The sequence below is a fragment of the Gordionus sp. m RMFG-2023 genome, chromosome 3 (assembly GCF_954871325.1).
Source record: "Gordionus sp. m RMFG-2023 chromosome 3, tfGorSpeb1-WG-v2, whole genome shotgun sequence".
Classification (NCBI taxonomy): domain Eukaryota; kingdom Metazoa; phylum Nematomorpha; class Gordioida; order Chordodea; family Parachordodidae; genus Gordionus; species Gordionus sp. m RMFG-2023.
Genome location: NC_088777.1, coordinates 22,569,993 through 22,633,751, shown reverse-complemented (window position 1 = coordinate 22,633,751; position 63,759 = coordinate 22,569,993). Strand labels below are relative to the sequence as shown.

Sequence of the window (63,759 nt, the reverse complement as noted above, 5' to 3'; positions counted from 1 at the left end):
CAATAATACCAAGTTACTATTTAAATAAAATAATTTAAATATTATTTATCTTGATTTATCTAAATATTATAGTAAATGATTAATTTATATTTATATTTATATAATTATAATCATATTTATATAAATATTTCACATGATGCCATTCATTCATTTATCTTTTTTTACCTCAATTGTCAAGAAGGGTAAGATTTTTATTAATGATCAAATTATTCTGTTTTATTATCTGTCAAATCATAGGATTAAAAATAAATTTGTAATTTTGATGAATCATCGCCATATAAATTAATATTGTATTTGGATGAGTCATCATTGTTTTAGAAATTAATTTATTTTATTTTATTATTAATAAATATATATTTATTTTTGTGAATCTATAAAAGACAAAAAAAAAAGGGAAAAGAATATAATTGGAATTTATTTTTGTTATATTTTTTTTGGAATTTTATATTTGGAATTTTGGGTTTTAAATTATATTTTTTTTTTGACGCGTCTTTAAAAGTGGAAATAAATTAAATATATTTTAATTGAAGAATAATAAAGAGTTACCGCATTAAAGAATCTAATTTATTGGGATATAAAATATTTGGGTGTATAAACATAAAAGTAACAATAGATTTTTTTCTAGTCGTCATATATCTTAATATATTCAATCATAAATGGATAATCACGTAAGAAAATATTTATATTACATGGGTAGGTCCTTAAGAATCTAGATACAGATGTGAAAAATTAATCTTAGATACAGATACTAGTATTTTTTTCAAAATATCAAAATAAAATTAGAATAGTTTATAAAATATAGTTTTTACTATTTATTTGTGAAGAACATAACATATTCATTTAGTAAGAATGAATATTTACAATAATTAATAAAATATTTAATGATGAGTTAATATATCAGGCATTTTAATATCAGTAATAGCCCATTCTTATAGATAGGAAAGGGAGATTAGTATTTTTAATCGGAGTTGAAATATTAATTTGTAAAAGAGTATTTAAAATAGATTTATTATTTTATAAGTTAATCAAAATTTTCAAATAATTTAGTATTAGACCTTTGCCATTTTGGCATACATAGCATTGTACCAAAACCAAATAACCTTTCAATTGAAGTTGATGAAGATATTACAGTATTATATTTATAAAAAAATGTTATTTGTATTATTGAACTCAGCAACACTTGTTTCACCAAAAAAAATATTTTCTTTATTAGATATTAAATCTATTAATGTTATAGTTTTGATTATATACTATATGATACTACATTTAGAGCTTCTTTTATTAATATATTTTGAAAGTATTCTTTAATTCATATCTTAAAATATTGATGTGATATTCATATCAAAAAAAAGCCTCATTATATTCAAATTATTGGAAAATATTTTCTTAAATTTTGTCCATACCATCTTAAGCATGAATTTTTAAGAAAACCTATGCTCCTTATAGCCACATATAAATAATTTATTTTAAATATGTTTAACAAAATTTGTATTTAACCCTTTATCATTTTTATGTTTATACAGATTTTATATCCAGCCTTTTTAACTTTTATTTTAAAAAATTTCCATTTAAAATTTTAAGATTAGGATTTGATTCATGGGAACCCATAACTTAAATTTCACAACCTTCTTCTTCACTACCATCCTGCAAATTAAAATATATTACATAAAATTAATAATGATATTCTGTCTAGTTTTTATACAGGGATCCAAACCGAAAAGAATATCGGTTCGGATAAATATAAAGGTTCAGGTTTAATTAAAAATAACGCTTCAGGTTCAGTTTTGATCCCTGCATTTATATATAAAATGTAATCTTTACATTTCGTTTGGGTTATTTTATATCCATTTATCTTAATATAAGTTGTAAATTTTTCAGTTAATTTTGGTCGTCGATATATTTAAAATATGGCGGAAAAGAATAAGGAAATTAATAAAATATTCTTGAAGAAAATAAGATATATGCTGTGATATGTAAAATTTTAAATATGAATATTAAAAAGTATCTGTATCTTTTGCCAAGAAAATTAAAATGAAAAAGATGCAAGATTTTTTTCAGAATAAGGGATCTTAGATACAGATACTAGTATCTTATTAAAAATGACATATTTTGGATACAAATATTTGTGGTACTGCACAACTCTGATTACAATTGATATTATGATCAATGATTGAGCAATATAAAACAAATAATTATAAAGTGTTAACAGTCTAATTTTGTTGACCTTATACTTTAAATGATCAGAAAGAATAAATATATTTAATTTTAATTATTAATCTTATTTCAAAAAGGCAATGATGGAGAAGATAGATGTGAAGCCATGCTCTTCATTGCTTAGATTACAGAATAATTTTTCAGTTAATTCAGCAGTAAATGAATTGAGCCTTATCAGTTTACATTACAATTTATCAACTAAATGTAATGATAATTTTTTAGTTGGGGAGGAAGACCTTATTTCTCAAAGGTTGTTAAAATCATTTCAGGGGCATCTTTTAGAAGATTATTCGCCTAGAAAAGTTATTAGGGATGGCAATTGTTTTTATCGTTGCTTGTCTCTAGCAATTTCTGGTCATGAGGAGGAACATCTCTACATGAGACTCTTGACAGCAATTGAAATAATAATTAATAGAAAGTATTATGATATAGATGATAAATTTTACAGTAGTAATAAAACAATAAGTGATGAAAGAATTTCCACTACTGATTACAATCATATTTTAAATGATGCATTGATGGTAGAAGGCTGGGCACAAATGATGCATCTTTGTGCATCAAGTGCAGCTTTGGGAAAAGCATTTCAATCTTATTGTCCACCTTCTAATCGTGGGATGTATAGCGTCTATACCACACCAGTATATGGGCGGGCCGTAAGAAGAACAAGTTCAATTAACTTAGTTTTTATGTGGTCGAGTTTAAATTTCCCCGATAAATTGGCGAATTTTAAACCAAATCATTTCTGTTACCTACAATCATTACCATCGAGTCCTCCACCAATTATTAGTCATTTGTCATAGAATTGATGTAGCACCATTTATATTTCCATTAGTTGAAAATAATTCCCAACATATTTTCCACCTCCAGTCGAATATCCGCCTATTATTCGCTATTTACCAACTATTTTATCTGATGATGATTTACTATTCGCTTCTTCAATTTCTGTTGACAATGATTCTCCACCTATCTCACCTTCAATCAAATCCCTGTCTAGTATGAGTCATTTATCACATATTTCATCATCAGCAGACAATAATCCTCCACATATTTTTCAACCTCTAATCAATTCCCCATCTAGTATCGCTTGTTTATCATCCGTTTTGATGCTAGCTATCCTTAATGATTCACCATTCATATTTCTATCTTCAGTTAACAATAATTCCCCAACTATTACTAATTTATCATCAATGTTAGTAGCAGCTTACCTTTTCTAGACACCGATATTATTATGAATATGTTATTGAATCCCATAAATATTCTAGAATCAATACCAACCGGTATCAAAAACAATGTTATATTTACAATAAGTAATAAAGAGAATATGATTTTGAAAGAAAGGGGTAAAAAATTAGTGTATAGCATGATTGTGGCGCGTGTACTGGTACATCCACAGGTACAACAAAAAATTATTATAGTATAAATATCAATGATAATACAATTAGCAGTGGTCCTATGGTTATTAAGGATGGCTTATTTAGCAAGTCCACCACAAAACGATATAATCATATATTTATTGCAGCAAAACCACAACGAAATCCTCAGGATTTGGTAATTTTAAATCGTTATTATACAAAATTGAAAAATTGTGAAATGTATAAAAAAAGAATATGCCATTTAGATAAATATTTAAACAGCTCAGTTCATCTTATTCAATCTATATTTATAGTTGAATACATAGGAACATATCCAGGGTTGTTTCCACATGGAAACAACAGAAACTACTCAGGGGTTTATAGTCGTACCCCAGTATGTATAATGCGACAAATTAAGGAAAAGGTAGTGCATCACCCTCCAAAAGACGTGTACCAAGATTTAATAGCTAATGAAGAAAATTATTTTACTCCCAGAGATATCAAACAAATTCGTAATATACAATTTAATGAATTGCCTAAAAATGATTCTTGTTATTTGAAAAATTTTTCTGACCAGATAAATGAATTACTAAAAAATATTTATAAATATCCAATATTAAAAAAAATAGATATAAGCCCAGACAGAGTATGTTCGCTAATATTATATACTAGTTTAATGTTAGATAATATTAAATATATTTGTTCTCAAGATTTTCCTAGTATTATAGGTGTTGATAAAACTTATAATTTAGGTCCCTTGTTTGTGACGACAACAGTTTTCAAGAATCAAGTGCTCATGTCTAAATATTCACAGGATCATCCTATATTCTTTGGCTCTATATTTTTGCATGGCAGCTCGGATTATGAAACTTTTAACATTTTCTTTTCGCACTTGGAAGGCATCTTCAAAAAAAATAAAATAAATGTTGAAAATCTTATATTCGGCAGCGATGAGGAGCTAGGTTTAATAATTTCGTTAAGAAAGAATTTTAGTAATTCTACACATATATTATGCACCTATCATATAAAAAAGAATCCAAACTTATTTTTACAGGATAAAGAGGGAATGGATTCAAGGACAAGGGAAGATATTGTAACTAAAATTTTTGGCAAAGAAGGACTTGTATTTTCATTAAGCGATAAAATCTTTGGAGAAAAGGTTGAAAAACTGCGAGATTATTGTAGAGATAAACAGTTTTTTAAATTATTGAAACATATAGATGCCAGTTTAAAAAATAATTTATTTTTATATGTATATTTACCTTTAAAAAATAAGGTGATATCGTATCTTTATACTAACAATAACTGCGAATCTTTAAATAATGTGTTAAAAATAAAATTCAACCGAGATTCTACAACACCTGTGCATATGATGGTCAATAAAATTTATGAATTAAGTTTAGCACAAGAAAAAGATTTTGAAAGAGCCCTTCTTGGTATGGGAAATTATTATTTAACAAAAAAGTATGATGTGACAAAAATTCGTCATGAATAGGGCCAGATAAGTGACGATCAACGTAAAAAAATAATATTAAATGTGCTTAAATCACATAGTACAAATAAACGAAAAAAAAATTACCTCGACATGTGGTGGATTGACATTAATTCAACCTACAGGATCTAAAAAACCGTGTCAATCTAAAAGATCTAGATCAGATAGAACTAGAGCCTAGTTATTATAGTTCCTACATAAAAATTAATCAGTAGGCACTAATTTATTTTAGAATTAATTTATCCAAAGGCCCTTTTTAGGGCCATAACACCCAAAGGCCCTTTTTAGGGCCACTCAACCAAAAGTTCGCTACAAAATCCAAAGACCCTTTTCACGGTCTTTTAAACAATCAAATTATATTACTTTAACGATTAACTTAACATAACAAAATTTGTAGAAAAAGGAATACATGGACGCTTAACCCACCAACAATTCTCATTAGATATTAGCCGACGTTAAAACTCCAAGATATTATATCTCAGAATAGCAAATCAAAGTCTTTCAAAATCAACTGAAAATTCGAACAAATATACCAATCCCCCCCCTCTATATTCTTTACATAAAACCAATATATCATTTTACAAATAAAATATAACGACATTTATAAAATTACCGGAATCCCTTATCTAAATTATATATTTCCCCTAAAAATGGTAAATCTTTATACATTATATACATTTTTATGCTAGGTGTAAAATAATCTTTTATAAACATTATATTTTCGATAAAATTTTTCTGTGATATCTTATTTATTAGAATGATATTATAGTATGGTAATATTGTAATAATGGCAATAAAAACAAAGTGGCTATTTATAAAAAAGATCAATATCAAGTATGCAAAAATTAAAAATTAATTTATTTTACTTTAACCATTAAAATGTGATCATGTGTAATTTATAAAAACCTATATTTGTTCTTGCAATTTTTCGAATGATAGATAATATATGGAATTTAGCTTACTTTTTAAGTAATAATACAATATTAGAATATAATAAGACAAAAAATAATTTTAAATTTTTTTTATAAAATAATAATACGCCATCTTGCGGATATAATATTATTGAAATTTAAAATTTAATATTGAATATATCTAAAAATTTAATTTTTTATAAGTTATTTATATCATAGGAAAATGGATCTCACTACAAATAAAAGATAATATACAAAAAATTTTTACCTTAGCATTAGCAGTTTAGTCAAACCCATGATTGTATGCAGTATTAATAAATATAGATTTTTAACAAAAAATTGCATTATAATAGGTCCATAATAAAAGTAAGAAATAATTTTTACATCTATATATTTTTCCCTATTTCAGCTAAAAATTTAATAGATAACCCTCCTAATAAATTTATCCTACCTCAAGCCTACCCCCCCCCCTCTTCAAAAAGCTCACTTATCCCCTGCTCATGTAGACGCTAGTTTTAAAGTAATTTTTGGATAAAATTTGCATTTTAAAATCAAAAAAGGTGCTTATGAAAAGTTTTAAAATGGTGTAAAGAAAACAAGGATCTGAATCGTTATCTATAAAGGCTGTTGTTCAATAACCAATTTACGGTTCGGTTGCAATTCAGTCACTTCAACGTTTTTAGCGGTTATTAAATTTTGTAATATTTATATCAAATTTGTTCTAATATAAATATATAACAAAAAACGTGAATTAATTTTATTAACAAATTATAATAAAATTTATGATTTATCAGTAACGCTATAAATAAAACTTACAAATAGTTAGTGTCGTTGAACCCAATTTGGGTCAATTTTTTAAAAATGGTTCTATTAAGATTTTAGCCTAAATAATATTATGTAAGCCTCAAGATGGTGGGGAACCTTAAGAATAATATTTCAACCCCATCTCAGTTTAGACCAAAATTGGAGTTTAGAATCCTATAATAAATCAAGCAATAATATATTTTCCATTTTAAAAATGTGATAATTTATTTAATAAATAAAAGTTTATATGAAGATTTTTTGAAAATGAAACTAAAATATTCGTAATTAAAATTATTAGATTGCCTAAAGCTTAAATTTTTTAAAGGCCTTGCACAATTTTTACTAGATCATAAATGATAATTAATCTATTCATTCTATACATTAAATTTATCTTTAAGCTATGAATATAAATTAATCTTTACATAGATTTATATTTTATTAATTTATTAATATTTGCCCTTTCACAACCCCCCCCCCCTTCTTCTTAATAATTTTAATATATCTCACCTGTATATTATAATTTAAGAACTATTTCATTATAAATGAAAGTAAATAATAAATCTATTATTTTAAAAGAAATGCTATAAATTTGTAAATTCGTTATTTTAGTAAAAATTACCGGAGATTTTTTTTTTATTTCAATATTCTTTAGAAAAATATAATTAAATAGCCCCTTCTTTTTTATTATTCTTATATAATTTTTTTTTTAAAAAAGAATTGTTTCCTTAAAAAATTTGTATAAAGGAAGAATATTGGTTTTTTATAATCTGTAGTTGTTAATATTAAAGTTTGTGAAAATAAAAAAAATTATTTATTTTTAATTTAAAAATTAAGTATAATTTATTTATTTTTCTCAAAATACCTTGAATATTATTTCTACCCACCCATATCCAATATAAGAAAATATTATTACATAGCATGTTTTTAAATATAATATTTATCTTTGCATTAGCTTATTATTTTAAAAGGTCATATTCAATATTGAAATAATTAAAATAAATTTAAATGAAAGAAAGAAAGAAGAGAAGAGAGAGAGAAGAGAAGAGAAGAGAAGAGAAGAGAAGAGAAGAGAAGAGAAGAGAAGAGAAGAGAAGAGATTACCTTTGATTTTATCTTAGAACTCATCTATCCACAATAAATAAAATTTTTAACTTTTGGGACAATTTATTAGAAAAATATTATCCAAAGACCAATGGAAACGAGGTATTTTTTCAATTATCATAAAGTTGACTTAATAAATATTGGAACTTTTTTCAAACCTGTCAGTATTTCTTTAGATGTAAAGGAATCGGAATTCACTTTCAAAATATATGGAGAGCTACCATTTTGTGGTGGGCCGTGTTTTGGCGGAGCAGGTAATAATGTATAACAAGTTCTAGTTGGTGCCCCTTCGGAAAAGGCATTTAATTTCACAAAGCAACATGACAGTATGGCACTATAAAATTGCAAATAAATTTAATGAATACAAAAATAATTGTTTTTTTATTGTTATAAGAGAGATCGTGGATAGTCAGAGTAATTTTTGTCCAAATCCTTACAGCTCTAAAAATAATTGCTATATATAAAAAATAAAATTTTGATATTTAATACATTTTTCTTAAAATTAATCTTAGTTAAATTGGATTCTTTGCTTCGAAAAGCCTCAAACCCGCAACTTGTAGAATAATGGCTAAAACTAGTCGAATAAAGTGGTTTATTGAATCTCCTTGAAGCCAAATTTTTTTAAATCTATGCCAGACTATGAGGTTAGCGACCTGAACTTTTAAAAAGAATATAAGGGATAAATTTCCAACTTAAAATATTTATTTAAATGCTAGGCAATAAATTCAAAATTCAGAATAATTTTGATAATTTAACGAAGTTCTATTTATTTCTATTTATTACAAAATATTAGTGTTGTTAAACGGCTCGATTTGAGCCAATTTTTAAAAACTGCTAACTCAATATTTTATTCTGGATAAATGCAGGCTTAAAGATTTTGTTCATAGATGGCACAAAGGTTTGGAAATCATTAGCGAAATCTCGAGGCTTTGGAAAAAATTTTCTGGCTAAAATATTGAGTTAGTTGTTTTAAAAAATCGGCTCAAATGGAACGGTAACAACACCACAAAATATGATATAAAAATGAATAGTAAATATTTCCCACCTCCTATTTTTTTGAACGTTTCTTATTTTTTAAATTCATTGTATAATTGTGATATTCAATCAGGCAATAAAGGAAGAATAGGAAGGAAATATAGCATTAATATATTTCGGACCACGGGCCACGCCTACATTATGTTACCGGATAACCCGTTTGCCCCAGCCCTTTTCTCTAATCATAATGTAAAAAAAGATTTTATTGACCTCAAAAACACACTTTAACATATTTTTAAAAACTAGTGGTATATAATATACTTATTATAGTATGCGATAACTAAATTTAAACTTTTAAAATAAAAATACAGGTAACCCTATTGCGCGACTAATCCAGGTCTCCCCTACTTATCTTTAAGGTCTTACTATTATATTACAATATAAATTACATTCTTTTTCAGAATATCTGAGCAGATTAGAGGCCTGCAATGGACAGATTTTACCCAACAAACCCATTTGCTTATCCACCTATGATTTTAGAAAAAAAAACTTTACTGCCCGCTATTGATTAAAAATTTTATGATTAATTTAATTGTTTATTTAAATATATTTCTTATTTAATAAACATATAAAATTAAAATATAATAAATATCCCCTGCACAATGAGGGGAGGGATGGTTACAAAACTTTCCCGTTGCAGATCTATTTAATATTTATCATTTTAATAATGTTTTTTTAATCTTAAGACATTCTTGGACATTCACAAATGATTTATAAAATATTCACAATATGTATAAAATATCAGGAAAAGAACAAATATAATATGACTAAGTTTCTAAAATAAACAATAAAACATGTTTGAAGAAGAAAGTTTTTTAAACATTCGTCAAATTATATTACTTACAATTCAATTAGAATGAGCCTAATATAAAACATTTTCATTTTCTAAAATTTCCCGTATTAATTTTAAAAGAAAAAAAAATTACACCCTAAATTATTTATTTATTTTAAATAAAATAAAAATTACAAATTTTAATGTAATAATAAATCAATAAATTATTTTATGCGTAATATCTTTATAACATTTATTTTTAAAAAAATTAAAATAGTAGCGTATTCAATAGATGGAAAATACTATAAAGTAAAATGATGTGTTTTCATAATGCTTTTATTAAAACAAAAACGCAAAAAATTCCCCTCGCATGGAAAATATCCTAATATAATAATTGTTTTCATAATACCTTTTCAATTTTTAAATTAATAAAATTTTCTTCTTCCATTCAATTTCTATAAAATAATTCTTAAAATTTTAAGGATTAAAACAATGATAATTGGGTACCACTAAAGAAAAAAAAGTCTAGTTACATTACTGAAAATCCTACCTATTACAATGATGGTAGATCAAGAACCAATCATTATCTAAGGAAAATAGGAAAGTATTAATTATAATATTTTTAAAAATAGATTATAATGAATTATTTTTTAAATATAATTATCAGACTGGGTCGGATTCGGGCCGCGCCTAATATTTTTTAAAAAATTCGGGTCTGGCCGGGCTGGACTTATTTTTTTTAAATATTTCTAAATTTATCAATTTTATGTTGAATTTTTTATAAAAAGGTATTTGATTTTATTTATAGAAACTAGACGCCATATGACATATATCTTTGATTTTGGGTAATTTTTTTTTTGGTCAGATAATTTTATTTATTTTAAAATAGGATATATACACTAAATAATTAAAAATAAATATATTAAAAAATAAATAAGCATATATCAAAAATGAATTTAAAAAAATATATGTATAAAAAAGAACTGATAAAAAAAAATATTAAAAAAAGGGTACAAATCACCCTAGAAAAGAGTGAATGCTTAAAAAAATGGACCTGCAGATATTCAGGGAAATCTGCTGCCGAAGGTAAAATCCTTCATTAGGGTCCCCTGAGATTTTTCTCATTTTTTTTCCTATGATTTTAATGAAATTGAGGGCATCACTTCCAAAAATGCCTAGGTTATTGATAACGATTGGTATGATGAACACGATGTTTGTGAGGCCAGCATATTTGTTTTTTTTAGGATTTCAGCCTTTTCAATGGCAGAAAATGAGAGGTTGGACTTTGTTGCAAAATCCACACAAGTATAGTCCTAAGCGAGCGGGAGACCATTAGTCCAGGGAATTAGGGACATCCCATCGGGGCGTATGGCGTTTCCCTTGTTAGTCCCACTGGCTCGAGGGTGGATGGAATATTAACTTTTTTGAGGGCAGTTAGGAGAATGTTATTGATAGATTTATGACGCGATTTTCGTCCATGGGAGAACTTGTAGTCCAAGGGATGGGAAGCTTTCGATTCAATGGGATGGTCACAGTAGATACAGATGGAGGGAACTACAGTATAACAGCCAGAGGGCTATGGAAATGCGTAGCTGTTCAATCATCAAGAGGAGGCCAAGATTGGAACTGGGGATGGCTTCCAACCATCCGTAACCTGAGTTTGCATATAATATTAATTTATTGGGGTTGTCCTCAAAAAGTCTGTTCGAATATTCAATGGAACGAGCCATCAGTGGAGCATCCCAGTCTTTTTGATTGCTGGAGGTAGGACGACAAAGGGTGGATGGGCAATTGCTGTACCGTGAAGGCCTGAGAAAGGTCAGTATCTAAAGGAGTGGATCCATTATCGATAATAGATTGAGCAGCCAAACGAGAAGAGATAAAGGCTGAGAGGGATAGTTGTATCGGGGATCGGATACCAATGCCACCAGACTTGCTGCAAAGGGTGGTCTGAAGCCAGGATAAATTGGAAAATTGAAAGTTTAATATATTTTCAAGGAGGCCTTGATTTAGGTTTCGCGGGAAACGAGCAAGTATATTTTAAAAGATTTAATTTCTCTATAAATAAATTCGGAAGGGACCGGGCCGGTAAAATTTTTTTAAAAGAATTTCGAATTTAGGCCGGGCTGGCAAAACTATAAAAGAATTTCAGGTTCGAGCCGGCATAACTTTTTTAAAAAAATTTCGGGCCGGGTTTGAAAAATTATCACTAATATATACTATCTATTACAAGTACCATTATATTCAAATAATTATTTAGAATTTACCATAAATTTATGTAATAAATAATTTTTACAAAGGATTTATTAAGAATATTTACAATATATATACTATGATAATAGAATTTTATTGGATTTTTTAAAATAAATCTGGTAGAGAACATAGAATTCTCCTTCATTTTTTTGTTTAAATTAGCATTATTTATCATTCAACAAGTTAATATTTCTAGTATCTATTTTAAAAATAATTAATACGACAAGTGAATAATCAGCTGATATTTAACTTTGAATTTCTACTGCTTTTGTTTCGTATTCGCGCCTATGAATGTAAGGTTCACCTCTTATTATGAGCATGGCCAGTAGTGTTATTAAAGGGCTCGATTAGATACTATTTTTAAAAACCGTAACTTAATATTTTATCCAGAAAAATATTTCCTAAACTTCAAGATTTTGCTAATAGATGTTCAACCCTTTATGCCATATATGACCAAAATCTTCAGGCTTCCATAATATTTTTCCAGATAAAATATTGTTAGGCTCATACGAGCCTTTTAATAACACAAGGCGCCTTATTATATCTAAAATTTATTCTCTCTTTTAAAATAATGCATATATTCTTAAATTAATTTTAGGTTATCTCCAGAGGTTTCTTTTATTTTTCATTAGCTTTAATCTATTTTTGATGCAAGTGTTCTAAGTTGTTTGATGGCAATTTTATCAAAATCGAACTAATGAAAATTAAAAGTTACCCAAGAAGAGCACGGAAGGTTGTGAAGTGATGGAAAAAATTTGCAAAATATTTAAGAGAATTTTTCTCCTACTAAAATTGTACCCTTTTACGACCTTCAGATTTAAAGCTCCTTATAAACATACTAACACATTTGCTTTTAAAAGAGGAAGATATGAAATGCAGCTGCCTGATCATTAATTTTAAAATGATTAAGTTTGTTTGCAATTTTTCATCGAGGTAGACATTTAAGGGGAGTAGGCTAGGGGTAAGATAAATTTATTGGAGGGTTATCTATTAAATTTTTAGATAAATAAAGCAAAATGTATTGCTGTAATAATTAATACTTATTATAGACTTATTTATAATACAATGATATTTTAAACATCGGCTAATTTTATATATTGCATACAATAGTCATTATTTTCCAAATAAAATTATTTCTGGATAATTATCTGCTATTTATATGTAATTTAAAAGGGTTAAGCATCTTCAAACCCGTGGCGTCGCTAGGGGGGGGAGCGCGCAGGGGGGGGGGGCTCGAGCCCCCTGAAAAATTTGAATAGCCCCCTGAAGCAACAAATTTTTTTTAATCGCTCCTTAATATCCCCTTGAATTAAAAATAAATTTTTTTGATTGCCCACTGAATGTTTTCTTTTATAACTCTATTGAGTAATATATAGATTTAATTTTATAATTTTAAAATTAATAAGTCTATCTAAATTATTCTTAATTGAATACTATTTTAATTATTAGATTAGATTAATCTTGTAAATTATATTTTCGCTATGTCAGCTTGCTATCAAATTCTGTGTTAAAAATAGAATATTAATATCACTCACAAAATATTAATTTAGCATTAACAGTTAAAGCTTTATTGACTTTTATTTATTAAATTAATATATAAGTATAACCCTAATTAAATAAATATTAATTGAAAATTAACAAATTTAATATTGTAATTAGCCGAGTTCAAAACACTAATCAACTATATTATTGATGTTTAAATTTAATTACCATTCATCTTCTTAAAATTATTTTCAAGATCCAAATCCAAATATGTATAAGAGATTTATTTATAAAAAGTAAGTAAACATATAGTTTATAATCCTCTATTAGATATAACTGATTATAAAATATTAGGTTAAATACCACTTTTACAGACGTATTTGACAGTTATATAATATATTACAGTTAATATTTTAATAAATTTAACTAATAAGTGCTATTGATAATATATATCTGATAAATTGTTTTTATGTATTTAACGCCATCTATTTATTTGAAATATTATTATAATTAAACGTCTTATTATTCATCCCACAATGGAGGTAATAAATTAGATAACTTTTCTTCTCTTTTTTACGTGTATTTAGGAAAGCTATTTTTTTCTTATTTGAAAAACAGTTTTGAGTTAAATTTTTAATACTAGTATATTTTTGATATTATTACAAACGACTACTATTTTAAGATATAATATACCAACTAGAGGTGGTGCGACAATAATATATAAAATTTTAATTTCTTTCATAATATCACTCTGGTTCTTTTATAGTTCCAAAATGTCTCATTTCTAATATGGCATCCTTGCCATGTAAATAACTCAAGGTTTCAATATATTTGAATAATTTCTTCTAAAGATTTATAGTGTTTTTGTTTTATCAATTTATTTAGTATAATAAATTCTGATATAAGTTAATATAGTGAGTGTCATGGCTATGACTGGAAATTAACAAGCATCTATTATTTGTGTGGCTATGTAATTTAAGAATATTATTACAGCTGCTGAGAGCATATGTTTGCATATTTTATAAGCAATAATGGTTAACTGTGTAGTTGTTTATATATCATTAAAAATGGAAGATAATCTTTTAGAAATTTAATACCTCACAAGTTTTTTAACAATTACTTATCTATCTTCCATCATGGTATTTAAGAAGAATCTCTAACTACCATAGTTTATAATTTGGATTGATCGTTTATATTCCTCCAAGAATTGTTGATTTGGTTAGGCCTAATTTTCCTTATTAGTCTATTCTATAAAACATTGTGTGAAAATGGTAACAGAGTGTTATATTATTTTCTTGACCTTTTGTCAATGTAAGTTGCTAATTTTATAGTATGTAGCAGTGGCGTAGCTACGGGGGTGGTTTTCGGGTTTGGACCCCTCCCAGAGCAAAAATTTTTTTTTAGATTATACGTTCAAAAGACTTAAAAGTGACTTTATATCAAATAAATACCATTAATATATATATTTTTTTTTGGTTTTGATGTTTGTGAAAGGATATTATATTACTATTGAAATTATTCTGGGTAGTATTATTATAAAGTCATTGAGAACAATCTACTAAATTATAATAACATATTATTGATGCTTTAAAAAATATATTTATTATATATTATCGAATATATGGTGCTAGGCCTACAAAAAAACGAATCGAATAATTGCGCTATTCGTATTCGTACGAATAATAAAATCATTATTCGTTTCGATTAGAAAATTTTCTAAAGCTTATAAAATATTTTGCAAAAAAATTTTTACAGATGTTTAAAGATGGCAATTTTAAGGATTCTCTAAACTAATTGTCATTTTTGCATATAAAATATAACAAAATTTTAGAAAGTATTTCATTATAGATTTTATTTATTAAAAATACTTTAGTAGCATAAATTTCCTTTATTTAATTATTAATATAATTTTTAGAGGTGATTATGACAATGTAATAAAGGATGAAGATATTATAATGCACTATCTGAATTAGATTGTCTTTAAAATTTGCCAAAAATAAGGTTACTAAATGGGAAAAGGATTTTCCTAATCAAATAATAAGAACTAGTCAAAAAAATTTAGTTATTTATCTGCCAGGAGCTCGAGAATATGGGAAAGAGGCACACTTTATAAAAATGTTTTGACTTGTTCATAACATCAAAAATGATTAAAGAGAAACAATCAAAATAAAATAATTATATTTTACTTTGAAGCTTTTCCTTTTCTTCCATTAAACTTTTTCAGCAAATATAACTTGTTATGATTTGATATTTGATAATAGGAAATAAAATAAAACGAAATGATATCCACTAGGAAAATTTAATTACTTCTTTTTATTTTACTTGCAATAAAATATTTGCGAATAATTACGAATATTTATATATAAATAATTTCGAATACGAATAATTGTGTTATTTGTATTCGTAAAATACGAATCGAATATCAAATAATTCGTTTTAGGCCTATATGGTGCCGGGTAAAACGGCCGAAGGCCCGTTAAAGGGAGTCTGGGGGGCGAAGCCCCCAGGCTTTCATATGTATGGACCCCCTCTAAGGAAAATTTCTAGCTACGCCACTGGTATGTAGTTTTAAAAAACTATTATCAATTGAAGCATATATATGTATTAATTAACCTTTTTTATCACTTGTAATTCTTTGACGCAAATTTTTTTTATATCAGCAATCGAAAATATTATACTGTAATAAATATTTGTATTAAAAAATAATATTTTTAGAAGTGTCTTATATTGTTTTAATTATTTATATGCTAGTTTATTTTGTATGCATAATATAATAAATAACAAAATATGAAATTCAGAATAATTATTCAGAGTTAAAATTATTTTTAGTTGAGCCCCCTGAGATTGTAAAGGCTAGCGACGCCCCTGATCAGAATTGAGAAAGTTTAATGTGGGAGGTTGACTGATTAAGTCTTTTAATTTTTTATAACATTCTTGATGTTCGGTGTCCCAAGACCATTTATCTTTGTTGATTATTTTATATAGTGGATTTGCCAGATCTGCAAAACTGTTTAAAAATTTACGGTAATAGCTCGCTATGCCTAAGAAAGTAGATAATTCTTCTGATTTTTTTGGTATTATTATTTTTATCTATTGCGTCATGATTATTGAAAGTAATATAAGGAGTTTCCCATCTATTTTGATCATGAAATCTGTCATAGTTTTGTCTTGAAAAATGATAGTTATTTTGGTTGTTTAATCTTTGGTTGCTATAATATGGTCGAGTCTGCCATGGTTTTCTAAACTGATGTTTGTAATTATTATCATAATGTCTGTTGCTCTCAGTATATGGCAGCATCTGGGTATTGTCATATCCAGTATTAGTTGGTTTTTGTTCGTAAACTTTCTTATCTTGTCTTACCTCCCTCCAAATATTTTAGATCAGAGTGTGTATTTTCTTTGATAACAATCTTATGTATGGATGTTTCAATGTCAGTTTCGTCTAATTCTTTGCCTATCTTTATAATGTCATCTAAAATGAGTAAATCTTTAATTCTGTATTTAATTTCCTTAGATGAGCTTGATACCTTTATTTTTTCTAAAACCCTGTCGTAGCCGATAAAGTTGTAGTCCATATTGAGTTGACAATTACGGGTAACCCAATTTAAAAAATTCTCTCTCTTTTTGAACCGCTGCATTGAATTCGGTAATTTTTTTGTTTCGAATCTTGGCAGGCTGTAATAATCTAAGTTTGTTGATGAGTATCGACGATTTCTTGAGATCGGATTCAGTGCATATCGATTTTAATTTTGAAAATATGTCATCTGGTAAATTATGAAGTAAGGTCGTGGCGTTATCGTCATCTAATTTTGGTTAAATATGTATCAATGTTTCCTATATATTTAGGAAATTCGCATTTATATGATATAGTATCATTAGAAACAATAGTTTTTTTTATCTTCCATCATATTTAATTAATTGAATAAAAAATTTTATTCTTGTTTTTTTAAATATAATTGAATTATTTTATTTTTAGAAATATGAAATTATATTTTAATAAAATTTTAATTTACAAAAAGATAGCTACTGCCACCATGTTAAGGTTAGCACGGAGTTAGACAAGATTTAATAAAGTAATTTTAAAATTTTTATTTATTAAATTTATTTAAAAAATATTTAACTGAAAATACAATATATTTCTGTTCTTTATATAGTATATAAAATCAATTTATATATATAAAAAAAATCTATTAAATAATTTACATCAAACTATCAAGTGAGGTTAATATTAATTTAATATAAAGAATAAAAAAATTAATCTTTATAGTTAATATTGAGTTAATAGATAGCGAAAAATAAATATTAAAATTTCAACCTAACTCAGGGACCTAGATATGGGTTCAAGATACAATATTTGGATGTTATTAAGCTATAAATGAATGTAAATAAAAATTTTAAAATTACTTTATTAAATCTTGTCTAACTCCCTGCTAACCTTAACATGGTGGCAGTATGCAGGGAAAGTCATTTTTACTGCCTCTATAGTTTTAATATGGGATCCCCAACGTGTAGAACTCAAGGCATCAATATTTTTGGATTTTAACCCTAATCTTAATTGCAAATCAATAAATTTATTGTGATGGATAACAGATATTGAGAAAAAAGCATGAATACCTTCTAATACATTAAAAAACTTTCTAGATTGAGGTACTGATTTGCAGGCAGAGATCAGTACAAGGTTGAGTTTATGCGCATAGCAGTGCACATATATAGCCATTTTGTGATTTTGGCGATATCTTTCCTGGACTCCTGAAAGATGCCCTTTCATAACACTTGCACCATCATATGCTTGAGCAACGCAAATTGCATTTATGGAATTGTTGTTTAAGGTTGTTATTAATGTCTTCGTTAATGACTCTGCATCTAAGTCTTCAACTTTTTGAAAAGGTATAAAAGATTCCTTTGGTGTTTTTGTTTTATCAACATATCTAACACATATACTAAATTGCTCATATGAGCTAACATCACGAGTGTCATCAGCCATGACAGCAAAATAGCCTGCCTCCCTTATTTCTGATGCTATGTACTTTACGACTAAGTTTCCAGCTGCAGATAGCATTTGATTTTGTGATTGAGGTGAACAATAATGAGCATTGCCTGGTGGTTTATATGCTATTAAAAATGGATCATACTCTTTCAAACAGTTTAATATTTCACAATAATTTCCTTGATTATTGCTTGTCTTACTTTCATAATGACCTCTAAGGGGAAGTTCCAACTTACCACATAGTATTATAATTTTGAATAATCGTTTCAAATATTCTCTTCTTTCAAGTATTGTTGATTTAGTTAGAGCTATAAATTTTTCTTTAATGGTGCCTTCTATCAAAAATTGTTTAAAATGGTTCCAGAGAATTACATTCATTGCATGACCATTTGTTGCTCCGTGAGTTGTTAAGTATTCTTTTACCTTACGAAATTTTTGATAACCTTGATTAATAAGGTATCCTTTTTGAGGTTGAGTGGGAAAATTACGACATGGAAAACAAAAAATAGAGTTTCTGGTTATGCTATATTCAATCCAGGGAAAGGATTTGTACCACTGAGTTTGAAAGCATCGTTTATCTTTACCCATTCCAATATATGGATAGGAATCTAATATAGGTTGCATAGGACCAGTTGTTTTAGTACCCAGATCTAATTCTTCTGAAAAAAGTGATAAAAATTAATAAATGAATTAAAATATTATTAATTTTAGAAAATTATGACAAATATTATATATTTGAAGAAAAACATTGTTAAAATAAAAATAATACTTGTATAAGCTCTTCTAAAAAAGTGACAATTATTAATATAAAAATTAAAATATTAATGCTTTTATGAAAATTATGACAAATATTATATATTTGAAGAAAAATATTGTTAAAATGAAAAAAATACTTGAATAGTTGTTATTTTTAGATTGGGCCAAACGTATAGCTTCTATTATTTTATAAATAAATATAAAATATCTTATAAACAAATTAATTTACTTATTTTCTTTCCTTCTGTATCTACATTATTTATAATCATGTCATTCACAATACTTTCTTCATTATTTAATAAATCTAAATAAGGTTAATTTTAAAATGTATTTCATCAAATGTAATTTGTTGTAATAAAACTTCTTTATCCAATATACCTTTATATTTACTGCTATCAAGAATATGGCTTTTTGTAGTATCCTCTTCAGAATCCATGCCTAAAATTTTATATTTAATTATATTTAAAAAATTAATACCTTCAGAGATATCTATACATTGGATCTCACATATATCTTCAGATTGAGCCACACATATTGCTTCAATTATTTTATAAATAAAATATCTTATATATAAATTAATTTACCCATTTTCTTTACTTCTGTACCTACATTATTTACAATCATGTCATTCACAATACTTTCTTCATTATTTAATAAATCTAAATAAGATTAATTTTAAAATGTATTTCATCAAATGTAATTTGTTGCAATAAAACTTCTTTATCCAATATACCTTTATATTTACTGCTACCAAGAATCTGGCTTGTTGTAGTATCCTCTTCAGATTCTATGTCTATATAAAATTTTATATTTAATTTAATTATATTTAAAAAAATAATACATTCAGAGATATCTGTACATTGGATCTCACATATATCTTCAGATTGAGCCACACATAGTGCTTCTATTATTTTATAAATAAAATATCTTATAAATTAATTTTTTACCTATTTTCTTTCCTTCTGTACTTACATTATTTACAATCATGTCATTCACAATACTTTCTTCATTATTCAATGAATCTAAATAAGATTAATTTTAAAATGTATTTCTTTTCAGTGTATTTATTTTTGTAAATATAATATATAAAAAGTAATATTCCATATTATAGTGTCCATTTTTCAAAAATATATATATAAATAAGCAAACTATTCTAAATTTATTTAGCATTTTTATTAAAATATAGTTTATTATTAAGTTAGGATAAACAAATAAATATATAATTATCAAATTATGAAAGAATGATTGAGTAAACAATTTAGCCAATATTATCTTTATTAATGTAAAAAGAATAATAGTGCATGATTTTTTAAGATATTGACTATTTATATAGAAAATATTTACTATGTTTTATTTAGCTAATATTTTGACATCACCTTATGTTATTATAATAGAAAAATTTTAAAAAAATTTTCCATTTCTAGTGTCCAGCTCCTGAAAGGTGAAAATATATTGTAAAACAATTTTTGTTTAACTTGAAAACTAAAGAAATCAATATTGTTTAATACTCTGGTGAAAAATGACTTAAATATAAATTCTATAGAAATTGGGCAAATTTGGGAGGAAATAGGAGAAACATATAACTTCAATTATGATCAAGTGAAAAAGAAACCTTCCATTAAAATAGATAATTAACTAATAAATTTTTATTTTTTAAAACTTAAAAGTCTAAAGTGTTTTGTTATTAATTTGTAAAAATTTTAAGGATTTTTTCAAAACATTTTGGACACAGACTTATATATAAATTTATTTACCTATTTTCTTTCTTTTAACATTTTTGTTTTCAATATTTATATCTTTTAAAACTACAATTAATCGTCTTTCAACTAAATCAAAGTTTGAATTTTAAAAACTGTATAAAATATACTTTGTTCATCACCAGCTTTATTATTGAATCCTCTTCTTTGGTCCTCAAGATTATTGCTACTTTTATCTTTAGTTTTTTTCATAAAGTCTTTTAAATTTTTAAATCGCAAAGTCATTTTATTTAAATAGTGATTTTAAACTCGGCTCACAATATTAAATTTGTTAATTTTCAATTAATAAATCTTTATATTTATTTAATTAGGGTTATATAATAATTTAATTAATAAAAATCAATTAAACTTCAACTGTTAATGCTAAATTGATATTTAAACATTATGCATGGTATTGATATTTTATTTTTAACAAAGAATTTGATTGCAAGCTGACATAGTGAAAATATAATTTATATGTATTAATCTAATCTAATAAAATTTAGATAGTCTTATTAATTTTTAAATAATAAAATTAAATCTATATATTACTTAATAGAATTATAATAAACAGGGGACTATCAAAAAAAGTTCTTTTTAATTTAAGGGGATATTAAGGAACCATTAAAAAAAAAATTTTTTTTGCTTCAGGAGGCTATTCAAATTTTTCAGGGGGCTTGAGCCCCTGCGCTCCCCCCCCCCTAGTGACGCCACTGATCCTGATTTACCCATAGGTATAGCTGCTGATGCATCTAAACTCGGCTTGGGAGCTATATTATTTCACATAGAAGGGGACGGCAAAGAAAAGCCGATAGCTTTTGCCTCAAGATCCCTTAAATCCGAAATAAATTACACTAACATTGAACGCAAAGGTTTGACAATTATTTTTGCAATGAAAAAATTTCAAGAATATCTGATCGGAACAAAATTAACAATCATCACCGATCACAAGCCGTTGATTTATATTTTTTCCAAAGGATTAAAATCCATCCATGTCGATGAGGTTACAGAAATGGAATATTGCTATGGGAGCTTACGACTTCGAAATAAGACATAGAGCGGGTAAACACAACACGGTACCAGATTGTTTATCCAGATTGCCATTAACATCTGCAGAAGAAGATATACTTATTATTGTGGATGATGTAAAAGAAAATAATGATTTATGGGACGTACCAATTAACTTAAAAATGATCGAAAAAGAAACTTCTAACAACGGAGAATTAATGGAAATAATTAAGGATATTAGAAACGGTGACACGATAAAAAATAAAACATACAATAATATGATAACGGAATTATGTGTTATGGAAAATTACCTTTTGATAGAATATAGTGATAATACCAAAAAATATGAGAAAGGAGATATTACAAGAATTGCATAAAGGGCATGTAGGTGCTGGGAAAACGAAATCATTGGCGAGAGATTATTTGTGGTGGCCTGGTCTAAACGCTGATATAGATCAGGAGGTGAGAAACTGTGATACGTGTAATAAATATGCGGACAATCCTCATAATGTACAAAATCCATGGGAAAGAGCTATAAAAGGGTTCGAACGCGTACACATCGACTTTGCACAATTTGAAGGTAGAAATTTTATGGTATGTGTTGACGCACTTAGCAAGTTTCCTATCATTAGAAGAATGAGAGATATAACTACTGAGTCAACAATCAAAGAATTGTTAAAAATAATCAGCTTATTTGGTATACCCAATAAAATAATCAGTGATAATGGTACCAATTTTACAAGTAACTTGTTCAAAAAATTTTGCAGTGATCATGGAATTAAACACATTCTCACCACGCCCCATCACCAACAGTCTAATGGTCAGTGTGAGCGAATGATAAGATCAATAAAAATATGCATGAAAAGGAATATGGAAAGTAATAATAAAATAGACTTAGATAGATATAGCTTTAGAAAAGTTTTTATTCAATTATCGCAACACACCAAACGCAACAACCAAGAAGATACCAAGCGAAGTGATGTTCAACAGAACCATATGGGATTTGATCAAATCACAAGAAGATAAAGTAAATGAATTTAATCGTAATTTATCGTAAAATAGAAATATCATAAATGGTGACAAAGTTTGGTATAAAACCTTCAAGAATAATATATGGGACAAAGGCATGGTAAAACGCAAAAATGGGAATTTATTATATGAGATAGATACAGGAAACAGAATTATTAAAAGACATTTAGACCAAATCAAAAAAAGGTCAAGTATCTTACCATTTAGTAATGAAATAACTCATATGAAAACAAATACCAAAAATACAATACCTTGTACTCTGATGAAAACAAATACTAATAATACAATACCTTGTACTCTGAGAAATGATGATAAATTAGCGGGAAATGAAAATAAAGAAATTCAACAACAGATTTTGAACAGTCAAAGGCCGAATAGAATCAAAGCATTGCCTACGCGATATTGAGATTATGTTATGAACTTAAAAGATTTACATCCAAGAAGAACCGGAATGGAGTTCATTTCTTAAAGGGTGGAATGTTGTGATGGATTGATTTTCTTTTAATATTTATTTTTCGCTATCTATTAATCAATATTAACTTTAAAGATTGATTTTTTTATTCTTTATATTAAATTAATATTAACCTCACTTGATAGTTTGATGTTAATTATTTAATAGATTTTTTATATATATAAATTGATTTTATATACTATATAAAGAACATAAATATATTGTATTTTCAGTTAAATATTTTTTAAAAATAAAAATTCTAAAATTACTTTATTAAATCTTGTATAACTCCCTGCCAGTGGCGTCGCTAGGGGGGGCGCAGGGGCTCGAGCCCCCTGAAAAGTTTGAATAGCTCCCTGAAGCAAAAATTTTTTTTAATGGTTCCTTAATATCCCCTTGAGCTAAAAATAAATGTTTTTAATTGCCCTCTGAATAATTTCTTTTATAATTCTATTGAGTAATATATAGATTTAATTTTATTAAAAAATTAATAAGATTATCTTAATTTTTATTAAATGAATACTATTTTATTTATTAGATTAGATTATTACATATAAATTATACTATGTCAGCTTGCAATCAAATTCTATGTTAAAAATACAACAATATCACTCACTAAATATTAATTTAGCATTAACAGTTGAAGCTAATTGACTTTTTTATTTAAATTATTATATAACCCTAATTAAATAAATATAATTATTTATTAATTGAAAATTAATAATTTAATATTTTAGCCGAGTTCAAAATCACTAATCAACTATATTGATTTTTAAATTTAATTATCATATCTCTTCCTAAAATTATTTTCAAGGTCCAAATCCAAATAAGTATAAGAGATTTATTTATAAAAAGTAAGTAGAGATATTTTATAATCCTCTATTATATATAATTTTTTATAAAATATTAGGTAAAATGCCACTTTTACAGACGTATCTGACAGTTATATAATATATTACAGTTAATATTTTTAAAATTTTACTAATAAATGCTTTTGATAATAAATATAAGTAACAATTTGCTTATATATAATTAACGCTATATATTTATTTACAATATAATTAATATTAAACATATTATTATATACCACAATGGATGTAATAAATTAGATATCTTTTCTTCTCTTTTTTACGTGTTTTTAGGAAAGCTATTTTTCCTTCTTCGGAATTTAGATTTGCGTTAAATTTTTAATACGAATTATTTTTGATATTATTACAAACTACTATTATTTTAAGATATAATCATTGGATATAATATACCAACTAGAGATGGTGCGACAATAATATTTAAAATCTTAATTGCTTTCATGATATCACTCTGGTTCTTATTTTGTAGTTGCAAAATGTTTCCTTTCTAATATGGCATTTTTGCAGTGTAAATAACTCAAGGCTTCAATATATTTGCATAATTTCTTCTAAGGGTTTTTAGTGTTTTTGTTTTATCAATTTATCTAACAGAATAAATTCTGATATGGGTTACCATCGTAAGTGTCATGGCTAGGACTGTAAATTAACCAGCATCTATTATTTATGTGGCTATGTAATAAAGATTATTACTACAGCTGCTGAGAGCATATGATCGCATATTTTAGATAAGCAATAATGGTCAACTGTTTAGTCGTTTATATATCATTAAAAATGGAAGTTAATCTTTTAGAAATTTAATATCATACAATAATTTTCTCGATTACTTATCAAGCTTCCATCATGTCATCTAAGAGGAAGCTCTAACCACCATATAGTTTTATGATTTGGATTGGTCGTTTATATTCTCTTCTTCAAGAATTGTTGATTTGGTAAGGTCTATAAATTTCTTATTAGTCCATTCTATAAAACATTGTCTAAAATGGTAATAGAGGGTTATAGTTTCATCAACAATCGAAAATATTTTATACAGTAATAAATAGATTTTGTATTAAAAAATATTATTTTTAGAAATGTCTTGTATTATTTTAATGATTTATATGCTAGTTCATTTTGCATGCAAAATATAATAAATGACACTCAGAATAATTATTTAGAGTTAGTAAATTTTAAAAAAATATAATATATTAATATAAAACCCGGCCGAAGACCGGCAAAAGCGGGCCGAAGCCCCGCAAATTGGAAAGTATTGGGGGCTTCGCCCCCCCCTTCCATAAATTTTTTAAGTTGAGCCCCCTGAGATTGTAAAGGCTAGCGACGCCCCTGCTCCCTGCCAACCTTAGCATTAGTCACTATCACTATAGATAAATTTTAAAAAATCAATCTGAGGAAATCAGACAGATTTTGGTGTTATTCATGTTGATCTATGCAGAATTCACCATATATATAAACAAATAAATATATAAATGACATTCATTTTTTTGAAAGGTCAAATCATTTAATTTATTTAAAAAAATATATTATAAATAGCATATATAAAACTGTATTAAAATATTAAAAGCATATTAACTATTTAAAACAAATTTTTAAAAAACTATATTAAATTTTAATAATATATTTTCAAAAAAACATATTAGGTGGGAATGAAATAATAAATTAAAAAAAAAACAAAAGAAAGATTTCTGAGATTCGAGGAAACTAAGATAGTTATTTTGAAACACAACAATTTGGAGTGATTATGAAATTTTTAAAGAGAATCCAGGATCACCATTAATTTGCGAATTATTTTTACTTAAAATCTTTAGAAAAATAAGGACTCATTGGTAGAAATGAGTATAGGGATAATATAAAAATTTGAAATCATAATACTTTCTAAGAGGGCTGTAGACTTCTTCTAAAAATAGGGTTGGGTTCTGATTTAATGAAATACTTTTGAACCAGGTTCTAGTTCAAGTTTTCTGGTCCAGAAAATAAATACATAAAATTTAGCGAAAAATAACATAAACAGTTTTTATAAACTATATTTTACTATATTTAGGTCTTACCATAAAAATAATTTATCATTATATTAATCAAATTATCATGATATCTTCCAAAATCGAGATATAAAAATTATCGATCTTTTATTCCTAAGTTTGACAGTTCATTGCAACTTGCAATTAATAAAGATATCTTTTTTTGTGATTATGTTTTTTCAGGCGCGTACGCAGGAATTTGGTCTGGGGGGGGGGGATAAGAAATTTTTTAAAGAAATATTATTGTTTCTTAAAAATATCATGCATAAATTTATTAGGACTAATAACTATTCCTAATACACAGGGTTGGGCAAATTTTCAGAAAATTGTATTCGGATACAGATACTTTATAAAATTTTGTATTCAAGATACAAGATACTTTAGAAAAATTTCAATAAGATATAAGATACAAGATACTTGTATTTTTTTTTAAAAAAAGTATCTAAGATACAAGATACTTTTTTTAAAAACTTTAAATAGTCAAAATCAAAATGTATAAAGCTTTATTTTCTTATCTATAATATAAATTTATAAAAAAATATTTAAAATAAATTGTAGAAAATAACAAATTTATTATAAAAGATAATGCGATATTCCATTTAATAATTATATAATTAGTAAATAATAATAAATCAGCATCATAAATCAGCATTATTTTTTAATATTATTAATTTTTCAAATGATTTATCGTTCAATCTTTGACGATTTGGTCTATTAACCATATTAGCAAAGCTAAATAATCTTTCAACGGGGGCTGAGGAGAGTAATATTGTGTTATATTTAATAAATATCTTTTATATATTTATAACTATTTAACATATTTATACTCCGCCTGTCATCTTTCATATAATTTAGGACCTCTATTTCAATATCATTTATTGAATTATTAGAATTGGATGTGGTACTTTTAAGGCAAAAGTAATCATCACCTTCATCAATTGAAGATTTTGTTGAAGTATTAATTTCAATATTATTTTTAAAAACAATTAAAACTTCATGTAATAACAAATCCTGAAGGTATTTTTTTTCTTTTTCACCATCAATCAAACGATTTTTAAAATAGGGATGAGAAATAGTTGCCAAAAATGCACTTTTAAAATTGTTATCAAAATCATATATATTTTTAAATCTTTTATTTAAATAATTTTCTATGGCAATAGCTAATAGTTTGCAAAATTGTGAATGGTTTGAATTAAATTTGTAATTTTTTTTAACGACATTCAAAATTGGAACTGATTCTCCATAATAGCAGTTGATTTCACTCTGTATTTCAATCGCTCTAGCAAATGGGGCCATTATTGCAATATTCTTCTAAATGTTGAATTTCAATATCTCTTAATTTAGGAAATTCTAATTTTTGACATAATTTAGGAAGTTCGCCTTTATTTTAATAAACTATGAAGACTATCATACAAACTATTCCATCTAGTGCAACAAGGTGTAACTAATTGTTTTCCTAAAACTGCTTTGATAAATTCTGCAGTTTTAGGCCTATTATTTGCATTCCATAGCTTAGTACATTTAGCTATTGCAGGATGATGAATTTTAGAAATGTTAGGAGAATCCTTAATAGCTCTCTCGACATTGTGGCAATTAGACTTATCGTATGGCACAAACAACGAATGTGTTGAGGCAATGTTATTGAGGCTTCTTTAGACCCTTAAATAAACAAATAAATAATTTTATTTTAATAAAAATTTTTACTAAATTTACAATATCATAATAAATTTTAAAGAAGTATTAAATAATACTTTCAATGATTTCGAATTCTATACATTCATCATCATTGATGTCAAAGTCATTCTCTAAAGCTTCCATAGAATATCCAAACTCCTTGAAAGCTTTCTTAAAGTTAGAGCCGTTATCTGTAACAGTTGCTATAACTTTTTCGTCAATACCAAAGTCACGATGAATTTCTTTATTATGATCATCTTGAAGTACTTCAAAAAATTTTCCATTAAGTATGCTTAGTTTAAATTTATTGTTATAATTTTCGGTTGAAGAATCATCTGAAGACGAAGATAAACATATTATTCTATTTTCTTTTTCCATAATTTTAAAATAGACAGATATAAAACGATTCAAATATGGTAGTTCTAATTGTTAGCAAATTGCTATATGACGACCAACGTCATATATCAAAAATTATCTTAAAATATCTATATTTTGATTAAATTTTTCATTTAAATCCTAAAACAATATCATTTTAAATTTTAATACTATTTAAATTAACCAATATAAATTTTTTTTAAAGTATCTGTATCTTTTTGAATACAAAGTTGGTTAAGATACAAATACTTTTAAATAATATGTATCTTAGATACTGGATACAAGATACTTTCCAAAATTTTAAAAATCAGATACAAATATCCGCGATACTGCCCAACCCTGCTAATACACAATTTTAATGTGAATTATAAAAAAATTATATGTAAAGAATCACTTAAATGACCCAAAATAGAAATTTGAATTTTTTGAGGTTTTACACAAAAAGTTTCTTAGAAATAATTGTTTGAGCTAATTTTTCAATTATCTCATCCTTGCTTGTCGCCAAATGCTTATGAATATTCAAAAGATCCAAACCTTTCAATCTACTTTCACATGTTGTACTTCTTGGTATGTTTTTCAGAGACCTGCAGGCCCGGCCCCTGGGCCGGACAATATTTTAATTTTTTTAAATATACCCGTGCCGGGCCCGAAATTTTTTTTAAAAAACACTCGGCCGGACCTGAATTTAAAAAATTTTTTTTTAATGATGGTACACTTAAATTTATAATTATAATTTTATATCAAGCAAGTACAGATAAATGTCAAAAATATTCTTTATTGCTAATACTTATAACAGGAAAATATTGTTCTTTATTGCTTTAAAATATCACAAAATTTTTAATGAATCAAATTGGTACATTTAAATTTATAATTATATTTATATTAATTGGTGCCAATACTTGCTTTAAAATATCACCTAATTTTTAATGAATCAAATTGGTACATTTAATTTATAATTATATTTATATCAAATAACAATTAAATATCTAACAATAAGAGAATATAAGTAACAGAAAAATATCATTTGCTGCCAATACTTAGTGACAGAAAATATCCTTCCTTTACTGCTTTAAATATCACAATTTTATGATCAAATTGGTACATTTAAATTTATAATTATAATTTTATATCAAGCAGGAACAGATAAATATCAAAAATATCCTTTATTGCTAATACTTATAACAGGAAAATATTCTACTGCTCACAAAATTTTTAATGAATCAAATTGGTACATTTAGATTTATAATTATAAATTTTATTAAGCAATAACAGATACAAACAATAAAAGAATATCTAGTAACAGGAAAATATCCTTTACTCCTTAAAAATGATCCAGGTAAAAAAAGTAATTTTAGATGTACGGCAAACAATTTTATTGTTAAAGAAGATATTCTTTATAGAAAAATAAAGAATAAAGAAGGTAAATGTGATCACAAAATAATAATTTCTATTTATTTATTAGCTTTAGTAATAATGGATGAAGCAGAGAAACAAAGGGTAATATCTATTATTCACCAAGGATCAGATATATCCCTAGAATCTAAAGCTATTGGTGCCCACCTAGGCGTTAATAAAACTCAACTTAAACTTTCTGGAAGGTATTTATTATGGTGTTAATTTGTTAATTTTGTGTTTATAGATATTGGTGGCCAAAATTATTTCAAGACACTATTGATTTTATAAAATCATGTGATAGATGTCGGAAGGCCAATACAAGATTTTCTAAAATTTCGTCTACTTTGAATCCAATAGATGTACCACCTCTTCCATGGGCTCAAATAGGAATTGATCTTTGCAGCCTGCGCACTTCAGAATAAGGCTACACATGTATTGCAGTTGCCTCTGATTATTTTACAAAATGGGTTGAGGCAGAACCTATGAAATCAAAGACAGCTGAAGAGACTTGTATATTTATTTATGGTCTGATTTGCCCCCATGGCTGCGCAACTGTAAATCAAATTAAATAAATATATATATCGGTTAAAAAATGTGCATTTATGATAATTTATAAACTTTTGATTTTATACAATATAGATACAAATCAATGATCAAGAGAGTTTGTGAATGAAATGGCCACGAGATTACATAAAATGACAGGGACGGAGCAATGCAATTGCAGTGCATATCATCCTCAAGTTAATGGGTTGACAGAAAGGAATAATCGTACTATTCAAAACTTAATGTTAAAGGTTTTGAGTGATGATCAAACACTATGGCCTAGGGTTCTTCCGGGGGTATTATTTGCAATGCAAACCAGTGTCCACAAATCTACAGGATTCACCCCATTTTATATGATGTATGGTCGGAACGCAAAGCTGCCATCAGAAATTCAAAAATTAAATCAATAATAATATTCAGAATGACTTTGAAGAGAGTGAATTATTAGAAAGAATAATGAGCCTATCAGTCGTATGGAAAAGGGCAAAAGAAAATATACTTGTTGCCCAAGATAGACAAAAAAGAGATTATCAGAAAAGGCAAAAGGATAAAATCCCTTATGAAGTCGGGCAACAGGTCCTGATCTGGAACTCACGACGTGCGGATAGAAAGAGTGGAAAAATTTTCGAATCGCTGCTTGAGCAAAGAGATCACAGGCAGCGAGGATCACCATGCAATTATAAGGGGATCTATAATCTCTTTTATGATGCTGTTGGAATAATGATATTTTTACTGATTTTATGGGGAAGGACATAATAAAACATTTGGTTGATACAAAAAAACATCAACTTGGAACGTGGACGTATGAATTAGATATCGTAGCTTCTGCTACGTTTTTCCAGACGCCAATTATTATTTATTGTAAAAATGAAAATGAAATATATTACATATTCTGCATTATCAAAAATGGACTGTATAAAAAAATTTAATTTAAATATATATTTGATAAATGCATCTTCAGATCATTTTAATCGTATTATTGTGTAATATACACTCAATTTTTTGTGATAATTATGTTTCCTTTTTTGGGATATATTTTCTTTTTATAATATTTTTCTTGTTTTTTTGAAATAAAATTATATATATCCATTTTATTTAAATAGTATTAAGAAATCAGCCAGTTTTAATATTATTGCAATAAAATATATATATATACAAACAAAAATAGTTGTTTCAGTTTAAAAGAATAATGATTTTATTTTAAACTTAATTTTATATCTGTATAAAAAATTTTGTATTCCATAAATATAAGTGTTAAATTTTAATCAGTTAAAATATAATTGTATATACATCTAATCAATAAAATGACTATTTTAAGAGGCCAAGAGGAAATGATTAATCAGAGTGATAGATAGTGATTGAGATGCTTTGACATAATAGAAAACCTTATTTGTTTGTGATTTGCTGACTTTTGTCTATTAAAATTTTAAGGCTTGAGATTCCAATAATACGATGTATGAAGAAAATTTGTATACATTTTATTTATTTAAAATTTTCTGCAATAATTATATATAAATCTAATAAATAAAATGACGATTTTAAGAAGCCAAGAGGAAATGATTAATCAGAGTGAGTGATTGAGATCCTTTGACGTAATAGAAACCCTTATTTGTTTGTGGTTAGCTTACTTTTGTCTATTAAAATTTTAAGGCTTGAGATATCAATAATATGATGTATGAAGAAAACTTATATATATTAAACAAATAAAATTTATATAGGATATTAAGATTGTAAAATAAATAAACCCCCTTAAAAAATTATATAAAAGAATAGAAAATCATTTATATAATCATTTAAATCTATTTTAAATAAATTTTTACAAATCTAAAATGGCCGCCAATATTTTTGAAGCGATGAAAAATATATATAATAAAAAATATTTTATAATTTTAATGGCCGCCAATATATTTGAAGCGATGAATAAATATATAATAATATTTATTTTAAAATTTTAATAGCCCCCAATATATTTGAAGCGATGAATAAATATATAATAATAAATATTTTAAAATTTGAATGGCCCCTAATATATTTGAAACGATGAAAAATATATAATGAATAGATATTTTACAATTTTAATGGCCGCCGATATATTTGAAGCGATGAAAACATCTCTTAAAAATCAATACGGTATTGATTCTACAATATTAAAATATCACTACGGTATTGAATCTACAATGATAATATCAATACGGTATCGAAACTACAATGGGTATTGATTTCACAATCCTACACCGGGCCGTAAAAAATCTTTAAAAAAAATCCGGGCCGTGCCCTGCAAATGGTACTTCTGCAGGCCTCTGTTATTCTTCTTAAAAAGAGAATGTTCTCTCATTAGTTTACTAATGGAAAGAGTTTATAAACCCTTTTAATACATTGGGAATTTAATCTAAAATGTGTTTGAAATAATGTAGAGCATCCATAACATTTTTTGGGACTATATCAACCATAGTTAATCTTATAAACATAGTTATTCAGCTAGTAAGGCATCATAAGATACTTTAACATCTTCATAATAAAAATCTAACAAATTTTTTTTTTCTATCACCTTCTGAAAAAGGTTTGGAAGGCTTTTGTGGAAGTAATATTTGCAGATGTAAGTGCTGCATGATGAATTAAAAATTCATTTATTTGGTTTATAAATGTATCTGTACCTAAGATATACTGTTCTACTGATCCTATATTAATGTTTTAACGATGAGCTTGGGAGACAAATATTAAACACGTATAGCTCTGTTTTTGACTCAACAATAAAATATAAAATATGAAATTCTTCATCAACATTAGCCCTAATTTCCTTGAGTTCTAATAAAATGCTCTCCGCTCTTCTCATCTTCTTAGTCAAGTCAATGTCATGTTTTTGAATAGTAATACTTAAAATAGTTGTATAATTAAATATTACATTCTAATGAGAAATAAAATTTGGAATAAGCATTGAATCCAATAATTTTTTTGCTTCTGAGGATTATTTCTTTCAGGCCATTGTGATATTTCAGTAATAGCAAATAATTGGCTCTTCTAACTCCTTAAAAGCTGTTACTGCTTGATGGTAGAGACTCTATCTCGTTGGACAAGGTTGCAATTTCTTTTTCCCTGTTGGACCAGAAGTTTCAGAAATAATTATTATTTGACTAGAAATTCGAAAATGGTAGATAAATATTAAGCCACTAAAAATTTGAAAATAATAAGTAAATATTACACCGGAAAACTTGAAATCGAAATTAATTGATAAAATAACTTATGAATGTGATAATAAATGTAATTAAATATATATTTAATATGAGATACGAATAAATATTAACAAATATAAATTAATATAAACAATAATATTTGAAAAGTATATCCGGCATCTGCATTTTTTGGCTTTGAGGGGGCGGGGGGGAATTTGTCCGCCTGCCCCCCCCCCCCCCGCTGCGTACGCCAATGTGTTTTTTTCTTTGGTTTTACTTTTAATTTAAAACAAACAACAATAAATATTTCTAAAATATATATTATTATCTATTTAAAAAAAGATAATTAATATGCTGGTAATTTTTTAAAATTTTAATATAAAATGGAGTACTCTTAAATATAATAAAATAAAAAGTTTTCCCCAAAAAATGTTTTTATATTGAAAAAATAAAAAATTATATTATATGTTTTAAATAATTTACATGTTTTTTATATTTAATTTTAATATAGTTTTATATTTTGTTATTTTAAATATATTGTTATTAAGAGAAAAAAAATATAATATTATAAAAAAAATTATGGACTCACAACTCTAAATTTAAAAAAGGTTTCAGGTGCAGTAAAATAGTGTGAATTCAAAGGATTAGCGCTGCTTCTAATCTTTAACCTTTCGGTAATAATTGGGGGGGGGGGGGTCAATGTATGGGTTAGAGGAGAACTAGGAGACACAAGTGAAATCTCAAATAAAGAGCTTCCTCTTAAACAAGGAACATTTGTAAGGCCATCTAGTTTCTTCCATCCAGCTTAGGTTGGATAGTTAGCCAAACCTAATTTATTCAAGATTATAAATTTAATAGCTCTGTGGCTGAACCACTCTTTAGTATATAAACAAGTTTGACCACGTCTGCCCATAGGATAGGACTCTTTCCCGTACCATTTACAATTATGAGGTAAACATAGGTCGCAACCAGCGTCTACATGAGCGGGAGGGGTAGGAACAGTTTGCATCCTATTATTTTGAGGGGGTAGGATAAATTTTTTGGGGGGTTATCTATTAAATTTTGAGATGAAATAGGACAAAATTTATTGCTGTAAAAATTAATAGTTTTATTATAGAAATATTATAAAACAATTATCGACCAAATCTATATATTGCAAACAATCATACACATTGTTTTCCAAATAAAACTTTCTGCTATCCTTTTTAATTTAAAGGGTTTAGATATATCAGCAAGCTCATAATGCCATAATAATTAATTCATCGTAAATAATGGAGGTTTTAATTGAATTAATTATCTAAAAAATAAATTCTTTATATTCACAAAATATTAATAGTTGGTAGTAGAGATAGATTAATTTAAGTTATCCTTATAAATTCTCTGAAAAGAGTATTAATTTAATTATAAAGGTGAAAATAATAATAAAGAGACACCGCCGCCGAAGGTGGTGTAATTTTTATGGGGGGGGGGGGGGTAGGCAAAGGTTTTTGAATGGGGTTTGCATCCAGTGAAAATCCTGTCATGTAGATGGGTTTCAGCCTAATCTATATTATATGGTTACCCTCAGTTCTTCGCCTGATAGCAGAATACCAAGATTGACACTAGGAACAGCTTCATGTCAATTAAGGACCTTATTTTGTAAAAATATCTGAGGTTGGGGAAACGAAGCGATTAATTTCTATTAAATTTATAAAGTTAGCTAAAGTCAACAAAGTCTCTTTGTGCATGGACTCCGGAAAGATGAAAGGCATAAATATTTCTTCCATAAGTCACAGGAAGTTTCGAATAGATTATCTTTACCTCTCCAAGCTTACTAATGTAAATAAAAACGAGAGTATAATATAATTTAAAAAACATAAAAAGATATGAACGAGAAATTAAAAAATAATAGAATGCGTAAGAAGGCCGTCAATGAGGAGTAAATATATTGGAATATCGCTATCAAGGCTGATTCCCTATTGACTAGTGTTGTTAAGCAGCTAAGCTGTCAACTTAGCTTAAATTCTATACAAGATTTGAGTCATAAAACTCATTTCAAATTGAGCCAATCAATGAGCCACATGAGTTGACTTTGAGAATCCAGAGTTGGCTTGATGAGTCTGTTAGAAAGTCGGCTCGATGAGTCCAACTTATTTATGATCTAGTACAATTACAAATAAAATAAAGACAAACACAATTGATTTATAGATCCTTTGTTGTAAAAATGAATAGCAGTGTAGAGAAATATAGGGGAAAAAAGTTAAAGATATTAGAATTGTGATAGCCGAAATATTTATATAATAATCTAATGAGCCTGAGCAGGCTTTTCATAGAATTTTAACAGGATCAGTTAAAAAATTATAATGGACATAGCTGGGCAATTTGTTTAAAAATTTTTAAATGGTCGAAACAGGCCCTGCTTTGCATATCTCTAATATATTCACATGAAATAAATAATTCCTGGCACAAATTATGCTCAGTCAGGACAATTAGTGCATATATCAAATTTTCGCAATTTTTTACCCCCTTAAAATTTTTGGGAATAAATATAGAAATCGAAACCATTAAAATAGAGAAAAACCATTCGTTCATGACCTAATCAGATCTATACGCCTGCCTCATTCACATTATATTTCAATTACACCTCATACCCACTCCCTCCCCGTCAACTAAAAATGAGGCCTTCGACATATAAGAGCTCAATATAAAAAAATATTTAAAGGTTTTTATTAAAATTTTTTAAATAAACTTTGGCCTCTTTGAAGCAAATGTCAAAAAAACCCTTTAAACGGGAATAATAAAAAATATTTTACATTTTTGAAATATTAAGATAAAATAGCATAAATTTAAAAAAAACTAAAAGTTAAAAAAATATTTTACAATTTCTGGAGAAATTATTTGGGCTTAAATAGTGTTTTTATCTCCCAAATTCCTATTAATGTATATTTTCAGTTATTTAAACTCCATCCAATTTACATACTATTAACACAGAAAACAAAGTATTTCCCAAAAATAAATATAGAAGAAAAGTTTTTATTCATCAAACTAAAGTGATTGAAATTTTTTAATATTTTCTTCATGAAGTAAATTTGAACCGACTCATCGAGCCTACTTTGAAGACGACCCATCATATCAATTCTGAAGCTGACTCAACGACCCAAATCGTATTTTACAGCTCCAACTCGAATTCAGAATCGTAAAAGCTCGACTCAATACTAGTACTGACACCGTAGCCAGGAAGTGCCAGTTGAAGGGGGGGGGAGGCAATATATTTGGGGCCAATGTTTTTCTTTCACAAGCCATTAGAGAAAAATTTGGGAAGCCATATTTAAAAGGGCCAGAAATTCCCCCTTCTGTAACACCTAATCTGGCTATTGACCTACATAGAATTTTCAAATAAATTTATTAAAAAATCTGCCTAGGGGAGATAAAGACTTATTAAAATTTATCATGTTATATTGATGTCTGTCTTTATCACATGCCAGTTTTTTAATTCTCTGACTTTAGTTAAAATTTTATAAGTAGCTTAGCATGGAAGATAAAGAGATAGAAGTGAAAAAATGGCTTACTGGTGAAAAACAAATTACTTTAAGATCTGGATTTGTATTTATAATTATGTGCCTATTTGGTCTTCCTATATGGTGGAAGACAACAACTGTTCAAAGAGAATTTATACCCTTAAAATTTATGTTATCCTTAAATCCTAATAATGTATCAAAATCAAATATGTTGGAATTTAACATTCGTGTATATCCTTTAATTACTTTTAGGAGTAAAGACTTTATTAATCATTTTATTTTTGACAATATGATTAAGTTTAACCTATTACCTCTATTAAACACTAATTCTCAAAATAATTTGATTATAAAATATAAAATTATGGCATCAAGATTTATTTCTCATAAAAATCTAGATGATCATCTTCAAAATTTAAAAATTTTTGACAGATACTCAGGAAACATTTATATAATTTTAGACTTACATGAAATCACAAACATATCTGAAAAGGTATTTATGAATCATTATTTTGATTTTCATTTTTCATCAGATGGGATTTTATTTCTTTATTTGAATAAATTTGGTGCTATACCATCTTTCTCAATTGCATGTCATAAATTATCACAATATATAAAATCCATATTAATTTCTGAAAATAATATTTTTGATTCATTTAACAGAGCAATAGGTAAATTCGAGACTAATAATATGAGTTATTATTTGACTAGCTTACACAAATTAACATTTCCACAATCAAACCATCCTTTAATATCATTAGATTTTACTTTTATATTTGATTACACTGCATATGGACAACCATTTGAAACTTTTGATTTTAGTGAATTTATTCAAAATATACATCATCCTTTGAAATATTTGCATCCAATATATAATTTTATCTACAAGAGTAGTTATACATATATAGAAAATCTTCCAATTTATTGGCAAAATCATTTACTTAATCTTGAATTTCACTCTAAATCATTTAAAGAAGATAGCTCTGATTTTTTTGGCTTTATTAATTTTATTGAATCTTTAAAACCAATATCCATATCCCATGATGGCAAAGAAAATACAGTTAAATTTGTTATTATCATCACCAAAGAAAATAATTATTCAAAAAATGAATTTCATCAAGATTTAACTTCATTTACAAGCCCAGGCTGGGGAAGTATTATATTCTTTCCAGCCAATAACATGGCAATTATACATGATAAAAACAATAACTTATCTCAATTCATTCATTCTATTTTATATAACAATCAAAAATTAAAATCAATAATTCTTTTACATTTATACCAGTTTATTGGTTATCCATTACACTATTTAACCCAAAGTTTGTATTACCAGAATCTTAAAGCTAATAATGTAAATATCACAAGATATTATGAAGGTACTCAAATTTTTTCACAATATAAAGATAATTATAGTGAAATAATTTTAACTGATCACTTGTGGAGAATTCAAAATTTAATGAGAATAAAAATTTGTGAAAATATAGCACAAAGTATGATGACATTACATATCTTAGGAAACTTAGTGAATAAAATAACTAATCTCATTGTTGATAAACAAGTTGCTCATATAATTTGCGAATCAGTGCAAAAATTAAAATGTGCTATGGATTTAATATCAATAACTTACTATGATGAAAACTTATCAATAAATAAATGTGGTTATGAATCAGAAAATAGTTTATACATTGCTTACAATTTTTCTAAAGAAGCCTTGATAAATTCTGAAAAAGCATTTTATTATCCCACATTACTTGAAGTATTATATTTTCCACAAGATCAAAAATATGCTATATATGTTCCACTTTTTTTCCCTGTCTTAATGGCTATTGTTTCTTATCTTTTTGCTTTTCTTAAAAATAAATATATTCAAAAAAATAAAATCAAAATGGAGTGATTTGCTGCATTGATATTTTAAAAAAGAATATATTAAATTAATTTAAGATAGAACTTAAACCTTATAAAATATTTATTTATTTTAATTTATTAAGCTTAGATTAAATATTATGAGGATAATTGTAATCAGAGACCTGCAGAGGTACCATTTGCACGGCCTGGCCCGGTTTTAAATTTTTTAGGCTCGGCCCGGGTATTTTTTAAAAAAATTTTTTACGGCCCGGCCCGGATTTAAAAATTTAAGGCCCGGCCCAGATATTTTTTTAAAAAAAATTTCAGGCCTGGCTCGGAATTTTTTAAAATTATATTCGACCTGGTATATACAAAAATTCACCTATGAGGTATACCATATTTTTCAGCGAGTATTATCGCTTATTATTTAAAAAATACATGTAAAAAGCTAATATTTTGAGAATATTATATTTGAATTTATAAAAATTATAAAACTGTTATTTATAAAAATGGATATTTTGAGCATATACTATATTTTATATTGCATTTATAAAAATAAAACTAATATTCATAAAAATGGTAATAATATTTTGAGCATATACTATATTTTTTATTGCATTTAAAAAAAATAAAACTAATATTTAATTTATAAAAATGGAAAATATTTTGAGAATATAATATATTGTATTTAATTTACTATTTAATTTATAAAATAAAAATAAATCGCTTAAAAAAATGCATGTATAATAAATAGTATTTTAAAAATATAATCTAATTGCACAATATTAATAAATTTTTAACAAAAGAAGATAATTGTATTATATAATATTGTAAAAAAAAATAATGAAAAATGTTGGATTAAAAACTTTCATGACTCAAGGTAAATATAATAAATGCAATAAATATTTGACAGTTTGCAAAGTAAAAAACCAGCATGATTGACGAAACCCTATACTCAAGAAAGATATTAAAAATTCACAAATTATTATGAAGAAAGAGAAGCATATCTACCTTTTCAGGTTGAAGATTACTTCTTTTTCTTCAAGAATTCTCCCAGTAGTGGAAAAATTCCGCTCACAGCTTGCACTTGAAGCAGGAATTGCCAATACCCGTTTTGCCAATTTTGCTAAAATTGGAAATTCGCTTTGATGAGCCGCCCACCACTCTAACAAATTATCCACCTTAAATGTTTCATCTATTTTTTTATTTATGTAATTATAATATTCATCATCGGGTATTGACATATTACCAGAATTACCATCGCCCCATTTGTCATAAAACGATTCAGTTTGTTTAACAACAGTCGTAATTTGACTGGTCGATGGTATTTCATTTACTTCCTGAGCCTCTTGTAATTTAATATAATCTTTTATATAGTTTTCCGTCTTGCGATCTGTCCCTGACAACATACGTAATTGCTTGAATTTGGGACAGAGAAAAAGAAAAATAAAATGATACTTGTATAAAAAAATTTTTCAATTAAAAAATGCTTTATATTAAGTAAAATCAATTTTATTTCTCCTTTCTCGCTTTGAAAGGTATTACAAACTTCAAGAAGTGATATTACTTTATTTGATTGTTTTGGTAAAATATATTCTAAAAATTTAGATATGAATTATAAAAAAATATATTATACTTGAATATTGGGGCTTATTTAAGATATTCCTTTATTTGATTGTTTTGGTAAAATATGTTGTAAAAATTTAGATATGAATTATTAAAAAATATATTAATACTTTGAATAAATTTGCAGGAAATTAATAATTAGATCGATCTGTGGGTGTTAGGTAGTGTTAACCATCACCCAATATTATATTAATCATAACTATAATATAATAAAATCTTATAACCATTAACTCATAATGTAAAAATTTTAATAAAAAATATTAAGGCCCGGCCCGGCTCGGGTTTAACAATCTTAGGGCCGGCCCGGATATATTAAAAAATTTTTTTTAGGCCTGTCCCTGATATGTTTAAAAAAATTTTTTTTAGGCCCGGCCGGGTTTAGGGCCGGGCCTGCAGGTCTCTGATTATAATTTGTGCTAAAAAATAGTTATTTTTTATATTTTCAAATATTAAATTATAAAAAAAAAATTATCCACCATATTATCTTTATAATTCATAATTTTGATTTCTTCATTTTAAAACAAGATTTATACTAAAACATTCAAGCATAAAAAATTAAGGACATTAAATAGGCTAATTGTGACATGCAAAGCATTTATCAGATAAAGCATTAATATGCTCCAAACTTAAATTTTTTCATATTTGGCAAAAATTTGTTTTATCTATTTCTATAACACATTGTTCACCTTCCACTTGATTGGATAATATTTCCATTTATTTATACACCTAATACATTACAAATAGATTCCTTCAAAGTGCCATCTGATATTTTTTTTTCACACTCCCAAATATAGCCAAAGTTCCATTGATATTTTTTTTTGAAATTACTTCTTGAAATGGATATTTTTATGTTTGCTATTGTTATATATATATATATTTTTTAGTCATAAAATTTATAATATTATTTTAGTCATTGTCATAAAAATTTATAATTATTAAGTCATCTTTGTAAAAATTAATAATATTATTTTGTTGAGTCATCGGTAAAATTAATATTATTTTTGTGAGTCATAGTTATAATAAAAAAAATATATTTTTATTTTTATTAATAAATTTGTATTTATTTGTAAAAATTTAAAAAATATAAAAACCCTAAATAAAGAAAAAATCATAGATTAATTTTAAAAAAAAAAAATAAATTATCAATTTTTTTAAAAAAGAAAAGTATATAGAAATAAATAAATTTATAGAAATGTTTAAACCAAAGGTTATTAAACCAGTGCTAAAATACTGGGAAATTAGTTATTGTTTTGGTTAAAACTGTGAAAGCTATATTATGTGAATTAATTGATGTTATGTTTAGGACTGTGTAAAAAGTTGTTAGGGGCCATCAATTTAGCCTTTTTGAAATTGAATAACTTTGTATCCATCCCACCTTTAGTCCTATTATAAAATGTTATAATTTCAGGTTTGCTTGGGTCATTTGTATAAACATTTTTATTATGACACTTTTCGGTTCTTTGGAACATATGATGGTATTACTTTTTCATATTCACTTCAAATATGAAAAATGATATTACATTTTAAATAATTTTGTTATATCTACTATCAGAATCTGCAAAAATCATTGCAAAAATCATATAAATAATTTTAAGAATGAGCCAGCTGGTGAAAATAGAAATGATATAACTTTACCAGAAATTTTTTTTGGTTTTCTTTGCAATATACCTCATTCAAAATACAATAATATTTAAATTTTGTTTTATTAAATTTCATAATATAGTAGTATATTTTTATAATGAAGATTATTATTGTAATAAATTAATAAAATATTATTTATAGATATTATATATAAAAATTGAATAGAATATTCGAAAATTAATTAATATAAATTTGATGTTTGAAATAAATTGAAATATAAATTAGTAGTCGTATTGTTTATAAATTAGTAGTCGGTATTACTACAAAGAAAAGAATTCCTTAAATGGAGATTCAAAAAAAATAGCGGATTTAGCTACGATTAAATTTGATAAATTCGAGTTGGACACTTCAATCTATAGATATTTTTCTCAATAGGAAGCCAGTTTTCGGTTAAAAAAGCCCATCTGAATGTCAATATAAAGATATATTTTTAACATTTTTTGGCAATAAGAATATTGAGTTGGTGGACCGTTTTTGTTATCCTGATTCGATCGAAACTTTATCTTTTAAAGAAATTAAGTTAATATGTTTTAAACTAAACCGACGTCAACAGCTTTTGCTTCTTGATTTGATTTCGTTAGATTACGGAGAACAACTGAAACCATAACTGAATTTGCAGATAAAATTAGAACAATTGGCAAGCGTTGTCATGATCTTAATAATATTGACGAGCGTTTACGTGATCAGTTTATGGTTGGCATGGATATACCGGGATTGGAAAGAGATCTTAGAGCTCTATATCCCGACGGTCTTGATAGAGATAATAATGTACTGACTTTTCAATTTATTTTTGATCTGGCATTAGCTTCTGAGCGAGCAGATAAAGAAATGGCAAATAAAAATATGCCTGTTGTTAATAAGATAAATGATAATAACAAAAGAAATGATAATGATAATAATTATAAACATCCAATTAAAACGAGACTACATTTGATAAAGGCTATAATAAAGTCAAGTATAATAATACATTTGATAAGGAGAATAATAAATACAAATATAATAATGATAAAGATTATAATAAACTTAAATGTTATAAATGTGGTTTTATTCATAACCGAGAAGTGAGATGTCCAGCTACAAATGCGGCATGTAATAAATGTAAAAAAATTGTTTGCAGTTGGCTGTAAATCAAAGAATTTAAATTATATAAGAGTGTCATCAAGTGATTCTATTCATAATATTTGGAAGATTCAACAAAATCGAGAGAATCGAGCAAAACTAACTGCAGAGATAAATGGGTTAGATGTTGAATTTGATTTTGACACTGGTGCACAAGCGTCATTGATAGGAATTGATATATGGACAAGTATTGGGCGACCAAAAATTAGGCCAACCAGTCCATTGACTGCATATGGTGATTATCCGTTAGACGTTAAGGGCGAGACCCAAGTCAATGTTAGGATTGGATCACAGACAAGGACCCTATCAGTGTTAATAATGAATACAACTGGGGTGCCTCTTTTCGGATTACTATGGATTATAGCATTCAATTTAGAAATGCCTCGTCAGGTTATGATTAAACAAGTACGCAATTTGGTCAACAATATTGAAAAAGAAAAATGTTGAATAACACTAGATTCTAAAATTCAAGATTTGATTAATAAAAACCAAGAAATTTCGGAAGAGAATCAAGATTCTAAACATGCTTTGGATATTCGAAGTATTAATTTGGATGATATACAATTGTCAGAAAATATTCTACAAAAGGAGTCAAAGCAAGATTTAATATTAAAAAAAGTAGCAATACATATTCAGCAAAGTTGGCGAAACTTTGATCGTCATAAAGATAAAGAAATAGTTAATTTTTATAATCGACGGGAAGAGCTATCTGTCGATCGTGATATTATAGAATGGAATGGGAGATTGGTTATTCCTAATAAATTAAGAAATGCAGTGTTAGGAATGATTCACCGGGGATACATTGTGTCAGACAATGGACCACAATTCTTATCTGGGGAATTTCGTAAGTATTGTGATTTAAATAATATACGTTCGGCACCCTATCATCCAAAAACTAGTGGATTAGCTGAACATTCAGTACGAACTTTGAAAGGTCGGTATTATGCGACGAGAGATTCAATTAGTGATCCCGAAGAAGCTATAATACAGGTTTTAACAACCTACCGATTGGGAGAGCATAGCTCCACAGGGAGATCTCCTGCTAAAATTATGTTTGAGAGGCAATTGAAAACAAGTCTGGATTGGATCCGACCAAATGCCGAACACGAAATAGTAAAGGCCAATGATAGACAAAGCCTTCATCATGATTTACATTCAAAGGAAAGAAAATTTGAAATCTCACAACCTGTATGGTTAAATAATGAAAATACCAATGGTTGGAGAGAGGGAGTAATTAAAAAAGAATAGGACTTTATTCTTATATTGTTGAATCTTCCGGGAAAACATTACGGAAGCATGCAGATCAGTTAAGAAATCGTTTAGTTATCCCAAATCATGAAAGTTCTTTGGAAGTTACAGAAATGGTTGTGCCAGTGAATGAAGCAAATACAAACACAAATACCACATTACGTTGTTCATCAAGAAACCGTAAACCTACAAAGAGGTTTATTGAAGAAATCTAACTTTAAAATGTTTGAAGGAAATGTAATAAATTAATAAAATATTATTTATAGATATTATATATAAAAATAGAATAAAATATTCGAAAATTAATTAATATAAATTTGATGTTTGAAATAAATTGAAATATAAATTAGTAGTCGTATTGTTTATAAATTAGTAGTCGGTATTACTACAATTATTATGCAATTTTTTTTAAAAATTATGAATTTTATTGATGGGGTCTGATCCCTATCAGTCACAAAATATTTATACATTATAACCTACTTTACCAAAATAAATGAAATTGGAATATAGATTCTAAGATATATTTAATGAAGCTAATAAAAATTCCAGATCATAATAATTGTTTTATGTAATTTCCATTCTAGCATTACTTTGATCCTATAGACACCACCAGAGTATTGAAGGGTTATATTTTTTTCATAATTACTAGAGTTGGACACCAATATTTAAAAAAAAAATTGTATTGGTTTTATAATATTGCCAAAAACGAGAATCGAACAATTTACTATTCGTATGAATAATAAAATATATACTATTCAAATTATTTTAATAATTCGTTTTTTTAAATAAAAATTCATATATGACTGAATTCACTTTTAACCAATAATTTACATTATCCAATTTAAATTCTTAATTTATAATTCAACCCAATTTTTAATGTAAAGAGTTTTTCTCATTTTATTATTTTTTCACAGCAAATTAAGGTTTACTATTAAAAGCCTTTCATAGGCAGTTGATGTATATCTTGCTCATCACCTGCTTGATTGATAAGTTATCTATAGGAATGACAAATTTTGTAAAAAAAGCAATAATTAATCAGAATAAGCCCTTTAATTTACATATTAAGAGAATATCATTATCAGTCATCACCAAAATTTTAGTCTCCTAAAATATTATATCTTACAATATCATGTCAAAATTGAGTTTTTTTGAATATTTACAATTTTTTATTATTGAGATAAGTTATAAAATAATTACATTATAAGTTTTGAACCCAAGATCTCCATGTGTTTCATTATCAGAAATTCTTAAAATTTAATATTCCTATTCACTTACGCACTTTATATCTATTTATAAGAAAAAATGGAAAGTAAGGTGTTATCGCCAATGTTAAATATTATCTATCTTTATTTCCATATAATAATTTTTTTTCCAATAAAAAAATACAAAATTCCATCATTATATTTCTTAGAAAAAAAAATGATTAATATAATATATAATGGATAAATTGAAAAATAATATTCTTTAACAAAATAAAATATAAAAATCGATATTTTTCTTAAACAAAAAATAAATAAAAAATTTCCGAAAATCGATATATATATATTATTCAAAAAAAATAAATAAAAAATTCAATATTTAATCTTACTTCTTAGATATAGTCTTATCTATTTCGGATTTGCTCCTTATGTCTTTTCCATCGACCTTTGGCGGTGTTTACGCTGTATATTAATTTTCCAGATCGAGCTACGATCGTTCCCTTAATTCATTCCACCTTGTCATTATGTGTTTTAGTCCATACTGGTTGTCCAGATTGACCTCTCTGTTCTATATGACTACCACTTCCTTGTGTCTCCCTAATCATTTCCAGATGGATTCGAGCATTCCGTCAAAACATCAGCTATGCTGGTGTCGGTCCCTTTGTTGCATGCTGCGTGTTTCTGTAGGCTAATAAAATTTTTTATAATCTATCATACTTGTTTATAGCTGTATTTTTCTCCATGGCTGTTTTCACCATTTTTACTATCCGTTCCGCTTCCAGTGGAGCTTGGCTGGTATGGGGGTTAATATATAATTTATCCGATATTCCTTAAATATTCTTTGAATTGATAGCTAGTAAATTGTGGTCTGTTGTCCGATACTAAAGATTCTGGATATCCCCATTTATAAAATATCTTGCCTAATTCCCTTATGATTCTCTTTGATGTGGTGGTGGTAATTCCATTTACCCCCACCTATTTCGTAAAAGTGTCTACAGCCACATGGTGTTTTTGAGCAGTGTTGCGAAATCTATATGAACTCTTTGCCAAGGTCTTTCGGTTTCTTCCAATGGTGATCTTGTATTTTTGGAGGATTGTTCGCACATGTATTACACGATTTGCATTGACGACATAGTTCTTCTATTCCACGGTCGATTCCAGGCCACCATACATATTGTCTGGCTAACCTTTTTATTCTGCCGATTCTTTGATGATCGCTATGTAATTCGTTTAGTATTTTTTTCGCAATTCTGTTAGAATTATTATCCTTTCCCCTTTGTATAAACATCCATCTTTCTTCCATGGATTATTTTTGCACATTCTGTATAGTCTTAATACACTGTCATCTTTTGACTTGAATTGAGTTTTTATATTCTCCTTTACCCTTTTTAACGTGTCGTCGTTTTCGAGTTTTTCTTATTTTCGTCTACCAATATAAGATGTTCATTTATAAAATATACTTCTTCATTATTGTCTTTGATCATGTCTTCCATTGAGCATCTTGAGAGTCCTTCTGCCACTTTGTTCACCTTACCCGCCTTGTATTTTATTTCGCAATTGTACCCTCCTAACATTAGAATCATTTGAGAAATCGTAGTGACGTTATATTTGCGAAACATTTGTTACCGAATATATATATATATATATAAGTGGTTTGTGGTAGGTCTATTTGTAAAAGTTTGTCCTATTAAATATTCATAAAATTTCTACTCCGAATACAAGCGCTAATGCTTCTCTTTCAAAAGTTGAATAGTTTTTTTGCCATTTATAATGTCCGCGAAGCAAAACCTATGGGATTCTTGGATCCATCTTTCTCGGTATGAGATAATACGGCTCCTACGTTCTTCATAGACGCATCCGTAGTATCCGCATTCCTCCAATGGAAGTTGTTTCCTTTCTTTAATAAGTCATAAAGGGGTGCCGCGATTGTAATACTAATTTATAAGTCCTAATACTGCAATTCGTTGACTGACTCAGGAAGTGGAGCATGTTTTATCGTTTCTAGTTTCTCGTCTAAGGGCATAAAACCTTTGGTGAATATGACATGTCCTAGGTATTTTACTTTTCCTTTAAGAAATTTGCTTTAAGACCGAACTTCGACATTCGTTAAAATACTTCTAGAATTATTAGATGCTCTTCACCCGAAGAACCTGTAATTAATAGATCATCAATATAATATGCCACTCTCGTCATTTTCCCAAAATTAGGTCCATGATCCTTTTGAATATCGCTGACGCCAGAGTTATTCCAAATGGCATCTTTTTAAATTGGAATAGTCCTTTTGTTAATAGCTAAATACTTCTTTGAATTAGAATCTATATTTTATGGTATTTGAAAAGTCAATAATTGAAAACTTTTCGCCTTTTCTTAAATTATTTAGTATTTCCTGTATTCTGGAAATAGGGTATATGTACGGTGTCATTCATGGATTTATCGTTATTCTTAGTCTATGCAAAGCCTGATATTCCCATTGAACTATTGTTACCAGAGAACTGACCCATTTCGAAAATTTTATAGGTTCTATTATGTCTTTAATCCATTTTAGTAGTTTATCATCGATCTTTCTTTTAAAGTATATGAAATTTTCCTAGGGTTGCAAAATTTGGGGTCGCATTGTCTTTTATACTATATTTGTACCGCGGGTTAATGTTATTACGTCTTCCATAATTCGAGTTGTCATAATTATAAAATCTAGTAAATCTGTTATCTAATCTCGTTTGGTGGGGATAATTGTAACCATAGCGTTCCTGAACTTTGCAATTATTATTACTATTATGCTTTTTATTGTCTTGTATATAGTTAAATTCATCATTTTCTATTTTGTCTTCATCTCGTTCCTTTCCGGCTTGACAATAAAATTTACCTTTTGCTTTTCACCTATCAAGTCCATGGTTCGAAGGGTTTTTAAATTTCCTCTATTCCCATATTTATTCTGGTAATAAATTTGCTTTGATCTCTTTGCTTTCTAATCCGTTAATTATCTGCATATTTAAATTTTCTTCAAAATTACATTTTAGCGCTGACGCCATTTGTGAATTTAAAAATTCTAGATTGGATTCTCCATCTCTTTGAGTACGTTTAACGAATTGGAAACTTTCCAACAGTGCTATTTTTTCCTCGTTGGTTATTAAAGAATCTAGCATATCGTCATACTTTATTAATGGACTTAGGAGCGAATAAAATAACTTCATTTAAGTCATACGTTGATAATGTCGATATGAACAGTTTTTTTTTCATTGTTATATATATCGTTTAATATGAAGTATGCCTTTAATTTGATATGAAATGTTATGAATGAATCACTGTTTTCCTTAATAGGAATCGATGCTTATTTTAGATAATTTTATATCGAATTTTTTTTTTCAATTGTCAGTTTTCCCGGGTTCTTTTAGTCGTCGCCATTGTTAAATATCATCTATATATTTACTTCTATAAAATAATTTTTCTTTACCATAAAAAAATACAAAATTCGATCATGATAATTCTTAGAAAAAAAATATTAATTAAAATCGATAAATTGAAAAATAATATTCATTAACAAAATAAAATATAAAAATTGATATTTTGCTTAAACAAAAATAAATAAAAAAAATTTCCGAAAATCGATAATAATATTCTTGACAAAAAATAAAGAAAAAAATCAATATTTATCATAAGATTTTTTTGCTATTTCAATTTTTTTAAAAATGTTTTTATTCAAGATCTTTGGGTTTTTGCAATCATAATTACCCTTCTCTTATAAATAAAATAAAAAATGCTCTAAATTTTTGAAAAATTATTTTATTAATGCTTAAGATAATAGGTAAATTTAAAATTATGTAAAATATTACCTATTTTATTCTTTTCATTAAAACAAGTTCTTGGAAATTCTTTGGAAATTTTGACTTGAGATAGATTATAAGTGGGTCCCTGTTAAACTAGGGTTGTGCCAATCCACAAATTTCCACCTTTATAACAACCCCCTTCCCCTCCCATTGTTTGGCCTTCAGCCAGGTTCCTCCTATGAAAATTATGATTAAGTATTTATATTAACATATTAAATCTCTTTTTATCGCCTGTTAAAGTTAGCTAAACATCTGGAAACACTGATTCTAGCATGCCTATGAGTAAACTTCCAGCAAAACTGCACCATAACCCCCTACCTCCTCTCCATGTTAGGAAGATCCTGGCAAAATTACACTTATCATTCAAAAAATAAAAATGGATTTCTCAGGTAAATTTGATCTAGAAAATATTAACATGCTAAAATTAACAGGTTAATTGTGAAGAATAAACCCCATCCCCTCAGGTTCTTATGAAGATGAGTTTCCTTTGGAAACACATTTCATATTATTAAATAAAATATTATAATATCACTATTACATATTTTTTAAATATTGTAAAAATTTGAAGTATTTTTTAATACTTTCTAGATTTCAGGTAATTTACATGTATAATTATTTCTTTTTTTGATAAATTACCTTCATATTTTTTAACTAGCATTTACATTTTCAACATCACCTCATGATACTTAATATGAATCCATTTTTGTTTTAATGATTTAGTATTATGAATTTATAAGAATGTATGACTAAAACTTCAAAATAAATTATTTACATATAAAAGCAGGGCTGTTAGGTCTCCCCCATCAGTATTAGACTCCGTTATTTCCAAATCAAACATAGAACTCTAAAATTCCTCCATATTTTTTAGACTACTGCATTAAAAATTTTGCATTTTCACAATGTTAAATTATAAATATTAATTTCTTATTTTATAAATGGAAATTATTAATAAATATACTTGTATCATCAATGAAGAAATTTCAGAACCCTCCTTTCTATTAGAAGTTAGTTTTTAAATTATAATGATAAATATGTTTTAAACAATAACACAAAACATGAGTTTATTTTTTCTTTATTTGAAAAATAAACCAATTAATGAGACTGATTTTGTAATATATTATAAATAATTTAATATAAAATGTCAAATAAGCTCTTGTGTTGTAAATGGCTAAATATCAGAACATTCCTCATAGGTGGCTAAAAGGTTTGAACATCTATTAACAAAATCTTGAGGCTTATGCAATATTTTTCTGGCAATTGAGTTAGCTGTTTTTAAAAATCAGCTCAAATTGAGGTCAACATAGTCCTCACCTAGCCAACAAAAAAATTTCTTCTGCAATGAGAAAATTTTGACTTGGCAACCCTGGCTATAAGTGGTACACTAACTTCAAATATTTTAAAAATCAGAATTAATATGTATGTTCTCATAATTGAAAAATTGTTTGAAGACTACTCTTCCTATCTTTTCAATTGCCAGATGATTTTGATATGAACCACTCCAAATGAAGAAAATACTCAATGAGACTTTTATAGCAAGGATGATATTTATTTTATTTGTAATTATGGCATCTTTAAAAAACTTTTAATATTTAAATTTAAAAAAATCATAATTATATAATATATACAGAAAAATGGGTACTATAGTATTAAATATTATGATGATAAATCTGTTTCTTCAGGAATGGGAACTAAAGAAAGTTCTAGTTAAATATTTAGTTATTTTCTCAATTATAATAAAAACCTTCAAGTTGCGTAAGTGGCAATGAATATATAGGTATTTCCTGGGTTAAAAATTCATCAATTATATCATCATTATAATCAAGCATATAAGATCCATCAAAATAGTCAATAATATCAAATTCTAGCTTAAAATCAAAATTACTAGGTTTCTCATTATGTGGTAATATGTCTTCATAATCATCATCTAAAATAGTTGTATTAAAAATACTATTTATTAATTAAACATATTTCATTATTAGGAAAATTTTCAATATCATCAGCACTATCATCATCCTTCAATTACCAAGTGTTTAATTATTTTATATAAAATATACTTCTGGATCTAATTTTTGATTTGATGAATGTTTATAATTTTTAAATTTCAAATTTTCATCGTTATTAAAAATATGTTTAGATTCATTGGTGGGTTTTTGTTGTATATGTGATAAGCCGATGTTGCTTATATCACCTAATGCTCTTCGTTGTACAGACTTAATAAAATCATTATTTTTTAATTGTTTGGATAATTTCAGGTTGTTATTTATATTAACAGAATTTGAATAATTCGAAGCTCGCATTATCATTTAAAATTATAAGTAACAATGTAATATTATAATGATCTAAGAAAAGAAGTACATTACTAAATAACGACCATAAACAATATATTAACACAATCATTGATTACCTTACCACTAACCTTTTTGATTCTGATCTCTTAGCCTTAACCTTTTTCTTACGATTAAAGTTTTTTCCTACGTTTAAAGTTGATACCCATATTTCTTAGCGTTCAAAAAAAAAATTATTTTAGGAAGAAGGACCCGCATGTAATCAACTGCGGTCAAAAAAATTTCCTGAGCTTTCTCAGCACATTTCTCTAGTAAGTATCATTCAAAAAATGTTGCTCATAAAATATAGGAATAATTCCTTTGTTATTTAATGTTTTCTAAATAAAATCCATTGAATCAAAGTCATTACTATTTGTTTTCTTTACCTTAGAGATTTAGTAATTTTTTTCTATATAATTTTACCCCTGTAAACTTCTGTGAGTCTTTTTTTCCATGAAGTTTTTTTGTATTTAATACAGAATTATAAAGATTTCCAGTCATCATCTCTTTTTTATAATTATCGTTTTTGAGGGTAATTATTTTATATTTTGTTGACCCCTCGTATATCTGAGAACGATAATGCATGCCAAGTGTGCACTATTTTTTTTTATCATTTTCATATTTCTAAGCACTCCAGAAACGTCATGTTCATTTTTATAAAAATAATTTTACGAATGTAAATGTTCGTTTGTTCATTATAATTTTTTTTATCGTTATAATCTGAAAAACTGAATTTTTATTTAAACATTCTATATGAACAGTCAATTTATATGAAAATTATATTACTATATTTATATACTTATTTACTATAATAATTTTATATTTAAAATTAGATAAAACAAATTATTCCTTTAAAATATCAAACTAGAATTAGGTTAATTAATATCTGTAAATCAGAGTTAAGGTATTAATCACATCTTTGATAGCCAATATCTGTGAATTCAGGTAAAATATAAACAAAAATTAGCAACATATTCCACATAACCTTCATTATATTTAATATTTTGTGTTTAATCCTTAATAATTTTATTTTAATATTACCATTAGAAAAAAAATTTGGTTAAATCCATTTAGCAATTAAATCACTTTAAAATATTTATTTTATTAAGGGTTAGTACAAAAGAATGTCCAAAACTGACAATATATCAAGTAAATAACTTTATGAATGTCCCAACTTCAAAATTTTCTTTTGTGATAATTGGGATATATCAACAAGTACAAGTCAAATTAAAAAAACCATCTTTTTTAAAGTAAAATATTTAGTATTATTGTTAATCTTTATTGTAATCAATGGAAGAAATTATATAATTTTATATCGAGGTCCGAGAAGTTGACGAAACGACTTGAGGATCAAATAACAAAACCTATGCCAATATATAGTCTTAATTGATCCTAATTTCAGACAGCGGCGGAATCAAAGCTTAATTAGTTATAAGGAAGATGTGAAATTTTGAACCTGGAACAACTTGAGTTTCGGTTAGGTAACTTTTGTGATACTCTTTTATTTTCCAAAATTCAAACTTTTATTTTCTTTTTTAAAACCAATAAAAAAAATCAATAATATATTTTATACATTAAAAAAATCAATAATATATTTTATACATTAAAAAAATCAATAATATTTTAATAATAATAAAAAAATAAACATATGCCTAGAACACCTCCCTTATTTTTAAGAGGCATTCTCAGGACACGAATTCAAAATTTTTTTAAAAAAAAACTATTATTCTTTGTAATATGTCAATTTTCATATTGTTGTTGACACCATTAATTGATCGGTCGTATTGTTCATCATTTTTTCATCGTCGAGTTATCGGTCTTTAGCAATTTCGTTAGTACATCATAGCATAATGGATCATTTGCTTTGCATCATCTAAAGTTATCGTATTATCGATCACTAAGTTGGTAGTTAAATGATTGGCTGCATCCGAACTTGAAAGTTGATTATCGCGTCATTGTGGATAGTTTGATAGTTGGTCTTATTATCGCTTATTCTGAATCATTGGTGTAATATTCTCAAAATCATTGTAAATAGAATTTTCCTCAGTCATAATCAACGATTATATTTTTCCTTGAAACAAAATAATCTATCCTTCAATTTTCATTTATTTTTATTATTAATTTAAAATAATTAATATATTTTACCATTTCAATTTTTCACAAACATACCTTTTTAATCGACTCGCGAACTTCTTTTTTTTTTAAAAATGTACTTTACCATTTTTCAATTTTACTAACAAACTCCCTTATTAACTTTTATTTTTATTCCAACTTATATTTAATTATTATTTTCACAATAAACAATTAATTTAATAAACAAATAACATTTTTTAATCCACTCACCACCCTCATTATTTATTTCAAAACATATATTTTCCAAACTTCATTAAATCAACCTCTTGCTGCATAAATTTCATTTTTTCAATAATAATCCATAAGTTGTTTAATTTATTTTTTTCTTTATCGATTCTTCACCAAATAAATTGATTTCTTATCTTAACATTCTATCAATTTAAAAAGTTAACACAATCTACATTACTATAAAATAATTTCCCTTTTCAACTTTTCCTTTTATCTCTCAACTGTTTTTTTTTAACACAAGAAAAAAAAACTATTAACCACGATATGCTTCACTTCACTTAATAACAAATATTTAATAAAACCAAAAAAATGACTTACAATATACATTTTTGTTAAACCAAACGAATTATCAACATATTCAGTTATATTATCTCATATACTAAGACAATTCTTACTTTTACCTTTACATACTTCTAACTATTCAATTATATATATACATATATACCAAACTATATCTCAGTTTTTTTTTTATGATCCTTAAACAAATATTTTAATAATCATAACTCGAACCGAACAAATATTTTAATAATCACAATTCGAAATGACCCGAACAAATATTTTAATAATCATAACTCGAAATGACCCAAACAAATATTTTAATAATCGAAATCGACTCAGATATTCCTGTCCCAATTAATTTAATAATTAAAATGGTTTAAAATATTTAAATTAAATATAACCTTTTATTCTATTCTATATTTCTAAATTCTATATATATATTTTTTATTCTATTCCACTTATTTCCCCCTTTTTTTTAATTGATCACCATGTCTCATTTCTACACTTTTATTTTCCATTACTACTGAACATAATTTATTCCCCAAATTCTCTTTCACCACTCCTTTTTCCCATTTTTTCCCTTTTCCATACATTCTAACCCAAACCAATTGATTCACTATATACTTCACCTGTTTTTCCTTCTCCTGTACCTCCACAATTTCTCCAGGTTTCAACATATCCAAAAACATATTTATTTTTCGACCTAACAATTTTTCCGCAGGCGATTTACCATCTTTGCCTTTAGCATTATTATAATACAACTGCAATACCCATATTTCACTTCGGTTATCTTTAGTTTTCATTAACCAACTTTTAACAATCGCCACCATCCTTTCCGCCTGTCCATTCGAACTAGGATGGTACGGTGGTGTAACTATATGATTTACATTTAATTTGATACATCCATTCGAACTAGGATGGTACGGTGGTGTAACTATATGATTTACATTTAATTTGATACAAAAATTTTTACCCATACTAACAAATGCTGGACCTCCATCCGATACCATAACTTTCGGTATTCCAAATCTCGAAAATATTTTTTTACAAAATTTTATTACAATTCCCGTGGTTAATCCATGTACCTCCACGAATTCTATCCACTTCGAAAACGAATCAACCATTAAAACAAATTTTTTCCCTTCCCACTCGAAAAACAAATGAATTCTTTCCCAAGGTTCTTTAGTTCTCGGCCAACTACTATTTTTATCTCTAGGGGGCATATTGGCACAGGCATTACAAACCTCACAATTTTCCCCTAATTTATCAATTTCTTCATTCATCCCGGGCCACCATATGTATTCCCGTCCCCATTGTTTCATTTTCGTAATTCCTTGATGACCCGCATGTAAAACATCTAAAATTTTTCCTCTTAAATTAAGAGGAATAACCGCTCTATTTCCTCTCATAATACATTTATCTACTATAGTTAATTCCGCTTCCACATTTTTAAATTTCTTTCCCTGATCACTCCATCGTTTTTTCCCAGTAATCCACAATTTTACCAAATTCAATTCTTTATCCTTCATAGTATATCTCTGAATATCCTCCCATTTGGTGGGACTACCCTTTAACACTTTAGTTAATATCCTGATAAGAGCTTCCTCTCCATTTTCTTCATCAATTTTCCCCTCTTGTTTCTCATCAATGATTTCTAATCTAGACATAATGTCCGGCAAAATATTCTTTTTTTCCTGCCAATACTTCACAAAACTTTCTACCAGCAGTAACCACCTTTGCAACCGAGGCGACATCATTAACTCCTTATTATCTTTTTTGAAAAGATGTATTAAGGGTTTATGATCTGTGTACACTACAAATTTCCTCCCTATCAAATATTCCCTGCATTTTGTCAATCCAAAAATAACTGCCAAAGCCTCTTGTTCTATCACCGAATATCTTGTTTCTACGTCTCTGAACACCCTCGAAAAAAATATTACCGGTCTCTCTATACCCTCTATCAAATGCAATAAAGCTCCTCCAACACCTTTATTCGATGCATCTACCGCCAAAATAACCTCCAATTCACTGTTAAAACACACTAAAATAGGCTCCTTGCTAATTTGTAATTTTAACCATTCAAACGATAATTCTTGTTCATCTTTCCACTCAAAAGATACATTTTTCCGTAATAACTCATATAAGGGAGCTGCTACCCTTGCAAAATCTTCAATAAATCTATGGTAATAATTTACCATTCCCATAAATGATTGAATCTCCGCCTTATTCATCGGCTTTCTCATATTTGCAATACTTATCAAATTTTTATCCAATGGTTTTACCTCTATTCCATTTATCTTATGTCCCAAATATACCACTTCGGTAACTCCCATAACACTTTTTTCACTACTCGCACGCAATCCTTTAATTTTTATTCGTTCAAAAACCTCTTCCAACCTTCTATTATGTTGTTCTACCGTTATTCCCGTAATTAATACATCATCCATATAATAAAAAACACCTTCTAACCCTTGGAAAACCGCGGCCATTGTCCTTTAAAAAATTGGTGCCAAAACACTTAATCCAAATGGCAATCTACAAAACGTAAACAATCCTTTAAACGTCGTTATGGTCAACAATTTCCTCGTAGATTCTTTCATAGGTAATTGCAAATACGCACATGAAAAATCTATTTTTGAAAAATACTTCGCCCCCTTTAAATTCGCTAAAATCTCTTCAATTCTCGGTAACGGATACTTTACTTCCACAACCCATGGATTTAAAGTTACTCTAAAATCCGCACAAATCCTTAACTTGCCATTAGCTTTCCTCACCGGAACTAATGGAGTCGCCCATTCGCTATATCCAAAAGGACAAATTATTCCATCTCTTAACCAATTATCCAATTCTTTTTCCATTTCTGCTCTCCACTCAAAAGGTACCCTCCTAACAGCACAATATTGTGGAATATATCCTTCTTTCAAACGTATATCTACTTCATAATCTACTAAACGTCCCAATTTTTCATCAAAAATTTCTTTATATTTTTCTTTTAAATTAATCATGGCCTTCTTTAACAACACTAAATCCTCGTTTTTTTCATTTTCTATTTTTTTTCTCACCAATTTCACCGGAAAATTTTGTGCTACAAGCAATTTTTCCCTTTCCCAATTCAATTCTTTGTAAATTTCATCACCATTCATATAACTATCCTCCAATCCCATTTTTCTTGGAATCAACTTTTTGTCTACCTCAAAACTAAAATTTTCATCACTTGTTTTCAAAATATTATCCACTTCTACATCCACAAAAATATCATCAACATTCAGATCAATATTTTCCTCAGAATCATATATTAAAACTTGTTTATTATTCATACACTCAGGCTCCTCCTGAATCATTTTTTTATTTATAATTACTTCATTTCTCTGAATTTCCTCAAAATTACTTCTCAAATTTTTAATTTCATCAATTTTTAATATTTCAATTTCCGAAATTCCATTTATTTCATTATCACAAATTTCCTGATTATCATTTTCCATATTTTCCACTTTAACATTTTCTAAAATTTCAATTCCCACTATTTCATTTTCTACACATTCATTTTCCCGATTTTTCATATTCACCTCCTTTACAGATGTTTTCAATACTTCAATATTTTTATCATTCTTTTTCCCTTGAAATATATTCAAAAATTTACTTTCTAATCCAAATTTCGATATCCAATTCCATCCCAAAATCGCACCCACCTCTTCTTTTATTATCCACAAATCCAAGAACTGCACTTCCCCATTCATTAACACCGGCAAATTTACTTTTCCCAAAACCGAAATAACAGTTCTATTTAACTGCTTAAATATCATTTTATCATTTATTAATCGTTCATTCGGCCATAAATTCGAAAATTCCCTATACCCCATTACCGATATAGTTGCTCCCGTATCTAACAACATTATAATTTCCTTATTTCCCACATTAATTTTCACGCGCGGACATTCATCATAATTAATATCTTTTTTTCATCGAAACTGGCATAACACAAATTTGTATATTCGCCCTGGGCCACTCATTCCCCTTATTTTTCATCACTAATTCATTACTATTTTTCTTTTCTTCAATTCCCAAATTATTTTCAATATTTAGTACATTCCCTAATAATAAAATTTTTCCCTTGTCTACTGGGGTTTCCGATGTAATAACCCCACATATTGATTCCTGTCCACCATATAGTCATGTGACCGGACAATCTCTCGCATAATGTCCAATGTTACGACACTTGAAACATGTTACATCTTCGACTTTCCTTTTTTCATAGATATTTTTTTCCCCTTTTTTTATATATTCTACCGCCGGAAATGCTTTAGAATATTCTTGTTGATTCTTAAAACACTTATCATGACCATGACCAAAATTTCCATAATTTCCACAAGCTTTTTGAATTTCATTCACCAATTTATACGTAGGAACATAACATTCCTCAGTTTTATGCCCTTTATTTCCACACCTTTTACAAATTATAGTTAACACATTTGGATTTCTCCTTTCATTACATCCTCTACTTATATGTCCAAACTTCCCACAATTATAACACTTTTTATTTTCCCTTTCATCATTCCCATACACTCCTTTTCCTTCACTTTTCTTTTCCAATTCTTCTATTTTAATTTTAATTTCTGTCATTTCTGTTCTCAACATCTCTTTTTCCCTTTCAATCAACTCCATTTTTTCCCTTTTCCTCCTTTCTTCCATTTCTTTTTTCTCTATTCTTTCCTTTCATTTTCCCATTCTTCCCTCATTTCTCTTCTTATTTCTTCAATATTAATCTCCTTTTTTTTATGTTCCATTTTTCCAATTTCATTTTCCTTTTTTTTTTCATTTTCTCCAATTTTTCCATTTTCTCTTTTTTCAGACTCTCTAACGAAATCTGTTTTATTAATATCAATTTCACATACCTTTTTTTCAGAATCTCTGACGATATCTGTTTTTAATATTTCCTTTTTATTTTCATTTTTCACCATATATATTTCATTAAATAAATTTTCAATATTCCTCTTAAATTCTTCAATTTTTTTATTTTTCTCCCTTTCCACTTGCTCTAACATTCTTACTCGATTTATATCTTTATTTCCATTTCTTTTCTTATACCAAAAATATATTATAACCCATAATATAAAAACCACTAATATTCCAAAATACATTTTTAACGGCTCAACATTTTTGACCTCAAAATAATTGTTGGTCTTAATATTTTTGCGATTTAGCATTTCCTTAAAATTATTTTTAATTTAAGCTCTTAATTTTCAAATTTCAAATTCTTTATTTCTATAATAAACTTATCAATAACTTTATCAAAAAAATTTTAACTGACTTAAATGATAAAATATACAATATCGAAATTATTACGAAAATCCCTAATACACAATAATACATAAAATTTCAACAAAAATATAAACTTTTACCTTATTTTTACGAATTTCCTTTTTCCTTTTTATAAATCTTTGGCCTGTTTCGTAATAGTAGTCATTGTTGTTCCGAATTAATTTTTTTTTTATACAGGTATCTTTTAAATTAGAGGCACCACTTTTGTGATACTCTTTTATTTTCCAAAATTCAAACTTTTATTTTCTTTTTAAAACCAATAAAAAAAATCAATAATATATTTTATACATTAAAAAAATCAATAATATATTTTATACATTAAAAAAATCAATAATATTTTAATAATAATAAAAAAATAAACATATGCCTAGAACAGTAACCTATACCATTTTGTAGCTCGTTGTTAATTGATCTTCAATCCAGACAACATCGGAAACAAATGTTACTAAGTTATAAGCAAAATAAGAAAATGTTGGCACTTTTCCAAAACCGAAAATAAGAAAGTTGTGAAACTTGGCAATTATTTAGTATTTAATTTAGGCTTTACTATTTTTTAAACACGTATAATCGTAACCGAGTTATACTCATTTAAAAGTGTGAAGTTGGCGGGTCAATATGTAGCCATTTTTGATCCAGAATCTTTAAACCGTATACCAAAGTAATGAACGCTCGTGAGTTATAAGCAATATAGAAAAGTTTTGGCATTTTGCCAAAATCTAAGATTAGACAATCATTTTTAGTTAAGGCCAATATTTAGTGCTTTAATTTATCCTCCGTATTCTTTAAACAGGATGTCAAAAACGGAAGTGAGTTATCAACAAAATAAAGAAAGTGTGAATTTTTTAAGATGACGGAACTACTTGAGGATCAACTATTCCATTGTGTAACCCGTTAATTGATCCTAAATGATCTTTAATCCGGACAACAACGGAATCAAACACGAGTTATAATCAAAATTAGAAAGTGTTGGCACTTTGCTGAACCGAAGATAGGATAGATCATGTTCTGACATTTGGCAATTATATAGTATTTAATTTGTGCTTAAAAATTCTCAATACCGGATATTCGTAACACTATCTGTAACCGAGTTATGTACATTTTCAAAATTTTTAAGATGACGGAACTTATTGAGGATCAATTGACGAAACCTATGCCATTATGTAGCTTGTTAATTGATCCTAATTGATCTTCATAACGGATAACGAAGGAATTAACCTTAGTGAGTCGTAAGCAAAATAAAAGTTTTGGCCCTTTGCCAAAGCAGGAAATAATTTTGAAAGCTTCGTGAAGTTGGTCGGACGATTGAAAGCATTGACTAAAAATAATATGCCATTTTTTAGTGCTTCGTTAGCGCTTCAATCTGTATAGTAGGAGAAGTTAAGAAAAAAATTATATAAAAATAAATACTTTGGCCAATGATAATGATAAAACTTATAATATTCTTTAGTGCTTCGTTAGTAGAGGTTAATGCTTCAATCCCTTTTGTAGCTGAAACTATGAATAAAAATTTATTTCCGAAAAAACAAATAATAATGGCGGCCAACCAAAACAAAAACTAAAGCAATACTAAACATCCAATTTTCACTCTTATATAGTGTTTAATTTGCAAATTCAAATTTCGTAATTAATTTGGTTAGCCAATAAAAAAAATAGTTATATGCTAAGGAAATGTTTTGAGGTCAAATTTGATAAGAGAAATTATGGAAGCATTTACGATGAAATTTCTATCATTGTTTAGTGCTCCGTTAGTAGAGATTAGGGCTTTAATCGGTTTAGTAGGGAAAATTAAAATAAAAAATTATTTACGAAATTTTAAAAAAATATGGCGGCACATCAAAACAAAAACTAGATCAGCGACAAACATCCTACTTTAGCCATTATTTTTAATTAGTTAATTTAAATCCGTATTTGATTTGACAATCTGCATTATAAATTTATTTATAAGCAATATAAATGCCATGTTTGACTTTAGAAATTATGAAAGCATTAAAGATGAAACTTATCATTCCTTAGTGATCCGTTAGTAGAGGTAAGAGCTTTAATCCGTTTAGTAATCGAAGTTAAATAAAAAAGTTATTAAAGAAATAAACAAAAAAAATGGGGCCACTAAAATAAAATCTAGAACAGGGACATAATTTTCTATCGTTAAAGCTTTCAATCGATTTTAATGCGTGAAGTTTGTAATGTTTTTATTTTTGCTTATAACATTTTTTTCCTTAACTTCGGCTACTATATGGTTTAAAGCAATAACGAGCCATAAAAAATGGATTATAAACGTTAATACTTCCAGTTCGGCCAACGTCGCGGAAATTATTTTGAGACTTGACCCGTATTTAATACTAATTAACAGAGTTGTACATTTGCTCAAAATAATGAAGATCTTTTATTTTTTAAAAATTTTGTGTAACGATCTTCAAAGATTTAAATCTTTGAAGATCGCTGCGATCAACGATCTTCAAAGATCTTCATGATATTTATTTTTTTACCCCTTTATTAAAAGCCCAGATGTTTTTCAATTTTATTAATATAATATTTCTTTTATGTTTTATACCTCTCCTCCTGCCTTGATGAAAATTGAAAAACATCTGGGCTTTTAATAAAGGGTTAAAAAAATAAATATCATGAAGATCTTTGAAGATCGTTACACAAAATTTTTAAAAAATAAAAGATCTTCAAATTTTACGATCTTCAAAGATCTTGCTCAAATTTTTGAGCTAGATCTCGCTCAAAAATCTTCAAAGAAGATCTTTTGTACAACTCTGCTAATTAATACTAAATTTGCTTTCATATTCTCCTAAAAGTATAATCATATGCTAACCGTTTTCGAGTTATAGCTATTTTAAAAGCGTGAAGCTTGTGGAATTATTTAAAAAAATTAAGGATCCAATTCTAAAAATCCAAATGTATAGTGCGTTAATCGATGCTCCAGAATTTTTCAACCATATACCGGCGGAATCAACTGTTTTTGACATAAAATAGAAAGGTTCAGACACTTTGCTAAAGTCTAAGATAAACAATCATATAGTTCACATTTATATTTAGTGCTTTATTTGATTCTCAGTATTTTTCAAACAGAATGTCAAGAAAATTAACCAGAGGTGAGTTATCTGCAAAATAAAGGTAAACATTGAATAAATAGCTCGTTTATTAATCCTAATTGATCTTTAAACTGGAAGCCGGCGAAATTAACCACTAGTTAGTTGGCAAAATAAAAAGTCGTAGTACTGAATCTAAAATTAACGCAATTTTCTACCGGACAAATATTTAGCAATAGCCCACTAAACAGGGTTACCAGGTCAAAATTTTCAAATTGAGAGAGAAATTTGGTATTATGCGGAAGAAATATGAAAATTACAGTAGAAATATAAAAATTGCTAAAAATAATTTTAATTAAAAATTTATTAATTTATAAAAATAACCAACGATCATTTTTAAATATAAGAATGTAAGCAAGATAAAATTTTATAAAAAAAATGATTTTAATTTTACAATTAAAAATATATTTTAGAATGTCCCGTAAAATGACCGCAATTGGAAATCTACCGTGTGTGTATAACATTATAGGGATAGGCGCTTAATTATCACGTATCACGTTTAAATACATATTTAGGTACTCCAAAAATAAGAAATAATACAGGTGCAACTACAGTTGCGGCAATTGTAATCACTTATCTTGTAGTACAACATTCACAGAGATACTTATCATCACAATGTTGGTAGAATCTTTTTCCCATAATATTAAACAACTCTAATATAAATGAAAACTAGACTTGTAGAACAAAAATGAGCAAGACTATCATCAATGTTTTAGGGCCTAAATCCAGGAGGTTAATTCTTGACGATTTGAAAGATGGGCATACATATGCAATTCTAACAGATGCATCTAATAAGGGAAATATTTTCCTACGATATTTCAACAAAATAAAGGTCGTTTATAAAACTATTTTTTCCCCTCAAATAGTGAAAAATCCAAAGACATAGCTAACCATATAATGGTAAATATAGCAGATTCGAGATTACCAATAAATTGCATGACAGCTTTCTGATCTGATAATGCCTCAG

The 63,759-nt window shown here is 27.0% G+C and overlaps 3 protein-coding genes and 1 long non-coding RNA gene across 4 annotated transcripts; 1 reads left to right on the top strand and 3 right to left on the bottom strand.

Moving 5' to 3' along the window:
* Window positions 1-17,004: 17,004 nt before the first annotated feature.
* On the bottom strand, window positions 17,005-19,747 carry LOC135926810 (zinc finger MYM-type protein 1-like). Its single transcript, XM_065462741.1, has 5 exons — window positions 19,744-19,747; window positions 19,637-19,696; window positions 19,538-19,597; window positions 18,031-19,062; window positions 17,005-17,219 (listed from the first exon to the last, which is right to left on the bottom strand). Exons 1-5 carry the CDS (start codon window positions 19,745-19,747, stop codon window positions 17,005-17,007), a joined length of 1,371 nt encoding a protein of 456 aa, XP_065318813.1.
* A 101-nt stretch (window positions 19,748-19,848) lies between these two features.
* On the bottom strand, window positions 19,849-20,184 carry LOC135927224 (uncharacterized). The gene is made up of 3 exons (XR_010572004.1): window positions 20,107-20,184; window positions 20,001-20,063; window positions 19,849-19,952 (listed from the first exon to the last, which is right to left on the bottom strand). It is a non-coding gene; the product is annotated as an uncharacterized LOC135927224 (long non-coding RNA).
* Window positions 20,185-36,905: 16,721 nt separating this feature from the next.
* On the top strand, window positions 36,906-39,329 carry LOC135926343 (uncharacterized). The gene is made up of 2 exons (XM_065462185.1): window positions 36,906-37,405; window positions 37,576-39,329. The coding sequence occupies exons 1-2, from the start codon at window positions 37,380-37,382 to the stop codon at window positions 38,804-38,806; spliced, it is 1,257 nt and encodes a 418-aa protein (XP_065318257.1). The 5' UTR covers window positions 36,906-37,379; the 3' UTR covers window positions 38,807-39,329.
* Window positions 39,330-50,781: 11,452 nt separating this feature from the next.
* Window positions 50,782-51,724, bottom strand: LOC135927189 (putative uncharacterized protein DDB_G0282499). Its single transcript, XM_065463140.1, has 4 exons — window positions 51,469-51,724; window positions 51,379-51,427; window positions 51,156-51,338; window positions 50,782-51,114 (listed from the first exon to the last, which is right to left on the bottom strand). Exons 1-4 carry the CDS (start codon window positions 51,715-51,717, stop codon window positions 51,068-51,070), a joined length of 528 nt encoding a protein of 175 aa, XP_065319212.1. The 5' UTR covers window positions 51,718-51,724; the 3' UTR covers window positions 50,782-51,067.
* Between the last annotated feature and the right edge of the window lie 12,035 nt (window positions 51,725-63,759).

What these genes read in the sequence shown, in the direction of transcription:
- LOC135926343 (XM_065462185.1), top strand. Translation starts at nt 37,380, where the DNA reads ATGAAATCACAAACATATCTGAAAAG. An exon ending in TCACAAACATATCTGAAAAG is followed by an intron (nt 37,406 to 37,575) that starts GTATTTATGAAT and finishes TTCATTTAACAG; the next exon opens with AGCAATAGGTAAATTCGAGA.
- LOC135927189 (XM_065463140.1), bottom strand. Translation starts at nt 51,717, where the DNA reads ATGATAATGCGAGCTTCGAATTATTCAAATTCTGTTAATATAAATAAC. An exon ending in ATCAAAAATTAGATCCAGAA is followed by an intron (nt 51,428 to 51,468) that starts GTATATTTTATA and finishes TGGTAATTGAAG; the next exon opens with GATGATGATAGTGCTGATGA. An exon ending in TTTTCCTAATAATGAAATAT is followed by an intron (nt 51,339 to 51,378) that starts GTTTAATTAATA and finishes CAACTATTTTAG; the next exon opens with ATGATGATTATGAAGACATA.
- LOC135926810 (XM_065462741.1), bottom strand. An exon ending in ATGTATAGATATCTCTGAAG is followed by an intron (nt 19,598 to 19,636) that starts GTATTAATTTTT and finishes ATAAAATTTTAG; the next exon opens with GCATGGATTCTGAAGAGGAT. An exon ending in TGATAGCAGTAAATATAAAG is followed by an intron (nt 19,063 to 19,537) that starts GTATATTGGATA and finishes CACTTTTTTCAG; the next exon opens with AAGAATTAGATCTGGGTACT.